Source organism: Lupinus angustifolius, chromosome LG10 (genome assembly GCF_001865875.1).
Source record: "Lupinus angustifolius cultivar Tanjil chromosome LG10, LupAngTanjil_v1.0, whole genome shotgun sequence".
Taxonomy (NCBI): domain Eukaryota; kingdom Viridiplantae; phylum Streptophyta; class Magnoliopsida; order Fabales; family Fabaceae; genus Lupinus; species Lupinus angustifolius.
Window position 1 is genome coordinate 4,088,052 of NC_032018.1, and position 72,089 is coordinate 4,160,140.

Sequence of the window (72,089 nt, forward strand, 5' to 3'; positions counted from 1 at the left end):
AATAAATAAGATTTAAAAAAAATTCATTCCAAATAATAACACTACTTTTCTTGAAGTCTGCCACATTACCTTCTCTCTCCATACTTGTACATTTTTTTTGTCTATCACACCTATCCAAATTTTCACCTTTCCACCTTTCAAGGTTATTCTAATAAATAATAATAACACACCTTAAAGCAAATTTGAAATTTGTGTGTTCCACCTTTCAAGGTTTTAATTATAATAACTAATAATAACACACCTTCCAATTTGAAATTTGTGTTACCTTATTTTCTTCCAATCTGCTACAAGGTCATTCATTTCTTATGCTTCTCTCTCTCCAGGCTTACTACTTCCAAGTAGGGGTGGCAATATGGGCTTGGCCCGAAGGGCGAGCCCGTTTGGATAGCTATTTTTAGCAGGCCGGACTGAGGATTTTAGCCTAAAAACCCATATTCAGCCTGTTTTAGTAGCCCATTTTTTAGATGCGCCAAGGAGGGTCGGGTTGGTCCGGCGGGTCATTGTTAAAAAATAAAAAAACTTAAGTGTGGGACATTGTGCTGTGCATGAAGCGTGGCAACTGGCAGGCTCTCTTAGCATAAACCACAAACCATTAAACTACTTCTCTCTTAGCATAAACCACAAACCACTTCACATTTCACACTTGCATTGTGCAAAAAGCCATAAACCAGTAAACTACAAATCTATTTTCCATTTTCCAGCTCTCTTAGCATACTGATCTCATGCTCTCTTAGCATCCATTTTTCAGCTCACTGCTTATGTTCTATTTTATGTTAAAATTGTTTTGTTTGATCTCCATTTCTTATTCCATTAACACCCTAATTCCATTATCTCACAATGTTTCTATGTTAAAGCTGTTTTGTTTGACATCTACTTCTTTATATTTAATATACTTTTGTTTTACTAAAACTTGCACACTAACTGTTTGTTAAAATTCCTAAGAGCATATGTGAGAATGAGTTTGGTTTTAGAGAGGATGTAATGATCGGTTAGTATAATGATACTAATGTGAGAGAGAGGAGTTTTTTACATATATATTTTTTGCAACATATGTAGTGACATATGGAGATTTTGAAAGTGCATTAAAATTGTGAATTTGAAGGGCGAGGGAGCTTCCTAGCATATGCCAAGACCATTACAAAATCCTTTACTGAGGACCCAATGGTTGTTGGAATTCTGTGTGATGTGGAAATTGTATCAACCCATAACTCTGCCAAATTATGTAGTCTTAGTGTTGGTACCACTGCTTGTTCTATAAATTTAATCTCAACCTGCAACACATAATTCACTCAACAACAGTTACCATCATCTTGCTTTCATCCTACTACTACACAAAAATCATAGTGTCAAGTGTCAAGTGTCAAAAAAAGAACAAACAATATTATATTTAATATCACTCTTACTCTAAATTAAATTATCTTGTATGTTTTGTAGCCTATTAATATTCACATAATGCTAACTTTATTTTGTATGTTTTGTAGTTATTTTGGACAACAATTAATATGGAAGGTCATAATTCAAATCCTATTAATATTGATAATGAGATGGAAGACGTTGAAGATGATATTCAAGAATCTCAATCGGTTGAATTGGGTAAGAGTGACAAACGGTCTAAATCTCTAACTTCCGATATGGAAATCTTTCACCAAGATAGGAGTTGGAGATGACGGGATTGAGAGGGCTAAATGCAATGGTTGCAAAACCATATATAGATGTAGGATTAGTGATGGTAAAGACTATGGTACATCACATTTACGTCGTCATAGAGGAAGATGTACCAAAATAAGACATGATGATATTGGTCAAATAGTTATGGATAAGGAAGGAAAATTGATGTCTCGAAAGATTGATCAAATGGTGGTACGTGATATGTTAGCTTCTGCAATTATTGAACATGATTTACCTTTTAAATTTGTTGAGTTTAAGAAGATTAGATGCTTAATTAACTACTTGAATCCAGATTCTATTCCTGTTTCGAGAAATACGGCTAAGACTGATGTCATGAGAATCTATATGATAGAAAAAGACAAGCTTAAAAAAGAGATGTCTAGCATTCCTACTAGGATATCTCTAACTTCTGATTTATGGACAGCTTGTACAACTGAGGGTTATATTTGTTTGATTGTTCATTATGTTGATTCAAATTGGAAGCTAAGAAGTAAAATTATCAACTTTTGTCACATGCCTCCTCCTCATACTGGATCTGAATTGTCTAAGAAGATACTTGAATTTTTGAAGTAATGGGGTATAGACAAAAAGATTTTTTCTCTAACTTTAGATAATGCTTCCTCCAATGATGTCATGCAAGAGCAATTGAAAAATAAGCTTATTTGGAAAACTCATTGTTATGTGAGGGACAATTCTTTCATGTACGTTGTTCTACACACATATTGAATATAATTGTTCAAGAGGGGTTGAAGGTAGCTAGTGATACCTTGTATAAAATCAGGGAGAGCATCAAGTATGTGAGAGGTTCAGAAGGTAGAATGCTCAAATTTAAGGTATGCATTGAGAAGATAGGTGGTGTTAATGCTTCTGTTGGCTTGTGTCTAGATGTTCCTATCAGCATGTATTTGAAAAACTCCACATGTATGATGATAATTACAGATTTTCTCCTTCGGTAGAAGAGTGGAAAAGAGCAGAAAAAATCCATGTGTTTTTGTTGCCTTTCTATCGTACCACAAACTTGATTTCTGGTACATCTTATCCTACTTCCAACTTGTATTTTATGCAAGTTTGGAAAATTCAATGTGTACTCCTTGATACTTTAAGAGATGAAGATGAAGTTTTGAGGAGCATGGCTAATAGGATGGTTAAGAAGTTTGAGAAATATTGGGATGATTACAGTGTTGTACTTGCAATGGGAGCAATTCTTGACCCAAGAGTGAAGTTGGAGACATAGAATTATTGTTTTGAAAGGGTTGATGATTCTACTTTTGAAACAAAGTTGCACCTAGTTAAGAGAAAGTTGTACATGCTATTTGAACAATATCACAATACAAGTGCTCCTACTTCTATGCAAACTCTGACTTCTGATACTCCCCAAAAGAAGGCTAAAGTTCAAGACTTAGACTATATGTTTGATGTAAGTATTTTATACTTTTATGAATTAATGGTTTAATTATATTTGTTATTAATATGTTTTATTTCTGAAATATTTAATAGGAACTCGATAGGCACAAGACGCAACTTGCCACAAAAATGGGAAAGTCACAACTTGATCTTTATTTGGATGAGGTATCTTTAAATTTTAAAGATAACAATGATTTGGATGTGTTACAGTGGTGGAAAGAAAATAAAAGTCGATTTCCAGAGCTATCAATTATGGCCCGTGACTTGCTTTGTATTCCTATTACAACTGTTGCATCTGAATCTGCATTTAGCATTGGTTCACATGTTCTTAACAAGTATAGAAGTCGACTTTTATCAAAAAATGCGGAAGCTTTGATTTGTACTCGGAATTGGTTGAATTGTTTTGTTTGTGAAGGTAATTTATTTTTTTCAGTACAGTTATCATATATTTGTTAGTTAATTATTTATTTATTCTTATAAGCATATATTAATTTAATCATATACATAATGCAGATGATGATGAAGAAGAAAATTTCAAAGACGTTGATGGTGATAATAATAGAAAAGTGGAGGCATCTTCTTCCAACAGAGCATCTAATATTTAAAAATTGAAATTTATGACTTAGAAGTTTTATTGTGAACTAAATAGTCTAAAAGTTTAAGACTATGTTGGTTTCTTCTTTAGAATTTACAAGTTTTAAGCTAAGATGTTATGTTGTTATTGTAATATTGTAGACTTATGTTTGTGATTTTTTATTTTAAAAGACATTTATCAAGTTTGTTGATTATTTGTTGTCTAAAAGCTTTAATTATGTACATTTTGAAGGGGAAAACGGGTCAACCCGTCAGCCTGCCAGCCCTACAAAATATGGGCCGGGCTGGCATTTTGAACCATTTTAACAATAAAGGTCAGGCCGGGCCAACCCTTATTTTGGTGGGCCAAAGGCGGGCTGGGCCGGGCCGGGCCGACCCGGCACACATTGCCACCCCAACTTCCAAGGCTATTCGTTTCTTTTTCTTCCTCTCCGAATTGCATGTGTCTTAACTACTATACACATCTTCACTATTCTACTTAAGGTAACTGAGATTCATACTTACATTTCTTATTTCAAACGTTTTACCTTTGAAACATCAAGCTTGTGTTTGCAAAGGGTTTAACTTTCATGAACATGCATTCCAGATCCAAAGTTCTTCCTTTTTATCATTTTTATGTATCATCATCTTATTTTTTCCATTTTCCATATCCGAAGTTCTTTCTTATTTTTGTGTATCGTTATGTTACTTGCGTTTATTTTACCTTTGATCAACATGTGTTCCAGATCCGAAAAACATTCTTCCATTCTTTTTGTGGATCTTCATTTTACGTTTTCTGATCCGCTCTACATTCAATATTTTTGTTAAAAATGTTCACTTTAACTTTATGAACATGCCTTTGTTTTGAACATCGTTATGTTACTTTTTGAATATGCGTTTATTTTATCTTTGATGAACATGCATGCGTTCCAGATCTAAAGTTCTTCATTTCTTTTTTTGGATCTTCATCTTACGTTTTCAGATCCACTCTACATTCAAATTTTTTTGTTTTATTTTATCTTTGATGAACATGCATGCGTTCCAGATCTAAAGTTTTTCCTTTCTTTTTTTGGATCTTCATCTTACGTTTTCATATCCGCTCTACATTCAAATTTTTTTGTTAAAAATGTTAACTTTAACTTTTTGAACATGCGTTTGTTTTGTGCATCGTTATGTTTGTTTATTTGTTTCTTCCTTTTTTATGATCTTGAATATTTGTTTCATGAACGTATATTTGTTTCTTGCTTTTGTAGCATTGATGATATTTTCACGTTGTTGGCCTTAAAAATGTTAACTTTAGTACTTTTTGGTGTTTAATATATATTTACTATATTTCTGGTTTTTTTATATGTTTTTTGGCTTTAATGTATATTGTTGATTTGTTTTTCCTAAGGTCAATATATATTTATGATATTTGTTATATATATTTGTTTATTTCTCGTGTTTTTCGGTGTCATTATTTATTTGTTATATTTCTGATATTTGTCTTTAATATTTTTTTGGGTTTCGGTATATATTATTTATGTTTTTTAAAGGTCGTTCTTTGATGACTTTGTGTAGTTGTTCCTCATATTTGTTTCTTTGAAGATGAGATGTTGAATATACATTTGTTACATGCATTGGTCTTTGAAGGTCATTTTAAGATGACTTTTGTCATCTTCTTTCTTTTCTAGCAGTGTTGATGTTCTTTTGCTATATATTTGTTATTATATATATATATATATATTTGTTCATTTCTCTACTTTGATTACCTTATATCTATCAAGTATGTTGTAGTTAATTGATGAAGTTCACTCTCAGCATGTCCATTGTTGGTTGGTTATGATTATTTTGTTTATTTCAAGTTAATTGTGTTTCTTTTATTTAAACAGGCTTACTAACAATATATTTCTAAGTTAATTAACTACCAATTTTTTATAAAGATACAATATCTATGCCTAATAATCAATGTCTAAAGTATTAGGTAATATAATTGAATACAATAATTGAGTATTGTCTTTAATTATTGTTTCTTGATTCTCCAGATTGTAAATAGTTTATTCTTCTTGGCTACTGTTATTATTATCTTCTCTGTTTTAATATACATTTTCTAAAGCATTAGTTAAAAATCAATTAAATCTTTTTTACTATTCTTTTCAAAATTGAGCTTCTCTAATTTCCAGTTTATAAATAGTTGAGTCTTATGTTGAGAGTCATATCTTCAATAACAAATAAGGTCATGCATAATATGTGGTAGCATACTTATTAGCTCACCTCTGCAAAAAATGACCTTTAACAATTTTTATCGTACTAGATTTTCATTCTTCATGAATTGAGAGTCATGCTTTCAATATGTTTTACTTAACTGTTGTTGTTAGTTTTTGTGTGGCTTAATGTTTTTGTTTATGGTGGCTTAATGTTTTCATAAGTTAGTATTTGTTGTGTTAATGTCAATATCACGCCTGTTCGAGCTAGTAAGGGATTTGAGTGACTTAAAACACCTGTGGAAGATAGCTGTTAGAATTATAGAAATTTGGTATGTTCAGCTTCCACCTAAACCCGGACATCTAGAAATGATATTGATGGACTTCAAGGTAATATTACATAGAAAAACATTTATTTCTTACAATTTCAATTACTAATCATCTCTATTTTTAGAGAGACAATATCCAAGTTTCTGTGAAAAAGGAAGAATTCAATCAGTGGAAGGATCATTTGGTTGAAAACCATACCTATGTCATGCATAATTTCAATGTGTTCCACAATGATCTACAATTTACAGATTGCAATTTACAGCTGGTACAACTCTAAGAGAAAAAGAGTTTGCTGATATTCCTCAATTTCAATATGCTTTTAAAAAGTTTGCTGAAATACTTGCTGTGGACTTTCATGCTGATTTGTTACTAGGTTATCAATGTCATCATCCCAATCTCCATGGCCTTTCATGTTTATCAGAAGACAAATCCCTATAATTGTGTCATATGCTATGACAATTAACAAATCGCAAGGTCAGTCACTGGAGAATGTGGGGTTTTATTTACCTAGACCAGTATTCAGTCATGGTCAATTGTATGTAGTTGTTTCAATAGTACAAAGCAAACAGGGGTTGAACATATTGATACACGACAAGGATGGTAAATCATTAAAGAAAACGACAAATGTCGTTTATAAAGAATTTTTCCAAAATCTTTAACATGTATTCTACAATTTATTTTACATTATGTTTGAAATATTTATTTCTAACTATTACATTTCTTTAAAATAACAGATTCAATATCATATCATACTGTACAACAGCTTTACATCAACAATTAGATATATACAAAACAAGGTTTATGAGTTAATCTTTAGTTATATTCTCCTTTTTAAAAATATCATCTAAATTCATTCAACTTTTTCTAACATGTTTCCTTTCTTTAACATTATAGGTTCAATACATTATATCACCATCTTTACATTAGCATTGCATTACTATAAAACATGTTTTAGTAAGTATTTCTCAATGACATTTCATTTAGTAAATTATGTAATCACTATTTAATTAAATTCATGCAATACATATTATTACCCATATGAACGCACGAGTCTCCTACTAGTATTCTATAAAAAGTTGTCAAATTTATTTTTCTGGTGCCAATTTATGTATTTTTTTCTTATTTGGAAGGTAGCAGCAGAATTAGGAATCGGTATCAGTGGAGAAGATTAAATTCTTGTCAGGATTATTATTGTAGATGGATGATAAAGCTGGTGTTGATTCTTTTTGGATAGAGACAATTAATGGGGAGGTTCAGAAGCCTATTAGAAAGAAGAGGATATATAGAAAACAGAAAAAAGAGTTTGATGGACGGGGTTCCGTTGGAAATTCATAACTAATTTCCTTTCTCTATGTGATCCAAAATGAACACTTGGGGAAGTGGAAGTGGATAAAGAAAATGGAGAAGAGTAGAAGAATACCACTAAGAATTTTAATGTGGAAAAACTCATCAATGTGAGAAGGAAACAACCACGAGACCTAGTCCAGAAAATATATAGAAGTAAGATTACAATATTTGATTCTCTCTTATAAAGAGGATAACACTCAATCTTGGAAATACAAACTCTCTCTAGTATCTCACTAGGAACACAAATCTCATACTATGTGAAACTCTCTCACTTTCTTTCTATGATGTTGTTTGACTTGTTTCTCACTTGTTACATATCTTCCTCACAAGTCTCCATATATATAGTGAAGCGGAGGAAAGTTCCATTATAACCACATAATGAATAATGAATGATTAATTGTTGTCATATTTCAAGACACTTTGAAAAGTGCTACTCCAACTTTCTAAATTGGACTTCATAATTATCAAGAGTCAAAGAATAATTCCAAGACTTTGGAATAGTCATCATTGAATGATCAATGATTCATCTACCAAGATTCATTGATCTTACTTCCACATCAATTAGGAAGGATTCCCAACAGGTTCTACCTCGCTTATTCGGTTTCTCCAATCCATAGGTAGAGATGCTAGCAATGAGATAGCTCAAAGTGAAGTTACTGATATCATAAATGAGTATGTTAAACAGAATAACCTTATTCATTCTACCAAAAAGAAGAGGATTGTCTGTGACCAGAGGCTCCATTTGCTGTTTGGAAGGAAGACTATTGGCCGGTTGAAAATCAATGACTTGCTCGAGGCACACTTTGCTGAGAACCGTGATAAATCTGATGATGATATTTTCTTCAACTCGGATGATGATGATGATGATGATGAGGATGCCCCTGGGACAAGTGGAACTCCAAGATAGGAAAATTCAGAGAGGAAGAGTCAACCAAAGAGACTGGTTAGGGGAAAACCAAAGAGCTGTTTTGCGGCTATTATTCCTGTCAATATCAAGCTTGTTTATTTAAGAAGGAGTTTAGTTGAGGAGCTTCCAAAGGACCCTGAAACATTTGAGACTAAAGTAGTTGGAAGCTTTATAAGAATCAAGTGTGACCCAAATGACTACCTTCAGAAAAACTCACATCAGCTTCTGCAGGTCACAGGTAATTTATGCGTCATTGCATTATAATAAATGTTTTTATTATGACTTTTAAATGCTCATGTTGCTGTGGAAGGCATCCTCATCAACTATTTCAGTTTAACACTTGTGCTTGTTAGAATTAGAAGCCACCAACAAAAGGCCAAACCCAAATGTACTTATTATATGTACTATTTTTTTGCATCATTAGCATTAGCTCAATTGCATTTTGCTGACCTGGCAAAGTAGTCTAATACTCTAATTAGGCCCGATTGAGTGATTTGGACTGTTCTTAGTGAATGACAATGAACAAAACAATATAACTCAGTAACCTCTTGTAGGGTGGGATTCATTTAAGTGAAGCAAAGCTCGATCTGCTTACTATTCTCTCTGTTCTGACATAATTAACAATGATCAATCCGGGATAGGATTCCCGTTAAATGAAGCAAACTGAAATTTGTTTATTATGTTCGTTGTTTTGACTTCATTAGTAATGGTCATGTTTTGTGCGGGGTTCACTTCACATAAATGAAGCAACCCAAAATGTGCACATGTACTGCTGAGTATGACAGATAGAGAAAAGTTAGATGATTAGATTTATTTCTTCTAATTAGCTAAAGCACAGTTCTTTCTGGGCTATTCTGTAGGTGTAAGGAAGGGCTCTAAAATAAGTGGGGAAATTCTCCTTGAAGTTTCTGGTTTCTTTAAAGATGTCAGCATTAGCATGCTTTCAGATGATAACTTCTCTGAGGTGCATATGTTTTATCTTACTCATAGGTGAGGAGATATCCTTAGTAGTACAAAAAATACCGGAAAAGGTGGTGTTAAAAATAATTTCGAAGTTTGAAAAGTAAATCATAGAGCAAAATGATTTCAAAATTCATATACTAAAATGCCATACACATTCCGTACCCCGTGCTCTACTTTGAAAAGTCATTTCTATGATCTCTATTAATAAGCTAATAAATTTTTCATTTTGTCTTTGGGTATTTTTTTAATGTTTTATTGGCTCAAGTAATTTTAATAGGTCCTGACGATTAAATAGAGTATTTTTTACATTTGCATTAAAATCACGACCTTTTGTGGTTGCTTAATACCATCTTTTCACTGAGATTATGATTATCATGAACTTTCTGCATTAGAATGTGCCTGCATAATTCTACCTTTAAATTTGGGATTTTTGGACATGTGATATGGTTTTAGGAGGAGTGTAAGGATTTGCATCAAAGAGTAAAAGATGGCTTGCTCAAGAAACCAATGATCGTAACTTCTTTTTTATTACTTTGAATTATTCTTAAAAAAAATTCCTGCAGCACTAGACTTCCTTAAATTGTGAACTGTCAAGGATTTATGAGTAGCATACTTTATTCTTTATACATGAAAGTATGTTTACCTAAAATGTATATCAAGTGCTTTAATGAATCTGAATTTCATGATAATAATTTTTATTTTTTATACATGGTAGGTTGATATAGAGCAGACGGCAAGAGCATTGCATAATGATATGACTAAGCATGTATGTACTGAACTGTTATGGAACCTTGCGTTTCAATTGCTTCATTCATGTTTCATTTCAGTGATGTGTCAATTTGTCTGAATGATTTTCTATCGTGTATCATTTCCCATAAATGGATACTGTATGGAAATAATTCTTTGAATCTTTTTCCCATGTATAGACAACAAACATAGCTTTACCTTTGATATATGTCCTGTACTTGCTGATGTTTGTGTGGCTGTGTCTGTTAAAGACCAAAGCTTATGTATTTATAATTTCACTATATATACTTGTCATGTTTCCTCTATGTATTTGATATATACTTGCTGTACATGGTTGTTTCAAATAAGAGTTTGTGTTTACTTTTTGGATATTTCAGTTTTATTTTTTACCTAACTTTTCTCTTATCTTATTTTGTTTTAATTCTGTTGTAGTGGCTTGCAAGAGAACTCAACATGTTACAAAATCTTATTGATCGAGCAAATGAAAAGGGGTTGCGTAGAGAATATCCTTTTCTGATATTTGTTGGATAATAATTTTATGTTTTGTGGTAAAATCTCCCTATCAATTTTTGTTTTAGAAGATGGCAATATGTGGTGAAGTATGCTGCTGATTCTCATAATGCATTACTCTACACTTATTATTACAACTAAGTTTGTTCTATATTGGTCAGAAAATTAAAGTATCGGTCATTGTTATTAATATCTTAGGGATCATGAAGCCGGCCAGGGTACTAATATTATGTTACAGCAGTTCAACTGATGATTCACTAATTAAACAACATACTATTAAAGTTAGAAGATATACATATATATTATACTAATATTAATGTTGACAAATTAATAAAGCAACAATTACTACTTTTATTTTTACAATTTGTTAAAACAAAATGGTAGACCATGTTTTAGAAATATAAACAAAGATAGTAGTTGTGTGTTTAATCCTTCATACTAGCATTTTGGTAAATATTAAGTCATTTTCATTAAAAAAAATAGTTTTAAATGAAAACCGACTGGTATGATCGTACAGTTCAATTGAAACTAGATGGTACGACCGGTTTGACCGATATGATTGCATGATCGATATAATTATTGTATTGTATCAATACAAGGACCGGTTCACTAGTTGAACAGGCAGGTATAATTTTCACAACACTGATATTGGCTGTTTATGGTGAGAAAGATGTTGATTATAGTGATGAACATTTTGCATTAGAATTTTGTGTGATCATGTTGTTATGGTAAATGCTCTGTGTAGAGGATCTTTTAGTCAAAATCTGTAAAATTTATTTTCTATAAAACACAAATTCCTTAGTCAATGGGATGCACACTGTACGAGTACCTTCACAAAAGGGAGAAGCTTCAGAGTCCTGTTGAACAGGAACGATTATTGCATGAAATTCCTCAAGCTATTGCAGAAGATCTAGAATCAGAATCTCCAATACCTGATGTTCCAGAAGCTGAAGAATTAGAATCCCCAACACGTCATGTTCCAGATAAAAGAGTAAGAAACAATTTACAGGAATTGCAGAAGTCTACTCGTAAGCAAGCATATTTTGTGACTGCGGTTCCAAAAGCAGTTGCAGATAGTTTTCTTTGGAAGGCTACAAAAATTGATGTTCCAGATGATCTAGAATTAGAATCTGCAACATCTGATGTTCCAGATAAACAGCGGAAAATAATTTACAGGAGTTATGGAAGACTTCTAGTATGCAAGCATCTTTAGTTAGTGAGGTTCCAAAAGCAGTTGCGGGTGGTTTTCTGTGGAAGGATACAAGACTGGATAGTACTGATCATGTAAAAGAGGAAAACAATTCACCAAAGTCAATTCTCAGTTTCCGTGGAGCATCAGAAGTTCGTCCTTTCAATATGGAAATGAATGGTACTTTGTTAAATGTCATTTCTCATGGCACTGCTTCAGGTTTGTTTTGAACTTTCATTTCTTTTATGATTCTCTGTTGGTTGTAGGCCTTCTTTTATCTGTGAAAGCACTTCATGGTAATACTGCATTATGTTCTTCGGGGGGAAGACGGGGTGCATTTTTTTATTTTACCTCAAAAGCACGAAGGTAAGCCATGAAAAAACTTTTATGGGAAAATATTGCTATTAATCTCCACACAATGTTGCCATGGCATAGCATAGAAATCATGCTGCCATAACATTACCCTCCTTACCCACCAGTCGACCACAGCCTCTGGACTTGATCAAAAGAAAATGTCCCCGTGTGCTGTGAGCAAACCAATTTTAGTGAAAGTTTAAACTCTCTAATTCCAAGTGTAACTAGCTGCTCAGCATTAAAAAATCAGTGTATAGATGTTTAAGTCAGAGGTACACATATCAAGAAACAAAACTGCGACTCAATGATTTTAAACCCTTTTAGTATCACTGTCCAAATGAAAGATAGAATTTGAAGGTGAATTCTTTCTCTATTAGTCTATTTAGAGAATGGGTGAGATTATATAAGTAGGACGATGTTGTTGCTTTAATTACATTTACAAGTAACTCATATGTTGTTATAATATTGTTAGAATTGTTATTTCTCTCTATTGAGACTAATTATGAAACTCCTACCCAGTTGCAAAATGTTAAAAGGACACAGTTCAAAACTGTGACTTAGTGGTTTTAACCCCTTTAGTATCACTGTCTAAATGAAAGATGGAATTTCAAGGTGGAAATTTTCTATTTAGAGAATGAGTGAGAATATAGTAGTTGGGTGATTTGATTGCTTTACATTCACAAGTAATTCATATGTGCAGAATTGTTCTTTCTTTCTTTAAAACAACTTACAAATCTTTTACCTAGTTGCTAAATATTAAAAAGACAAGGTTCGGTTAGTAAATTAGTGGTGTTATATACACTTCATGTTCATGTAATATACAATTTCTACCTCATCCACATCCTTGGATGCCATCTAAAAAAGATTGACCTTACAGTTTAGGGCTCCTTTTGGCAAATGGCAATGATATTACAAATGTGTTTTGCATCCTTATTAATGGTTGTTATGCCAAAAGATAATTATTAGTTTGTTACGTCATACATCGGATGGATAACAGGATAAGCTAGTTTTGTAATGACTTGGGTAGCCCTTCACTTTAAGTTAGCTTTTGGAGCCAATGTCACCCTTGTTATTCTAATATGGTATGAGAATATATTCTCATGTTGGGAGACATGCAAATGTCCACTCTTGCAACGCCACGTTCCAAATGTTCAGATGGGTATATATGGGCAAAAACCCTTTATAATGACTTTGGCGACCCTCTTTTCTCAAGCTAGTTTTTAGGGTGAAGTTAGGCCTAGTTAATCTATTATATTTGATAACTCTAGAATAGTCTCCCTCGTCAGATGGATATACAGGCAAAGAACCCTTTAGAATGGCCCGGGCAAAGAATCTCTAATTCTTTAAGTAATTATTCTCCAGTTTACTTTGTGATGCAATCGAAGTTGCTATGCACTTCAAGGTAATGAAATGTAATAATTCTAATACTCCATCATTTTGGCCCATGTCTCTTGTAATTTTAGAATAATTTATTTCTTAATAGATGCCAATATAATCCTGTCCAAATAATGTAGTATATATGTGATCCTGCCCAAATATCATTGGTTGATATTCTTCCTGTGTTTCGGCAGTGCACCAATCCTCTGTTATGCCTGTTCAACAGCAGCCAAAGCAACAATTAGACTTGAATGAGGACATGTTTGATGCAGATGAATCAAATGAAGCAGAGATCTCTGGAGGAACGGAGGCAAGCCATCTCAGATGGAGGTTATAGAGCTGAGCGACGATGACGATGATGAAGATGAAAAACCATACACAACAATGCAGTTTCCTCCTGAGCTGTTGCAGTCCTTGATGTGGTATTATAGAGATCCACATGGAGTTGTACAAGGACCATTTTCCTTAACTTCTCTAAAACGTTGGAGTGATGAGAATTACTTTCCTCCAAATTTCATGGTTTGGAAGGCTGGCCAAAGCCAATTTCAAGCTGCACTGTTGGTGAACATTCTACACCAAATTTTCCCTAGTTGATCAAATTCCAAATGATTAAGTTTAGTCCATGTTAATAATTGTGTATGCTTCTTGGATCAACTAGGAATTCATGCTCAATTGAATCATTTTTCCTTTCTTTCTTTCCCTTCCTTTTATCTTGCCAAGATGAATTGTTTATGTTCAATCATTCATACGTCCAAAGATTAGATTGCTTAAGAATGCTGTGCATTGTATAGTGAAAAGGAGGTGCTATGGTACCCACCTCTTATAGTATATATGGACTATGGTACTCACCGTGAATTGTCAAGCATTTTGTTGGTTACTTCATTTAATCTGACGTAGTTTTATATTTAAAGTGTGAAATTTACAAATGTTGGCTAAGTGAAAAATATCTTCGTTTACATAGGCGAGATTTTGAATTTGATCATTGGACTTATGTGCATTTAGAAAAATACTAATGGGAATATGGGATGAGTTCTTGTTTAAACATCCAATCATGATTTGAAAGATTAGTCTATTATTATGGGATAAGAGGATACTTAGTCTAAAAATAAAAGTGAAACTCTCAGAATGAAGCTCCTCTGAATATAAACATTATTAATTTGTTGTCGTGCACAACAATTTTACATGATTTAAATCAACAAATGATCCTTGATGTATAAGCATACATCAACTTTTTCTAAATTGTAAACAGCTATTTCCAAGTTAAGACTTAAGACATATTTTTTAAATTTGAAATACTCAACCAACAAAAAGTTTTAAGGGTGTTGATCAGATTAATTCAATTTTGGAAGTTTGATTAGGTAAATTTTGACTATCAATGTTGTACAATATCTTTTGGTTAGTTAGCCAACTAAATTGTATTGTTATATAATAACTATTGTGGGATAACAGTGTAATATCTGCTAATATCTCTATACTGTTAATGTAAATATATCAATCATCTAAAAAAAACGTGAATATTGTTAAGGTATACATTTGTTTGTGACACAAAATGATTTGGGAGTGTATCTTTTTAAATAAACTGAAGGCAGTGTTTGAGAGTTCGAGGGTTTTGTAGTAGATTTTCGCGGAAACCTGAGTCGAGTTCTCCTCTCACTCTTGCCGCTTCCTACTCCTTTCTCTAACCCCTCCATCATTTTTCTCTGTTCTAGCACCATTCGCTCCGATCCACCGTCGCCGTCACCGATTCAACACTCTCCGGGCATCTTCAGGTAACTTCATTCTTCTTTCTGACCCGTCAACTTCAGCGCCTTCCGCCGTCATTCATTCACTACATCTACGCTTCGCAGTGTGATTTAGGGTTTTTATTTATTTTAGATTTATTATTATTTTCTTCGTTATAATATATTCTGTTAATGATTGAATCTGCATTTGAATAATTTGTTTCTGTTTGAAAACCGTGCAGTTAACCTCCGTTTTCACAAGCACCTTCGCTAACCTAGAAATCATGCACGCTCCGGTTCTAGTTCTTAGTAAGTTTTCGCTCGTATCTTCTCTTCTGCTCCGAATATTCTTTCTCTTTGTTTTTATGTTTTCATTATTATTTCGAAATTCAAAACCCATAAAGTTTGACCATTTTTTATAAATATTTTCAATTTTCAGTTTAAGGTTACTGTATGTTGTGGTTCCTAATATTTGATCATTGAGATGTGCTGATGATTTGTGTTGTTCCTTTTAAGCACACGTTTGTTAGATGTGTTAGAACAGGATGGAACAGAGTGTTCGGTTTTCTGTTTGGTGTACCGTGTGCATTATAATTGAACCTAATACAATATAAGATTAAAAGGTTGAACATTTTGGTTCTACCGAAAGGGTTGGACCAAATAAGATACAACAGACATGCTGCTCCATGCAATTCTTCCGTGTGCCAAATGTCGCCTTTTATTTAACATGGATATGGTTTTACTCATAAATGTATGCTTTGGAAATTTGCAGAGGACTCTTTGAAACGTGAATCAGGAACCAAGGTGCACCATGCTAACATTCAAGCATCAAAGGTAACCTATTACAGATTACCTACTATTACATGCTAACATCCTTAATATTCACTTGATGTTGGTACTTCTTTGTAACCTAATATGGTCATTAATATCTGCCAGGCTGTTGCTGACATAATCCGTACAACATTAGGACCCAGGTCCATGCTAAAAATGCTACTTGATGCTTCGGGAGGTTAGTGTTTTTGTTTTCTAAATTTATGTTACAACTTATTGAAGTGTCATTTGCATCTTTCTCTTTTCTGTTGACTTGCAGAGAGCTAATATTTTTCTTGATTGTGTATTTACTATTTAGTTCAGGAGAAAGTGTGCACAAATTTTTTTATTTTGTCATTTGCAAACTGAAGATGTTGTTTTTGGAATTATTTGTTTTTTACAAGGTGTGGTAAGTTTAGGTTCCGGGTTAGAAACTCCCATTTTATTAGTGTTTCACATAAAGGATTAGGTATGTGGCTTGTGTTTCTAAGAATTTATTTGATGCCCATTTTCTATCCTTGTGATCAACAGGAATTGTGGTGACTAATGATGGGAATGCTATCTTACGTGAGTTGGATATTGCTCACCCTGCTGCAAAGGTATTTATCTTTCTTGCTTCACTTCATTGATATTTGATTGCCTTGACACAGTTCTATATACTTCTGTCTGACATATGTGAATACACCTCAGTCTAGGTTTGCATTCATTTTTTGAGTTTTACTTTCCTTGTTTCAAAACTTTCTAATGCTGTTCTTTGATTGAGATGGTTGCAGTCTATGATTGAACTAAGTCGAACCCAAGATGAAGAAGTAGGGGATGGAACAACATCTGTTATCATTCTTGGTATGCTTCTAGCATGTATATTTATGTATGTATATGCATTATATATTTTACAATGACTGGCCATCTTGTGCTATACTATATGGGGAAAGTTTATGTAATTCTTTATGTTGTAAATATGATTATGAAATTGAAACTAAAAAGGTGTTTCTTCCAGAGGTTAGCTTCACAGGATTTCTGCATGGCTGTAATGTGGATTTGTTTTAGGGTAGGTCTATTGGCACTCCCAATTGCCTATTCACACTCCTCATTGATCAATCACAAATTTTTAAAATATAAAACTAGAAATATGATTGGTTAGTGGGAGTGTGAATAGGAAAATTGGAGTGCCAATAGCCTCACCCTTTGTTTTATTATATGGTGAATGTAAGACCAGATCTTGATTTATTGAGCAGAATATTGTTTTCCCATTTTCAATATCTTGAATTTTTTCGGTGCAGCTGGTGAGATGCTCCATGTTGCCGAAGCATTCATTGAGAAAAACTATCATCCTACAGTTATTTGCCGAGGTAATTTAATAGTAGTAATCTGTGGTTCATTGCTAAAAGGGTATGAAGCATAAACTGTAGAAGTGACTGCTACAATTATGTAATCTGCAGCTTATAACAAAGCTCTTGAGGATGCTATTGCTGTTCTTGACAAAATTGCAATGGTCATTGATCCACATGATAGTAAGTTCTATTGCTACTTCCGTACTTTATTTTGTAAAGATCCTTTCTTTCGCCTAATGGAATATAGAAGTTTGCAGTGAGCTGAACTTTATCGATTCTATATTCCAGTGAGCCTAAGTAGTTTGTTCATAGTTTGGGAGTTGGGATGTCATTTTTTTTTAAATTTAGTTTGCTGCATAATCCCTTAGCAATTTACAATAATCTGTAGAAATGATATATAACTATCCCTTTTTAATTTCTTTCTGACATGTAATCTTAATGCTATTGATGAATTAAACTGTAGGAGCTACACTGCTGGGGCTAGTAAAAAGCTGCATAGGTACCAAATTCACTAGTCAATTTGGGGATTTAATTGCTGTAAGTATCCTCTTTCTCTTTAGGCTACATTTCCAAATGAGTATTTTTTTCCTTTTATATTAGAAAATTATTGAGCTAAATGCATCTACTGGTATATGGATATCCTTAAAATTCTCTATAAAAGGGGACCAATCCTTGCAGTTTTGTTGATTAGGAGGATGGACCACAGCTAAATGTAGTAAATTAACTAGTGATGCTAAAAGTGTCATCTGCACAATACACAACCAGAAAGTGTTTTTCTATCAAATCATGGCTTATGTTATTCTGTTTATACCATTTGCATGTTCACTGTGCATCTCATGGTTTTGGCACCTTGATAAGCGGGTTTAAGTCCAACTCATGGTTAGATGGGCACATAGAGTTAGGGAGGTGGCTCTTCTATGAATTTATTGCTCTAATATGTTTTCTTCTCCCATAAAACTGCATAGAATATACAAGCAAATCTAGGAAATGTCATCATCGTCTCATATTATTTCAGCTACATTGCATCTTACTGTTCCCCCCTGTCTTTGTTTCTATTTCATTCTATCTCATCATATCCCATTCTGTTCTGCGATATTTGAGAATCGCCGTCAATACCTCGGTGTAGGTTCAGGTGCATAGAATATACAAGCAAATCTAGAAAGTGTCATCATAGTCTCATTATTTCAGCTATTTTTCATCTTAAGTTTTATTTTCTTTTTTAGCAGACCATATTAAAACCTAATAATACTGTGAATGCGGATAATTATTATAGCTCTTCAATTGTATAGCACTCCTAGATCTTTTGGATTATGCATCATTTTTTTTTACCTCGGTTAACTTTCAGGATTTGGCTATCGATGCTACTTCAACAGTAGGTGTTGATATTGGCCAAGGTTTGAGAGATGTAGATATTAAAAATTATATTAAGGTTGAGAAGGTTCCTGGTGGACAGTTGGAGGACTCAAGAGTTCTTAAGGGTGTTATGTTTAATAAAGATGTGGTCGCCCCTGGCAAAATGAGGAGAAAGATTGTTAACCCGCGTATCATTCTTCTTGATTCTCCCCTTGAGTATAAAAAGGGTGAAAACCAAACAAATGCTGAACTGCTCAAAGAAGAAGACTGGAATCTCTTATTGAGGATGGAAGAGGAATACATTGAGGAGATTTGCATGCAGATACTGAAGTTTAAACCCGACTTGGTAATTACAGAGAAGGGTCTCAGTGATTTGGCATGCCATTATCTGAGCAAGCATGGAGTTACTGCAATCAGGAGGCTGAGGAAAACTGATAATAACAGAATTGCAAAGGCATGCGGTGCTGTTATTGTCAACAGACCAGATGAGTTGCAGGAGTCTGATGTTGGTACTGGTGCTGGGTTATTCGAAGTTAAGAAAATTGGAGATGAGTTCTTTGCATTTATTGTTGATTGCGAAGACCCTAAGGCTTGTACAGTACTATTAAGGGGAGCAAGTAAGGATCTCTTAAATGAGGTTGAAAGAAACCTACAGGTATGCTGTTTAATATGTATTGAAGTCCTTCAGTTTTTTATACTGCTGCTTTCTGAAACTTGCTTCCATGACAGGATGCTATGTCGGTTGCAAGGAACATAATTAAAAATCCTAAACTTGTTCCTGGAGGTGGTGCTACAGAGTTGACTGTGTCAGCCACTTTGAAACAGAAGAGTTCCTCTGTTGAAGGCATAGAGAAAGTGAGTGTGTTATAACCATTGTTTCAATGAACCAGTTGGTACTACATTCTAGCTGGTTGAGTACTGCTTACTAGTATACTCCAGTTCTCACTTAAGATTCTTGTTAATTAACAGTGGCCTTATGAAGCTGCTGCAATTGCTTTTGAGGCTATACCACGTACTTTGGCACAAAATTGTGGAGTAAATGTCATCCGGACCATGACTGCACTACAAGGAAAGGTAACAGTAATTTGCTAGTACTTATTGTATGTTGTTCTTTGGTCATTTCTGATGTGTCTTTGAAATTTATAGCATGCAAATGGAGAAAATGCATGGATTGGCATAGACGGAAATACCGGTGCCATCACTGACATGAAAGAGGGCAAGGTACTTCATTTTCATCTCTGGAAGGAATTATATAACTGATACCCAAAACTACAAACTTTTATTTTATCAAAACATAGTTAGTTGCATTAGAATTAAAACTAACAATTCTATCATTCCCAAAAGAAGCAATACAGTGGAGAAAATGCATGCTCATTTCATTATATTTGGAATTTGTTATGTATCTTTGGTGGTAGTTTGTTTGCTGGTTTTAATTTAGTTGATGTGTTCTCATAAATAATTACAAAAATGTCAGTTTTATCTGATTTCCTGTTTTCAAACTTTTGCTTTGATTCCCCTTAGAAAAGTTTGAAAACATGAAACAATTGGAAAGCAAGGTGCATTAATTATTAGTAAAAATGTTATCTGAAAAAGAAAATAAACAAACTCAACACTCCTCATATTCTGTTTTCCCTGTTTTGAAGTTTACACTCCTTTAAATCTTCTTTCAATTTGTGCTCACATGCTTCATTTTGCCTTGATATATATGCATTTGCTATAGAATGAACTTAAAGCTGTTTTGTTCTCATGCTATGTTAGATATGGGATGCCTATAATGTGAAGGCACAAACATTTAAGACTGCCATTGAAGCTGCTTGCATGCTTCTGAGGATTGATGACATAGTGAGTGGGATCAAGAAGAAACAAGCCCCTGGATCAGGTCCTGCAAAGTCTAAGATTGAGACTGAAGCAGATGCTGACAGTGAGCAAATCCTTCCTGATTGATAACAGTTTAACTCTGGTTTTTGACATCTAGAGTTGAAGATGTGCTAGCTTCTTTAAATATTATTATTATTAGAAATTTTGGGTCCTTAATTAGGCTTTTACTATTTGCAAGTGCAATTGTGAGTTTCTTAATGGTACAATTGGTACATTCATTATTGAGCCTCTGTTTATTGCTTTGGCATTCTGCGTGGGTTAATTGCTCAGTTTAACCACTTCCAAGTTGCCTATTGAGTTTCTTTTTCTTGTGTGAAATCATAATATCTAGAGCACGCCCTTTGAACTCGTTCCACTAAATTGTGCAGTTATATCTTTTGTTTTTGCTTTTAATGTAGATTGTACTATGGAAAGATTAACTAAATACTAATCATTTCATAAATAAGACTAATAAAGTTATTCTAATTTTGGATTCTGGTACGATGTAATATACTACAGAAGGACCAATTTTATAATATTGGATTTTGTGTGTTCCAAGTGTTATTGTGGATAGCTACAGATTAATCTATCTCAACTCAACAGTGAGATTTATCTTATCAACAAGGCATTTTATACACACTAGGAAGCGAACTTGTTTGTTGATAATTATGATAACATGTTTTCATCGGATTGATATTATTATTTACTCTTTAAGGCTAGGCACAGGAACTTCTACCATCTCCATACATAATTTAAAGGTTATTTAAGGGTTTTAGTAAATTATTGAAAGATAATATGTAAATTTATAAATTAAATAATGTTATATTAGGAGAAGAGAATAAGGATCTTCTCATAACAGGAGATAAGTTATCTCATCGAGTCGGTAAAAGTATGACATGTGTACTATTTTGTTTTATTTTAGAAATATTTTTATAGAAAATGATTAAATATGACTATGTCATGATTTTAGTAGTTGTAAGGAGATAACTTATCTTCTTATTTTATGAAATACTTTATTCCCAAAGAATCAAAATATGACATCTTGTTTTTACAGAGATACTATTTCATCCGGAGAAATGGATTCCATAAATTTGTATAAGAAAATATAAAGGAAGAGCGACATTTCATAATTTTTTTCTAAAAGTAAATGTGAAATGTCATTTTATCCTTCACGTCCAAAATCATTGGTTGGAAAGAGCCAAATATATAATTAGAAAAAATCAATGGGACAATTCCAAGTCATAACCGACATTTTGTATTTAAAGTTTGAAACAAAAACTGGCGTAGGTCTTAGTGTGAAGCGTGCACTGCAACATTAAATTGGTGCCTACAACCACGCTGATGACGAAAGTGCCATTACACTGCTTAGGAGTATGTGATATCTATGCTTCAACTACTTAACTCATAATTGAGCTATGCCAAAGTCAATGATCACCTTATCTATAACTCATTATAAATTTGAAGACAAAACTGTGATTTAGAAAAGAAATTTGATGTCTTCCTCTTCACTCTTTTTAGTTGGTTGTTAAGTGTTAAATTCCGACATCAATTATATGAATAATGAACATTTATAGTTTTTTAAGGCAGTGTTTCCTACATTTTTAGAGTTTTGGTGTAATGATAAAGTATTAAAGTTGTTATTGTGACCTATTAATACGAGCATGCACCATAGAAATACAACAAAACTTATGCTTTATTCCATTGGTGTTTGTGATGTTGTTTTTCTACTATAATGAGTCATTTGTCACAACTTACCAATGAAATAATAATGTTTCATTACAGAATAACATTACAAGCCATAAAACAATATTAAATTACCAACAAAGTGTTAGCTTAGTAGTATAATGTCATATTAAACCCTAAATAGATTAAAATGTTATATTATTCGATTCCTGTGAACGACATGTTTGAGATAAGCAATCATGTATACGAAAAAGATTAATTTCTTACACACTGAATTAGAAAATACATTTGATTAGACAAAAAAAAAACCATACTTAAGTTTTATTGTGAGAAATAGTCTTTTTGATTATGTGATAAAACTGCATAAATTAGTCCTACGACTCCTACCCGAATTCCACTAAATGAGAGTTTTGGGTCATGAATTAATAGCTTTTGAGACAAGATTTAGCTTTCACATAGATTTCTGTTGCGACAAACTTGGGGCAATCTTTGATACTTCCCTTATCTTGTAAATGAGCTTTAGTCAAATTATCCACAACAACTATTTCTTCATAAATATCATCACCAATCAAATGTTAACATACTGTTTGACTTCACTCTAATGGGTTTGTTTGCATATTCTTCAGGATGCAAGTGCTGAATAAGATCCAATGGTGCATCATTGAGTTCAAACATACCAACAATAAAAAGGTTGCCATCTTTTTACTACAACATTAAAGCCTGCTTTCTGTCTCTATCGTGAGAGAACTCAATTCCATCGAGCTCTCCATGAACCTTGACGGTAGGCATAAAATTTTCAACCATTAATAAGTAATTTTTAATTCAATGTCAAATTAAATTTATAAAATTCTTTTAAATACGAAGAAAGAATTCAACTTCATGCTATAACAATATGAGACGCCAAGTTGACAGGGGTGGATAAGATATAGGAGACCCATCAACACTAAGGGATAAAATAGGTGAGGTGAGCCAACAAATATAGATTAATAATATTTCTTGCACATCAAATGTTGGACCACAAATAATATAGGTTTTCATTTTGAATTTAATATGTACACATCGAGAGGCCGTAAGTGTTTTTTACACTATCATCAAATCATTCAACATTTATATGTTAACTATTATTGACTTTCAAATAAAAATAATATAAATCAATAGTAAATGATAAGCTGACAGTATAAAATAACTTTATATTGACAATGTATACATTTTAAACTCGTTCACGCTATATTTTTTAGATGTGTGTATTTTGAAAATAATAAAAAATAATAATAACTAGAGTAAATTACACTGACACCCCCTGGGTTTTAGTGAAATTACATAAATCACCTCTCACTTCTCTAAACTTACACAAACCTCCCCTAGTTTTGTACTTTCATTACACTGACCACCCATGTATAAGAAATAAGTGTAATCTTTTAAACAAAAAATGTGATAAATGCAATTAAGTAAAACAAAACATGATATATTGTGTAGACAAGTCTAAATAATATACAAATCAATATATCTTTATTATTTTTGGTTCGTTACACTACATTATAGGAGTGATTTAAACAATATTTCTTTATAATTGCTGATGCATTTTGTAACAAAAAAATAATAAAGATACATTAATTTGTATATTATTTAGACTTGTCTACACAATATATCATGTTTTGTTTAACTTAATTGCATTTATCACATTTTTTGTTTAAAAAATTACACTTATTTATTATACAGGAGTGGTCAGTATAATGAAAGTATAAAACTAGGGGAGGTTTGTGTAAGTTTAGAAAAGTGAGGGGTGGTTTATGTAATTTCACTAAAACTCAGGGGGTGTCTGTGTAATTTACTCTAATAACTATACTCCATCAATAATAATAGTATTTGGTCTATAATTTTTCTAATAAGAATTCTTTTTTGAGAATTGGTGTGTGGACTTTGGTCCTATATTGTTTCTTCTTTGTAGTGTTTTTTTTTTCTGACTCTTTTGTATTAGATTAGCACCCCGTATACTTTCGTAATATGATTTTTTTGCTTAGCAAAAAAAAGTAAATATAATGTTCAAAATATGAACAAAATGTGATATAAAAATAGAAAAAATTCAATGGAGATTATATAGACACTGCTTTATTCACCACTTTTTGCTCTAATACCATTAAAATTCAAAGGTTAAAACTGTGGCAACGAACACACCCCTCTTTTATGGATGTTAGTTATTGTAATTAGAACACGGTCCCATAAACTAGATGACAAATTGACAATGCATAACACAGCAATAAACGAGATACAGAAAATATCATGTTTACATGTGAATAGGCCTAGTGCTCCTCATAAACAATGATAATGAAAACAAAATTATGGCTCTCTGGACAGATTTGCCTAATCATATATAGTCATTTACGTAACTCCAAAAATTAAAGTATGACAACCACATGAATCAGACATTTTCCCATAGATTATATAAATCAAACAATATCATAATATTTCTTTATAAACTATATTTATAAATAAGTCATTTAGATCTAACTTGTGCTTATTAGTTTAATTTTCTTGGTCCCTCTACCTTACCTCTAACTATTATATCTTTTATTGGTGTATCTCCACATTTTCCACACACACTCAAATTATCTCGGATGAAATTATATGGTGTCTTCTATAATAAGATTTATTTCATTTTTTTCCTAATACATTCAATTCTAAAATCCCAGTATCTTACATTGAATTTATTGCCTTGTTAGCTTTTTGACTTTTTCAATGTTGAACACTTAGCTTATGTAATATTAAAGGTCTTATATATATATAGTTGTGTGATAAAACATTTCTTTAAGTTTCTTTGATTTTTTATCACAATTAACCCTTGAAACTTTTTTCCATTTAAACCACCCCACTTGAATAATAATATGAATTTTATCTCTATTTCGTTAAAATTTTGTACCATTGATCGAAGTAACAAGACAACTTAGACAGGTGAAAAACAGTGGTGGTGATTCGGGAACAGGGTGAGTTTAGTTTATGTTATCCATTAATGTTGGACTCTTGGGCACACATTTAATAACCACATTCAGTATCATAGCACACTCAGACCAATTGAATTATGATAACAATCAATATGCTAAGCTTTCCAGATAGAAGAGAATAGTATAAGAATCCATTTCCCCTTGTTACTCAAAACACTTTCTTGTTATACATTCCCAAACCAATAAATGAATCACATATCCCCACAATACAAAGAATTCAATACTGGTATACCTGTTGCCCTAACCAAGAAAAACTAATTGATAAAAAATTTCAAAGGGAAGAAAAACTCAAACTTCCCTTAATAGAACATTATGGCATCCTCCAATTCATGCTTGATTGTTGTTCCATATAATACTACTAATAAATAATGTAGTATTGCGGTGTGGGGTCTTCTGTCACCATAATATCCGAAACAGTTAGATTTTTTGGGACTAAATCATATAGGGTCGGCTTGAAAGTATGAGAGATAGTTGAGATTTCCCTTCAAACGAGTCACATGACTCACATCCTCATCAGCAATGCCAAACTTGTGGGGTCTATTCAACTCACATGGCCCATGCTGGGCAAGGGAATAAGTCAAGTTTTTATAAAAAGGTCCCACCACACATTTTGAGCCATGAACATGGACATGTGCGTGTAGCTCATGATGGACCTGACTCTTGTAAAAATGAGTAGTTAAAAGAAGTGGCACAAGTGCCAAATAACCATAGTGATACTCATAATGCCGGCAATGGCATGAGATTGGAACACGTGGGTACATGTTGCCCATGATATTTCACTTTGATCTGCAGCACCTTCATATACCATTGTGCCGTTGTTAAGTAGGGTTGATGGAGAAGAACTATCTTGGTTTGTGTTTTGCCCCTGTGACGCTTTCTGACTGCAAAATAAACAATAATTGTCTATAAATTTATATACACTTTTTGCAAGAAGAAAACATAAATTGAACACTGAACTTGTCACAATGTAATTTCTCTAACGGTCATGAATTGTACCAGGCCACCATTTAATGGTAGTATGTTACCATACAATGTAATTTCACATTTTACACATAGAAAATCTTATATTGTCATTTACATTTATGTAAGTGGTGTTAAGTAGTACAGGGTAGAATAAGGCGTGGGAAGCATTTTGCTTATTTTAATATACCAACATAATGCTAATATGTTGTGTAACATAAGGTTTTAGCATGTGTACCTGTCCCAAATTTGATACAAACCCATGTGCCCAAGTTAATACCACTCAGCTTTTTTTTTATCAAGATATGAATTAGTATGCCTCTTCTTGCCATTATCCAATAAATATACATTAAATAATATATTTTTTATTTTAATATTTTTCTATTTGATTGAATGAGACATTTTAATTTGTCAGTGGGACAAATAAGAATATGAACTAAGATAACAATCTGCATTCCAAGATATGGGGCAATTTTGAGTATCCACCTAATCACCCCAATTTAACAGTAGATGTATTACCCTAGTGTCAATGTCATTACTATATGTAGATACTCCTACATATATTAAAATTGTATAAGAATTACACAACTCACAAAATATACCAACTTAATATGCATACTTATTCCCTATTTCTGTACATTCCAAACCGCCCAAGAATCTAATAATTCTGACAACTCACTAATCTAATAATTCGTCCAAAGTGTACTATGTGCATTCTCAACTTTTTTTTTTTGTCTCATTCTAAGTAAGAAACTAATAGTACACATGTGGATCTTTTCAAGAAGTTGAGGATTTGTTGTACTTAAACATATCCCAAAGTTTATCTCAAACCAATTATAATATATTACATCGATTAAAAATATTGAAGATTCATAACTTTATCTATTTTTATTTCATTGTAATTGGTTTGGGATAAGCTTCAGACTTATCGACAGCAAATCCCTTTTGATCTAGAATCCAGAACCTTATGCGTATTGTTGGTCGAACCTAAATTATTAATATTACTATAGACTAATCATCCATATAGATCATTTACTCGTTAAAGTTCATATTTACGTTATTACGTAGGCAAATAAATCTGACTAACCTGGTGCTAGGGACAGGGCAAAAGGTAATAGTATAATCTGCATTTTGACACGTAAACGTACTCGTCTTATCATCATACGCGTAGCTATACGCGCGTGGGCAAGCAGTCTTGAACACCTGCGAGTAAGAAGAAGGCTTGCAAGTATCCGGCGTAGAATACGCGCCACTACAACAATACTGCGGCGACCCAAACGCCTCACACGCGCTCTTACACGCGACAACACCCTCATTCCCATCCACGCTCATAACCTTCAGCTCTGAAGGACACGCGCCGTTCAAATCCTCAATACAACCAGTACTACTACATTTACCAGCAGAAGAACCACCATTTGGGACCACCAACATAGCAACGTTGTAACCGTCGACCAAACTAACGTCAAAAAAATCAAGTCCACCGGCACCGTCTAACGTGAACTCGGCCAAGGTTGCCGGCGGCGTGGCTCCGTTACCAGAACATTGGATTTCTCCGGAGCCGCAATCGCCTGTGACGCAGGAGAATATTCCGGTGGTGGAGTCTTGGGAGCAATGGGTTCGGCCCCAGAAACGGCCTCCCCAAGAGGTTGGAGCGGTTATGGTAGTTGATTCACCGGTTTGAAGAACGAAGCCAGTTGTTGAAAGAGGTGGGATTCCTGCGTTTGAAAGAATTCCTGGCCACACTGTATATTCGCATTTGTTAACCATAGTGAATGTTGTAGAAATTACCCCTGCAAAAAAAATGACATCATTTAGATGCATTAGCGATTATGTTGTATTTATCACAATTGTGAGATAATGTAATAAGTAATGGTATCCACGATATTGTGGCTGCAATATGATGGTTGAATACATCTTAAAAACTTATTGATATGTACAGAAAAAATTGTAACTATAGCATTACCTGATATTGATAGATGAAGTGTTAATAAGAATGGAAATAATAGTGTTATGTGGTCCATAATATGGTGACTTTATATTTGTAGGATATAAATGAGGGATGTGAGGAGAAGAAGAAGGTGGAGCTGAAATGCAAAAGCAGCTATAGATCCAAGTTCTTCTTCTAATGGAGTAGAAAGGAGGAAAGGGTGTTATGAAAATAGAAAGAATAGGGGTTAGGAGGTATTTATAGACCGAAAATACTGAGTGAAAGGGAATGAAATATTTTATGCTTTTGTAATTGGGCTGGTTTGTTTATTAAAATGATTACTTATGCTATAATTTTTTTTTGTTTTTGTGTTCGAAATTAATCAAATTTTACAAAATAATATTAAAATATTAATTTTTGTTTTTATAATTTTTTAAATGAATGTAACTTTTTCATTGATTCAAAACACCAAATAAAACATAAATGAGAATATGTGATCTCTTCTCTTTGTTTTAACCCAACTTTTGTAGCTTGGGACACCTGGAAGAGCAAAATAAATTCCGATAAAACTTCACGAAATAGTATTAAAATATTACTTTTTGTTTTTATAATTTTTTTTAAATAATCGGAGCTTTTTCATTTACTCAAAACATCAAATAACACATAAATAAAAATATTTAAGGAAAAAAGATATATACACTGACAGTCTAAAGGTTTTTTACACTGCTATTATATTATCCACCATTGATTTTTAGTTATCATTAACTTTTAAATAAAAGTATTGCAAATGAATAGTGGATGATGTACTGACTGTATATCAGTGCACACATTTTACACTCAATATTTAATCCAATCCCTTTGTTTTAACGGAGATTTTTTAGCTTTGGACACCTGGCTGAGCAAAGTAAGTTCTATTTTTCAGTGATTTTACTTTCTGTTTTATGCGGATGTATTTTGCAATATCTATGAATTATTTGTAACTATAAAAAATTAAACATCATCACATATAAATCATATTATTCATTTATAATTTTATAAATATGAATGATGAGATTAAATCATATTATTCAAAGTCAATAATAATTAAACATAAATGATACAATGACAATGTAAAAAACTTTTATATTATCAACACATACACTTTTTATCGTAAATATTCTCGTGTATTGATAAAACAATGTGATGATATTGTGATACAAATGACATAATATTAACCCTAATCTATATTAATACTAGAATCCTAATTAAATAGGAGAAAAAAATATAAAAAATAAAATAAATTAATCTCAATCCTAAATGATTTTATACTTTGAATCATCTTAGATATAATCATTATAATATAGTACGTTTCTTTATATCTATGTACCATTCAAATACATATTTCCTTTCTTGATTTAATCTTTTTATGATTGGAAGATAACCCATATAAGTTTCACATATATTTTTATAAGAGTGAAATAGCTATTAGCGATAAAAAGCTAGTAGTGATGGTATAAAGGTTTATATACTGTTATTGTCTGTTTGTTTGAATTATTTTTTTTAAGAATCAATAATAATTAAATATAAATGAAGAATGATGTAATAATAGTACATGAAACTCATAGAATGTCAATACATCCATTTTTTTTATTTCTTTTATACTAAAAATTTTCAATAAGAACTAGTAAGATAATGGTGCCCATTACAAAACAAGAAAACTTACATGTGGATAAAAATATAAGATTCATACATCAATCTGGAAAAAGACAGATCCCTACCAAGTATAAGAGTATAAAATCCAATTCAGATATGGTAATAAAATCCAAACTTCAGAAACCTTGACTAATAGTTTACAGCATTTGCATTAGGCATGTCAAAGCCACAGATTGCACCTATGTGACATGGTGGCAGGACGGTGCTATGTTGATTCCAAGGTATGCAAATGCCCACCCTGTTTTTTTTAAAAATAATATATTATTTATATAGAAAAATGTATGTACGGCTAGAATATAAGTTTTATACACTATCATTCTATTATTTTTCATCTACATTTAATTATTATTGTCTCTTTTAAAAAGAAAGTAGTTTAAGTTAATGTTGAATGATATAATGACCAAGTATAAATCTTTACATTAACATATATATAAATATTACACTCTTATCTATAACTCTACAAGACCAAAATTTATTTTTTGAAAATGACATGACATGTTTTGTGAAAAACAAATAATATAAATATTACATTTTTTGTATGTCTTGTTTGAGTCTATCTTCGTTCTTCTCTAGTTTTGTCATTGAATTTGTAAACTTTTATCCACATGATTTTTATTCAACTGATTTAGTAGTATTTGATAATTAACTTGAGACTTACCTCGTTAACATGTATAATAATGTTGAATTTGCTTCTTTCAAATGAACGAATAATCTTTAAGATAAGTTAGTTGAAATTAGAAGACACATTTTTACGCATTAGTTCATATTCTTTTGAAGTTAGCAATACAACTCTAGAAAAAGTTTTTTCAACTATGAAAAATGTGAAAAAATAGGTTACGTAATCGAATAAAATATGCGGAAATGAATGATTGTCTAGTGGCTTATATTTAGCAAGAAATATTCAACAATATTGACAAAGAATTGATTACTCAACAAGAAATGTAATTTATTTGATTAAATCTATTTTGCGAAAAAATGTTATTTATTTGATTAAATATATTTAAAGTTTGCAATTTTAACATTAATATTTTTATCTTTTTATAATCGATGATATATATTATTTTAATTTTTGAGTATGTTGCACACTCTGCCTCTAGGTCCTAGATCACCACTGCATGGTGCATAAGCCCTTCACGAATGATATATATATATATATATGTTCCCCAAAGGAGTATACTACTATACTTATCATTGTTATGTTGGAATTTTGATTGTATAATCCATTAATCTAAATGCGGAAATCCTAATGATCAGGGCTTTGTTCCTATAACTCAATGTTTATGCTCATACATAAGAAACCCAATTGATTTCATGGTGAAGAAGAAAAGCATACATTGATTAGCTATTTGGAATCTCGAAGGTACGTGGGTGTGATGATCTTCCAGATGGTAGAGTCTGATGGTTTTCCTCTTGCTTCTATAGAGGGGAATAAGAAAGCCAATGAGAGCCTGTGAACGTGATGATGAGACTCCTTATGGAAAATGTTACCTTATGGACAACTCCTTATCCCTTTTCCTTTTATTCTCATCCGTCACTTAAGTAAACCTGTTGCTCTACAAATGAGAATCATAACCCATAAAAGTAACCGAAGCGGTCACTGCTTAAGTTGCAATAATTCTAATTCAGTCCCTTCATCAAATCAGAAATTGCCTGAAGATACTACACTTATAATATTTCATGACACATATGCCCTTAACCATCAAATTAATTACTGAAGACCATTTTAATATTTGACTAATTAAATAATGGTCATAACACAATTATAAAAGTATATTTGTAACTCATACATTGTCAGAAATTCTAACATGTTATTCACTCTTAATCTCTTATTCTTTGGTTGTGTATCTCTAACCCGTAGGAACCAGTGTTGTCCCAAACACCTATTCTGCTCATTGGAGGAGCACCTTCAATCATTGGAGCCATTGTGCCAACAAAATCGGTCTAGGTCGATCAACACTCTTTTCTGCTTAATCAACCTTATCCCTAACTCGGATAGTAGACAAGTAAACAAGATTGATAAAAGTCAATACACTTAGCTCTTGCTTTTGAAGAAACCAAGTATATAATTGTTTTTCACTTTAACTCAATTGTATATGGGTGGAATTGTCAAAGAAAAAAAATTACATGGTAAAAAGTTGTGATATGTATTTATGTTTTAGATGAAAGTGTGGCTGCTACACACATTTTGCTGTTTAGGCTAGACATTAACTTTAATGGAGCCCACAGAACATAGATGATAATGTCTAAAGGAAAAGGTAAAAGGGGTTTGAAATTGGATTTCAATTGAACTTTGTCAAGTGTAGCTTCCTAGTTCCTAGTCACTACTTGCTAGTTATACTGGCTAGTTGCTAGCAGCCTTTCCTTATAGAGATTAGATATACTGAATGGATAAAAAGCGAGTCTTATTTGGCAACCTTTTCAACTTTGACACGTTTTGTACCATATATATCATAAAATATTTCATGTTTAGTGTCAAACTTGTAGACATGAATTCTTAACCTATTTTGACTATTTCATGTTCCATTTACTCTTGATATCTAATAATTACATATCTATTGGTCTAGCTGGTGAGTAGCTGAGTCTGTTGTTGAAGTTAGCTTCAATTTCCAATTTCTGATTGGAAAAATTCGTGCCATTGTTGAACTGCTACAGTATTAAGATGAAATTGAGATTTTCTGGTAGGAATTAGGTTATTGGCCTGAAAGTTAGTCACACTGGAAAACAAGTAAACAACTACTGATCCGGAGATTCAAGCATCCCATCCAAAAAAAATCAGAACTTAAGAAATTAAGAAATCTTTGAACAGAATATGGCATTTGATTACTATAATTGTATAGTATTTAGGATTCTAGTCTGGCATCTTAGAATGGACTTATTAATTGGGCCATTGGATTATTTTGTGGGGTATTTTATTATATGAAGAGTTTTATTGGACAAGATGTTACTCTAAATGTTTTTTGGTGGTCTCTATATATATACACGTTACCGTACAAGCTTTTGTCTTTAAATGTTGACAGGAAGCAATCTCAATTCTCAAACGAGTCGTTAAAACACATGAATTTATTCTTTAGGAAGGTACAGTAGAACAACTAGATGATATCTATTTTGAATTTTTTTATACTATTTATATTTGTGCTAATAGTGTATCAATTGTTATTTTTTTTATATTTATCCTTATCTAATACTCTCTATTTCTTTATTATTTCCGTCCTAAATTGTTTCATACAAATCAATGAAATGATTAAATTTACAAGCGCTGGTAAAATTCATTCGTCTTGGCCGGTTCAACCAATAAATCGGTTCAACTGATAAACTATTTTTAATATCGGTACAACAATTATATCAGCTATACAATTATACCTATTAAAATCAGTTATCTAGCTATACCAGTATATGATTTAATTAATGAACCACCTATTGAACCACTATATTATTATATCAATACTCTGTCCGGTTTAATAAATATTAATAACATTGAAATTAACAACATCTACAATTTCCTCATTGAGATAACATATTACTTTTTACAAATGCATTTACATCAACAAAAAATGGCAAATTTTGGTTTATGATGATATTCCATAAAGTATGCGAGTGGAGATTAATCCCACATTGTATGAGTAACTTAATTATCAAATTATGAACAAGCTTTTGTCAAAAATCTGAAAAGAACAAAACTTTATTTTTTGTTTAATATTAATGTATTGCGAGCATAAATATTTTTACATTTCATCACATCAAATATATGTATATTATTTTCATTAAAAATTCAAATCAATAATCATTAATACATAAATAATAAATTATGCGTAAATGATATAATAAACTAGTACACTATATTCTGCTAAATATTTCTTTTATTTTCTTATTTTTCTGTGCATTTGCAATAAAATCCAAATAGTAAAATGGCAAAAGTTGGTTTGTGATATTTTATAATGTAATGTCCATTAAAGAGATAACAATAACCAATCATCCAACTTTCCACATGCTTCCAATATTTGAGACCACATCAGTATGATGCAAAAAGCATGGCCAATTTAATGTCCTTGTCTAGGATGATAGTATTTGTTGAACAGCAAGCTTTTGTAGCTTCCAATTGTGACAAATTATTCACTGTCCTAAGTCCAATTTAAACCTTATATACCTGCTCGCCTTAGCTACTTGCATTGCAACTAGTATGATTTGAAATGGTATTAGAAATATCACCAGCACCACATGGAATAGAATATTGGCTAAAAGTTAATCTCCTAATATGGAGTCTTAGCAGCATGGTGTGAGTGTGATTAACACCTAGTTCACAACTATGCTTCTTTCACAAAGACCATAATAAATCTTGACAATCCTAGGTTGCCATTTGCCAGAAACAAATTATAAATGATTAGTAACAAATCTTGACTACACAAAAACATGATCCGTAATCACTAGAATATACATAAATTTTAAAAAATGAATATTCGTGTATTCTGTACTGTTCTGAAAAATCTCATGTGTTAGGTGAGCATGATGCCCTTAAGAAGATTTGCTTCTCCAAATGATTCACACCAATGGGATTGAGAGCAACCACCATGGCTAATAGGATATCAGAACCACACTCCACATAAATCTGCGCAAGTCTTTTATCCATAGCTAAACAAACCATAATATAAATACGAAAAATACCCAAAGGTCCAAATAAATTAACAGAAGTGGCTCCAAGATGGAGGGCAAAACCAAGAATCAAACACCTAAGCAGAAAACTCAACCGCTTCATGCTTGTCTACCCCCATGTTTTATCGATTCATCAACATCATTACGACTATCTTATTTTAATTGCAGCAGTTTCTATGCAATTATTATAGTTGCTGAAGTCATATTTTTTCACAACTATTTGCAGTTTTTTTCATAACTGCAAAGTTAAAACGACCATCAAAGTTAAAACGATTCATCAACATCATTACGACTATCATATTACAATTATTATAGTTGATTCGGTCCCTGAGCCTAAATCAGCCAAAATCCCAAAGCACTCTTGTTTTTAATTACCATGAACGTTCATTCATGAAGTCCAAGAAGGGTTTCGTGTTTCCATTTTCAAAGCTAAGTTAGGGGAAAAGTTGAAGACTTTGTTTGTATTGGAATAACACCCCTTTTTAATACATTCTTTGCTGCTTAAAGAAAAAGGCGAAAAGTTGAAGACAATTTGCAAAGGTGAATAATCACAAATTTTGTAGAATGTGATATGCAGGAATAAGTCTGATTGTATTTACATTTGATGGAGGGTTCAAGAAAAAAGCACGACTTGAGAAGCGAGGAAGTGTTAATCAATTGATAGAATAGAGTTACGCATAACTGAAGTACCACACCGCGTGGAACAAGTAGGAGAACTAAAGCGGCTCCTATAAATACAATAGATTAACTTCGATAATGTCATGATCCTTCAGGCAGTTAACGGGATATGATGAGTGGTTAAATGTCGCAATAAAAAATGCGAGTTGGGTGTTCGCCCAAGCCTGGTTACGACAACTGGGCACCCTCTTATTATTCCAATCTGATCCCTAGTCTGAAGGACCATAATCATTCCATTATTATGGATTTATTTTTATTTTTAACTTAATTGTTTTGTAATTTTTGAAATATTTTTGTTCTTTTTCCATGACTAAAATTCTCGTACTAGGGTTTGCCGTTTACGTAACTACGTGTTTTATAATGTTGTAAAATTGAATTTATTTGAGATTAAATTTTGTTATTGCTTCTTTTCTTGTACAAAATTTTCTATCTTAAAATTTATTTATTCAATAAGAACAATAGAAGATAAAATAAAAGTGAATTGGAAGAATTTAGAGAGATAAGAGATCAAATACTCGTTTGTTATAGGTAGATAAATAAAGTAAAGAAAAATGTAAAATTATATTTGGAGAAGTAAATGAGAAATATAATAATGCACATTTCTAATTCATTTATCAACCCTCTCTGTCAAGGTTGGTTTCTCTGCACTAAGCAATATAGGTGAATGGAATTTATTCAAAGGATTTTACGAGTTCTATCCTGCTTTCCTATACAAAAATAACTTGAAAAGCAAACTATGAAACATTAGTTGTCTGTTGTATATATCCATGCAGATAGTTGAAATCTAGACAGAATTGAAGTGTCAAATATTGGAGGTAAAAATTCGTTCATATGTTATGACTTATCCTATAAAAACTGCTCAACAGAAAAAACAGTCATGGAGATAATTTAATTTTTTCAGTTGAGCTTTTCTTAGGACCTTAAGCATAACAATTGAACATCTTTATTTACTTAATATAGGATTCATGATATCATATGAATCAAAATTTATTATCTTAAACCATCCATAGTATCCAAAACATTTGAGTTGTGGTGCTCCATGTCCATTCTTAAAACAGGTAAACTTCCATCACTCTTGCTAGAATCCCAAACTCTAGCTTCATTTTTCTTGGTCATTGCAAGATACCCACTCTTGTTAAGTTCTTCAGTCTCTGTCCTTGCAACCACTTCCTCCAATAAAATCTTAACCTCTTGAACAGGTGGAGTTTCCTTATGGTCTAAGGATATAGTTTGTAGCATTTTTGACTTAACATGAAGTCCCTTGTTGGGAGAATTTCTACTATGCTTTGGCTTCATGGGGTTATCAATATTGCGTCTGTACATTACAAAACTAACCAAACGGTGAAGGTGTGTCAACAATTCAAGGATGTAAAAATCTATCTTCTGCTTGTCAACATAATGAAGTGTCATCAGGCGAATAGGGTTACTTTCTTTGGTGCTGTTGTAGCCAAAGGCATTACTACAAACCACAAGAAAAAAATATCACAATCTCTCCTGCTAGCTTGAGTGAAAGAGATTAATATTTCAGTGGAAAACGCTTATACTTTTTTTCCTCTCACGTGGGGGATAAAATTAAAGTTTTAGCTGTGTTACGAGTCCATGAAAAATAAGTTCAATGTATTACTTAAGCCATAAAACTCTATCACCTAATAGATTAGCTAGCCTTTTGAGTTGACTTCATGAATGAAGCCATTACAAACACAAACTTGTGCAGATGTGTGGTAATTTGTAACTGTTTATGTTAATTTTTTCATAACTAACCTTCTCTTTGCCCATTCGCCAACCCATCCAAAACCTTGATGTGCCCTATCAGATTTATGAATTGAAAAGAAAAGAAGAAAAAGTAAGTAACATAAGCAAGCATAAACATAATACTAAAGTGTACTATAAATTATTGCACAAATTTAGAGCATCGTTAAGCCATTCACACAAGTTATTACGATAGATTTTTTATTAGAATAAAGAATACAACCAGTGGGTATAAAACCTAAGACCTTTGGTGTTGAGATACTAGTGCCCAACCACTACAGCAATTAGTCAACTACTAGTAATTACGACAGGATATAATTTTATAATAAGTAATCGTTAATTAGTATTCAACTATTTACTAACTACATAATTGGTTTAATGCACCCAACTTGAGTACTATTCTGTAGGTCTATGCAAGAATTTTTCTGCAACCAAGAGCACCTACAAAATTTTCTAAGTAAAAGAGGATTTTCATTCAAACATTCTCTATATCTTACTTGGTCGTATTTGTGGCAAATGGAGCAAGCCACAGGAGAGTCTTATCTATTTCAGCTTTGAGTCTTTTGACTTGAGCCAAGGAAAGCTACACAACATTTCAAGTTAGCATAGTCCATCATGAAATAAGACTCCAATCTTCAAGAAGTAGATGAGACCATTATAATAGGGAATACCTCTTTTGTGACATCAATGTTTTGCAACCTAGATGGAAGGGCACTCTTAATATTGTTTGGCAAACGACGATATAAATTGTCCCTTACATTTGGAGGAAGACTCGTTGGACGAGATGCCTGATAAAAAAAGTTTTACTTAAATATGTTTTAGTCTGATTTGATTTTGATTTTAATCCATAAATTTTGTTAGACCAAACATTATCCTTAAATGTTCCAAAAGTTTGGTATTAGTCTTGACGTTCATAAGATCGTAATTAGTACGATGCACTAAAACTAAAATCGAGGAAAGGCTTGAAACCATAATTAAGCCAAAGTATGTTAAGAAAAAACTTTTATTTACAAAAAACAAGGTCACTAACTCCATACAATTATAGTAGCATGATACAAACTTACAATGATATTTATCTGATGGATGATGTTAGCATAGTACAGTGCAAGACCTGCTTCGCCTAGTCTTTGAGAACCCTTGTTTTTCTCAGGATGCAGTTGCACTTGCCATGAAATCCAAAGTTTCATAAAAAATTAGAAAATCATAATCAGAAGCACCTATTTTGTAGAGATAAAGTGTAAGGCAAACAGGCAAAATTAGATTTCCCCCCTACAAATCAAAGTTTCCACATACATGACCAGAATACAAACAACAAAAATGATTTAGGAATTAATGTAATGGTCTTACAGATTTCCCTAGTGCTTAAACAGTATGCCAAACCAAACAGCAAAAAAAATATTTAGAGGAAGAACAGCATAAAATTACAGAAGGTGATCCCTTTCATAGAGCTGATTATATATAGCATTGAATAATTTCTTCTTGAAAAAAGTTTTTATTATTATTTTATTATTGGAACGGTATTCTTGTACAAAATTTAGCATAAAGGGATGCATATGCCTTAAATATATTAGAGACATAGCAATTGGTTTTAATTCATGATATGATCTCATACCAAAATTCCCAAGCAACTCAGAAATTGCTTTATGTATATTGATAACAATATCAACCAGCTTCTCAACTATCTGCAATAAGAAAATCAACCAGGATAAGTCCTTTGTTGCAAAATCTTCAGAAATAATATCACTTGCTTATACACTAATATCCACAACTTCTCCACTCAGTCAAAAGTAGATTTAGATTCATAATCATATACCTCATCCAAACTTCTATACCAAAGGGACTTCTTTTTCAAGGTGTTCACAAGATTTCTTTGATGCTTTAGCTCAATAAGAAAGACTGTGAGACTCTCCCCTACAATTATAGAGAACATAAGCTGTCAATAATCAGAAAATTACTGCAGATATAGTTCACAAATATCCAGTAGATGGTATGCATGTGTGTATGTAAGACTAATGATCAAATCTGATAATCTGAAACTATTTATATGAGGTTCATTAATAATGGGAAATTGGGAATATATTATAGCCATATAAAAGGCTTTTGTGTTGATAACAGTGGATACAACATAGTGTAAGCTAATAATCTTAGCATATAGCACATGATAACAACTAAAATATTCATTGGAATAGAAAGTAATTTTCTGATGGAAAACTATGTTTTGAAGTTACAGACCATTTAAAGGAAGATTTGAGGACTTCATTTCCTTAATCTTATGCTGATAATCTTGATCAAAACGGTCAAAGGCATTTAACTCATGGTATAATGCCTACAAAGAAAAAAGAACACATAGTTATTTAAAGAATTAATGTAACAAGTTTCAAGAGTAATGCCTAACTTAACCAGTACATAGCTCAAATTGGATATCATATGTGTGAAATACTAATAATATAAACAGCATCTGTCCGGTATGCCACAAACTTCATATATGTAATACTGAAAGATATAAGAAACAAAATCATGCAGCATTACAAAACCAAAATACTAATATAATCTGAAGCAATATTTTCTTACAGCAGTATTCTTAGCTAGAGTGGTCAACTCCTGCACTGTCTTTTCAGCGTCTATATTAGGTTGCTTCTTGTCCAAGGCATTGGAATCTAATCTGAAAATGTGTTTTGGGTGGGGAAAAAATATAATCTGAAATGTTTGTTATCATTCAATCATGATGACTTAGCAATATCTCATCATAAGCCAGCATCCAAAATCAGACAAACTCACCCTGCGAAATACCGGTCTAAGTTATGCCACTGAGAGTGTTTACACATATTTCCAAACCTAGCTACTTCGCGGTGGAAGGCATTGAATTCTTCTCTTCAAATCCCTCAAAGTTAAGAGATAAAGAACATTAGAGAAAGCAATATATACATCTAAAGAGATTTAAAAGCTCCATGAAAAAGCATATGATTCTGTGAACAAGCAAGAACCTTTTGTCAGCCTCAATAAAACTTACTAACTCCTTTGTATTAGTAGAAACTAGTTGCATTCCTTCTGAATGTAAAATCTCCCATTTGAGGAACTTAATATTTTCTTCGGAAAGTGATTGGAACAAAATTGCACCTTTGTTTATTGTATTAGCAACTTCAAATGCCAATATAGATATTTTATTCCTTCTAGGAGCCATGCCAGATACAGACCCATTAGTGGTGTTTAATTTTGATATGCTACTTCCAAGTTTGTCTAAATCTTCTAATGCCTTCTCACCAGTTCTTCCAGACAAGGAACTAGGCTTAGAGACCTATGAAAAACAAGAAGAGACATCATAAATCCAAAAGTGATTTGTCAAGATTTGGACTCAAATAAAAGAAGCTACTAGTAATTGGTTTGTTCTGCTTTATATAATTTACAGCAAAACTAAATTGCACTCGTAGAGAATCACTTGTTTATATTAGGAAAATGAATAGTCAACTGCTTCCATAAAGTTAGAGTCATGCAGACAAGTTTATGAACTGTTTTTGGGTTATTAGTTGAAGGGAATTGAAATAACTTCAAGCTTCTCCTCCTCTAGGGTCTGTTTACGAGTTGAGTTTTGGAGAGAAAGGAATTTGAGAACTATGAAAAACAATTCTAAAATGACTCTAATCCTTCCATTTCCCTTCCTCCCCTTTCAAAACCCAACTCTCAAACAGATACTATATAACATTTGATAGCATAACTTAAGTGAAAACAACATGGAATGCATAATATTAATTAATCTGCAACTTTTCTGAATCTCTTTGTCATTGCCCTCATGTTTATGATTAATTGACTACCCAGAATTTTTTTCCTCATCCAACTTTATTATACCATGAAATGAAAGCCACTTAATAAGTGAATGTGAGTTAACACTTAACAGTTAAAATCACCTCCATACTCCTTAACCAAATTAATAGTACATGAGCAGATTAATACATACCTGTTTTTCTCTTGTTGCACTAGTAGGGGATAGATTATATTCCTTAGAAAATCCAGAGTCTAGCTTGTTTAGCTTTTTACCACGATCAATAGTCTTTGAATTTGAATAAAAATCTACTTTTCTGTTAACAAAACTCTTTATCTTCGTAAGGTTCACACCACACCCTATAGTCTTCTCTTCAAACTCCACATTTTTATTTTTCTCAGCCTTACCGACTAAGCAAACAAGAGCCATTATTCCTCTTAAGGGAAATAATCTGAGGAGAAATTCAACACCTGCATAAATTCAGTTTCTACTTTAAGGGTCATGAATCTCATGATTGTAGAAACTCTGCAACACTATATGCTAAGTCTTAAAGAACAAAATATATGAAAAAATAATAATAACTCTCTTACATAGTTTAATAAAAGTAAACGGGGGAAATAAGGAATATACCTTAAGAAAATGCAATAGTAGTGACTCAGAATTAAAATAGACTACAATTTTATATTGGTGGACTTTAGCTGTGGGATTTAAACTCTAAAGTACTTTTTGATTTCTTAACTATAACATGACATCAATGTGATGGTTAATCTCACGCCTATGCAACGGAAATAGCTGGTCAAAGAATAGAAAACACAAGAATTGCAAGGAGAGGAAATTTAGTGGCATGAATGAACTTATGGTGGTGTGCCAAATCAACAAAGAATTGAATTGATGACTGCTTCTTAATCTTAATAGTTTATATTTGTTTATCTTGATCATGGTACTACGTATGAAAGAGAGAGAGAAAAAAAATATGTGTGAAAAATTCAACATAACAAAGTCAATTACACTTTGTCCCAGATTCATTTTATGTAAGAAATAAATAAATCCAAATTAAATATTCTTTTTCTTTTGTATTTTGGTAGTTTAACTTAAAATCTGCAGTACCAAAATACAAATAGAGTTAATTAAATTTATTAACTTGTGGCTGTACAACTAAATATAATGATAGATTTTTAATATAAAATGATCATTTGTCCTCCAATTAAGTCACTGTTGACTTTATAGCATTAAATTATGAGTTTTCTAGTGTGTGCTATAGGACACATATTATGAAATCTATTAAAAATGATGTTTCATCAAGAAATGATATAATTATTAGAGTAAATTACACTGACATCCCCTGAGTTTTAGTGAAATTATACAAACCACCCCTCATTTCTTTAAACCTATATAAACTTCCCATAGTTTTGTACTTTCATTACACTGACTACCCGAAATAAGTGTAATCTTTTAAACAAAAAATGTGATAAATGCAATTAAGTTAAACAAAATATGATATATTGGGTAGAGAAGTCTAAATAATATACAACATTTCTTTATAATTGTTGATGCATTTTGTAACAAAATAATAATAAAGATACATTGATTTGTATATTATTTAGACTTATCTACACAATATATCATGTTTTGTTTAACTTAATTGCATTTATCACATTTTTTGTTTAAAAAATTACACTTATTTCTTATAGGGTGGTCAGTGTAACGAAAGTACAAAACTAGGGGAGATTTGTGTAGGTTTAGAAAAGTGATTGGTAGTTTGTGTAATTTCACTAAAACTCAGGGGTGTCAGTGTAATTTACTCTAATTATTATTTTAGACATATTCCTCATCCCAGCTATCAATTTTAGGGGAATTCAATAGTTTGAATTAATGAGTAAATCTAGGGAAATCCAATAGAATTGATGGCTAGGATGAGATGTAAGTTTAATAAGAACAAGGATCTCCATTAATGGAGAGAGAAATACATGATTTTTACATGTGTTTCCAATAGTAAAAATATTATTATATTGTATATAAAATTATAAAAGTGTCTTACCATATTATTGTTGCTTTGTTTTTTGTGGTACCTGTCTCTCCATTAATAAAGACAATCCTTACTCATTTGAAAAACTAACTCTTAAAATAAATGGATATTCATCATTTAAAAAATAGTGATATACTTAGTTTGTCTATAAAAATATGTTTTTTATAGTTTCCTTATCATGTAGGCAATGACGCAAGAAAAATCCTGAGCTTACCTATACTAACGTACTGTATTATATAAATATCAATCTTGTCCAAATAAAATGTCAACCTTAATACACCACTTTTCTTTATTAGAAATATCCAGCAGGAAATCATTTTCCAAACCGTTCAGATTAGTTATTAAAAATGTTTTCTTCCAATATCTTCCATTCTTGAGAGCTATTTACCTTCTTGCCCTGAGCCTCTGACTTTTATTTCTTGGCCATAATAAATATTGAGAGCAATACTAGTGGCTTAATAAATCATATTCAGATCTAAGATGGAGAAGATTTACTGCAGAATAACTAATCTCGAATTTCATGTTAGTATGTATGTCGAAAGAATGATCCACTAGGCAAGACTCTTGCTTAATAGAGTTTGGGAAGAGTACCATAAATGTATGTAATATTATCCCATAAGTAGGAAAGATGATGTAGAAAAATTAGAATTAAATATGTTTGGGAATGATGTTGGTAACTATTTCACAAATTATTTAGGCAATCACAATAACATCAAATACAAGTCCTGTTCTATCTTGCTTTCATATACAAAACTAACTTGAAAATCAAAATGAGACTAAATCTGTATAGATAGATACAGAGAATTGAAAATTTAAAAAGAAATGAAGTGACAATATTGGAAGGTAAAAATTTGATCTTACCATCCAAAATTTCAGTATCCTAATCCATCCATTATATCCAAAACATTAGAGTTTTGGTTCTCCAAACCCATTCTTGTAACAGGAGAACTTCCAACACTCTTGCTGAAACACGAAACTCTAGCTTCTTTTTTCTTGGTCACTGCAAGATCCTCACTTTTGCTAAGTCCTAGAGTCCTCCTTCTTGAAACCACCTCCTCCAATAAAGTCCTATCCTCTTGAGAAATCTGAGTTACCCTATTGTCCAAGGATATAAGTTGTAGCATCTTTGACTTAAAGTCAAGTGAATCAAGTCCCTTGTGGGAAGAACTACTACTTGGCATTGGCTTCATAGGATAATTGTTATTATGTTTGTATCTTACAAAGCTAACCAAATGGTGAAGCTGTGCCAACAATTCAAGGATGTAAAAATCTACTTTCTGCTTGTCAGCATAATGAAGTGTCTGGAGGCGAATCGGGTTACGTTCTTTGGTTGTGTTGCAGCCGGAGTTATTACTACAAACCAGAACAATAACTATCACAAACCATCCTGATAACATGATTCATAGAGATTCATCTTTATAATGAAAAATGCTGTTGTAAATTTACTTCTTCTCACATGTCTAAACATGTGAATAAGTGACAGTGTTAGATTCCAGGTGCAGAAAGAAAACTGTGTAAATATAAAGTGATATGTATTAAGTGTAAATAATGTTATGGGTTTATAACTAACCTCGTATTTGCCCATTCACCAACCCATCCAAAACCTTGATGTGCTCTGCCAGATATATGAATTGAAAAGAAAGAAAGAAGCAAACACAACATGAATAAGCAAGCAAAACATGATTATAAAGTAATGGACAAATGTATTTGTACCATACATTTGACATATCTCACTTTAGTAATGTGAGTTATTACTCTTCTCCACTTTAATTAACAAATATTCAATGCTATAGTTAAGATGGAATGCATTGAATAGTACAAAGTAAGAAATTTTGTCTTGCTCCAAGGAGAAATTCTTGCATAAACTTAGAATTTCCATAACTTGGGTGCTATAGGTATATGGAAGAATTTCTCAGCTACAAGAGCACTGAGCACCTACCAATTTCTCAGCTACAAGAGCATTGAGCATCTACCAATTTCTTTAAGTTTAAAGTAAAAGAGGACTTTCAGACCAACATTTTGTATATCGTATGCGAATTTATAACATCTTACTTGGTCGTATTCGTGGCAAATTGAGCAAGCCATTGGAGAGTCTTATCCATTTTAGCTTTCACCTGAGGGAACGAAAGCTACAGAAAAATTCAGATTAGCATGTTTTACTTGTAAATATAACTCGTCTTCCGGAAGCAGGTGAGACCACCAGGATGGAAGGGCATACCTCTTTTGTGGCATCATTGTTTTTCAACCTGGATGGAAGGGCACTCTTAATATTTCTGGGCAACCCATGATATAATGTGTCCCTCATATTTGGAGGAAGACCCGTTGGGCGTGATGCCTATTAAAAGTTTGAAACAGACTTTTTAATTACATAAAACAAGTAAACAATAACTTACTAAGGTCACTACTCACTACTAATTATATTAGCATGATACAAACTTACAATCATATTTATCTGATTGATAATGTTAGCATAGTGCAGTGCTAGACCATATTCGCCGAGTCTGTGAGAACCCTTACTATTCTCAGGTTGCAGTTGCACTTGCCATGAAATCCAATATTTCATAAAAAATTTAGAAGATTATTAATCATAAGCACCCATTATCTAGAGATAAGTGTAAATATATTTGTATTATCTGCCAATGAAAGATTCATGATAGATAGCAGACAGATAAAATTATATTGTTATACAAATCAAAGTTTGCACATACATGACCAGAACACAAACAACGAAAATGATATAGGAATTCACATAATGGTCTTACATATTTTCCTACTTAATGCTTTTAATTAGTATGCCAATCCAAACAGCCAAAATGTTTCAGTGGAAATTAGTAATTAGAGCCAGAGTAGACTTGGGCAACTACTATGGCACTATAGCATAATAAAATTTCTTCTTGTAAGAAAGTTTTTCCTTCCCTAACAAATAGATCTCATGTCTTTGATTCTAGTGACTGCAACTGCAAAGAGAAATGCTCCTATTAAAGACTGGGATGGCAAAAAAACCCGTACCCGCGTGTAAAACCCGTACGGGCACGAGTACGTGTCACAAACGGGTACCCGCGGGTTTTAAAAACGGGTATTTAAAAATGGGTATGAAGAAGACAATTTTAAGAAATGGAGTGTAGGAGGTTGTGGGTTCGAATCCCACCCTCAACAAAAATGGGAGTTATTAGGGTGGTTGTAAGACATGTGTGTTACACATGAAATAATATTTGTAGTGGTGTTGAAATACACTACAAATATTATTTCATGTGTAAAAACACACATGTCTTACAAAGAAAAATATATGTTTTTTGTTAAGTAAATGAGAATTGCAAACCACCAAAACAGAAAATTTCATTAGATTTAGCATTTTTGCCAACTATTCATTCAAAATACACAAAAATAATTAAATTTCATCTCATTTAAAACATAATAGAAATAGGAAATTAGAAATTCAATTAAAATATAGAAAACCCGCGGGTACCCGTTTTACCCGCGGGTACACAAAAATACCCGCAAAAAACCCGCAGCGGGTACCCGTACGGGTATGGGCGGGTACGGGTATTGCTCCCCTATTTCAAAACGGGTAGCGGGTAGCTACTACCCGTGCCCGCCCGTGCCCGTTGCCATCCCTATTAAAGACAAAGTGCAGCATTGCATGAACTATATCAGAGGGGAGAAAAGCATCTTATATCCAAAATTAGTCCACAATGTGTTTACTTCACTGAGAATCATTCCATACAGATAATGCAATTGTGATGTAGCAAGTTCAGACTTCAGACCTCAAGATTACTTAGTTTATTAAATTCATTGCGTATAAAGAGATGCACAGCCTTAAATATATAAGAGATGTAGCAATTTATATGATCTCATACCATAATTCCCAAGGAACTCAGAAATTGCTTGATGTATATATGTAACAACATCAAGAAGCTTTTCAACTATCTGCAATAAGCAAATCCAACAAGACAAGTCCATTTTCACAAAACCTTCAGAAATATAAAACTTGTACACTAATATCCACAACTTTTTCACTCAGATAAGTAAGTGCAGGAGAATTGAAATTAATATTCAATTCAACAATGGTAGGTTCAAATTAGGAGCTATTTCTTCCTATAAAATTCAAACATAGTGATTACATTCATAATCATATACCTCCTCCAAACGTCTAGACCAAAGGGACTTCTTTTTCATGCTCTTCACACGCTTTCTTTGATTCTTTAGCTCACTGATAAAAACTGTGAGACTCTCCCCTACAATTATAAAGTACTTAATAAGTAAGCTACTGCAGATTATAATTCACAATATCCAGCGGATAGTACATATGTTAATAATGAGAAATTATGAACATATTAGCCATGTACTTTTTTTTTAAGATAACAGCGGATAGAACATACGATATGAATGAAGACTTTCTTAAGACTTTCTCAAGCGTAATGTAAAATAATAATCTTAGCACCTCATGTAAGCTAAAATCATCGCTTGAATAGAAAGCATTTAAACTATTTTAGAGCAAATTATGCTTTTAAGATTCTTACCTTTTAAAGGAAGATTTAAGGACTCCATTTCCTTAACCTTTTGCTGATAATTTTGTTCAAAGCGGTCAAACGAATTTAACTCATGGTATAATTCCTACACAGAGGAATAAGTAGTTAAAGAATTAAGGAACTAAACAAATTCAAGAGTGAAGTCTAACTTTAACCAGTACAGACTAAAGAGCTTGGAATGAATATCAGAAGTATGAAACACTAACAATACAAACAACATAAGTCATAAATTTAACACTTCCGCAAATATAAATACTGAAAGATATAAGAAATAAAAGTGTGCAGCATACAGAAAACCGAAATAGTGACATAAGGCCTTTGCTCTCTGCTAATTATTAGTTAGCTAAGGAGATAAGTCATGGAAGAAAAAATTGCTTACAGCAGTATTCTTAGCTAGAGTGATCAACTCCTGCATTGTCTTTTCTGCCTCTATCCTAGGTTGTTTGATGTCCAAGACACCCGAATCTAGTCTGAAATATTTTTTGGGATAAAAGACTATAATCTGAAATATTTGTAAGTATCTAATAATTCACTGATGAGTTAACAAAATCTTATCATAAGTCATCAATGCAAAGCAAACAAACTCACTCTGAGAAATATCGGTCTAGATTATGCCACTGAGGGTGTTTACACATATTTCCAAATCTAGCTACTTCTCGCGAGAAGGCATTGACTTCTTCCCTTCAAATTTCCCCAAAATTAAGAGATAAAGAACATTAGAGAAAGCAAAATATCCATCCAGGGAAGTTAAAACATATGACACTAACAAGCAAGAACCTTTTGTCGGCCTCAATAAAACTTATTAACTCCTTAGTATCAGTAGAAACCAATTGTTTCATCCCTTCTGTTTGTAAAATCTCATTTTTAAGGCACTCAATGTTTTCTTCAGACAGTGATTGAAACAAAATTGCTCCTTTGTTTATGGTATTAGCTACTTCAAATGCCAATATAGATATTTTATTCCCTCTAGGAGCCAAGCCAGAGACAAAGCCGTTACTTGTGCTTAACTTCGGCATGCTACTTCCAAGTGTGTCAAGAATTTCCAATGCCTTCTCACCAGCTACTCCTAGCAAGAAGCTTGTCCGGGAGACCTGTGAAAAGAATAAACATCATAGATCAAAAAGATAAGCATTAAACTCTGATCTCAAGTAACTATACTTTATAAAACACTTCACTCATATTTATGATTACCAACTAATATGCATTTAGTTAACAGTTAAATCAACTTCCATAGAGAAATTAATACGCGAGCAGAGTGATAGGTACCTGTTTTCCCCTTGTTGCACTAGTAGTGGCTAGGTTGTACTCACTACGAAAATCAGAGACTTGCTTCTTTCGATTTTTACCATGATCAATAGTCCTTGAATTTGAATAACAATCTACTTTTCTGTTAATGAAGCTCTTTATCTTCTTAAGGTTCCCAGCACACCCTTTAGTCTTCACTCCAAACTCAACATTTTTATTTTTCTCAGCCTTACCGGCTAAGCAAACAAAAGCCATTATTCTTCTAAGGGAAATAAGCTGAAGAGAAATATGTACAAATTCAGTCAATTTTACTTTATTTCCCATGATGGTAAGAACTTTGAAACTTTAAGCTATAACTTCAGAAACAAAATACATAAAATGAACAAATAAATATCTCTCTATGATTATTCATATCAAAGAAGTGATATATTGACATGCATAACTTATCATAAGAAGTGAGCACAAATAATATTAACATGCATAATCTAGATAAACGTAGCTGCTTATATTGAAGAATCCAATAATCAGAACCCCATAAGCTTGAGCATATACCTATTTCCAAATACTATTCAAGTCCAAGTTGGAAACTCAGAGTAGAAGAATTGAAAACGTGGATCATAAGAGTTGCTGGGATTGGAGGAAAGTAGCAGGAAATTACGACTTTTGGCTTTGACTAATGCCATTATACAATGATAGGTACATTAAATGATATCATATCCATTCATATAGTTGAATATTAGAAATTGGAAACCTTCCTTTTTATACTACAGTACCTAATTATATTTTCCATTAAAAAACATCTATTAAGAAATCTATTAAAAATACAATATGATTGTGTTGATTTATATTTATTTAGTGTATTTTTTCCTAACATATTATTTATTTCTTCATATTCATTATTTTTTCTACTACTTACACACGTCAAGAGTATTAAATAAGAATAATGTGAAAGAGATCATTTCATCACTGAACTTCTAAAAGAACATATAAATAGGAACAAAAAATATAATTTAGAATGACACATAAATACAAATGGAGTAGAAAACTCTTTTGATAGATTCATGGGAATTAAAGAGATTAGTTAATATGATTAGTTTTATTAAATGTGTTGATATTATATATTTTTATAAAATTATTTTTATTATGACTCACATTCTTTTTTCACAAATGATAAATAATATATTGTGTATAAGTGAATGAGTTGAACTGAATAGATCCATAGATATAATGTCTTAAGGTTTTGAATTAACATAGGATATTAAACTCATCACTTATATGTTTCTTTCATTTACCTTATAGATTAACACTTTAGCCGAGGGAATTTGATCTCCCAATAGATACTTGAGCTAGTGTAGTTCTGCTCAATCCCAAAGCTTTGAAGAATTTCATTGGTAATGAGGGTTTTGCAGTAATTTTAATATTGTTGTCACCATATTCATGTATTTATTCATTTTAGAGACCCTCATATATGATATAGTAGTTATGTTGGAGGAAGCAGATTTGGTTAAAACATGTCTCTTATATTACATATACCGGAATCACTTTATTTTCAATGCTGCACTATTGAAGAGTTTTGTTAACTGCTTAGTTACTGTTTAATCACGAAATCCTGAAGATTAGGCATGATATTTGATAGAATAATGCAATTGCATAAAGTTAAATGTGTCCTTGGAGAATTCGTGCATGATGGGTCCCATTGCTCATTCATTTATGATAAAGAAAAGAATGAACACATCACATATTAGTGCAGGAAAATCTTCTCATCCCACAAAGAATTGGTTGGTAAGCAACATAAACGGCATATTACAGGAAATCCTCTTCACAGACCAAAGTAGGTTGCCAACCAACTTTGGTTGAGGATTGAGCTGAACTACACTCAAGTGGTGTTGAGTTGAGGATTCCATAGAGCAGTTGCAGGGTTCATAAAGAAGTATTCTATTTCTATGTGAAAGGGACATGAAGGTCCACGATGGAATTACATACTAAAAACGACTTTATATAGCCTAATCTATTTCTATGTTTAGAATGATTTTTAAGCTAATTTGTGAGGAAGATATGATATTTATCATGATAATTTATATTCATAATACTTGACGTTATTTATCATTGAACTTACTCTTAACTCATCCATGTGAATAGTTGACAATTTCGAACATATTTGGACTTTAAAATGTGATGCGTATATTTATCTAGTCCAACATATTTGGACCTTACCTCAACGGTGATTGTTGGACATAGTCATTGGACTTATCTCAGGTGAATAATCTCCCAGCTGAGTTAGTATCAAGAGAATTGGGTGTCTGTGATGTTTATATTGAAAAGTGTGTTATTACTTATTAGGATGTAGTACATGTACTTGATGAATGAGGGGGTATTACTTGACTATGGTCAATATGGCGAAATCCCCACCTAACCACAGTCTAAAAATCGTTAATAGTTGGTCCCCTGAATCATGCATTTGTGCCCAAATATTTGAGGATACACGATCCCTTACCTCATAATTGCATGGTCCAATGGTCCATCGTGTTGGTTTCCAAGCTTGAGTAAAACCCTGGGTTTACTCAACCAGGATTCAATCGAAATGGAACCATATGTGGATCTTTAGAATGATGGACATTTACTTGAGCTTCACAAAAGGTTTGGACTCACCCACAAGCATGTCTTTTAGGGGATTACATTTGGAGTTCCAAAAAGTTTCTCACTCTATGTCTCCTAATTGATTTAAAATATATATTTAAATAAAAAAATTAATAATTAATTATTTTTATAACCGATGAAAGTTGATGACACATAAAATCTCATGCTTTATAAGATAGTGTATGTGCCCTCATCTTTTAGTATGGTTCTTCCATCAGGTGGTAGAAACACAATGGGCTGATTATCTTATGGACAGGTGGGGGCAACCCCTTAATTTTTCAAATTTTCTTTTAAATATTTATTTTAACTAATTTATTAAAGAGTATAATATTTATGTAGTGTCAGTATAAAAATTTATACATAAATAATATATCATCTATCATTTATTTGTATTACTTTTTTGAAGAGTTAATGATAATTAAAAATAGATGATGAATGATGGATTAACCGTATATAAAATTAATACACTATTAGTAGTACATTTTTTCTTCTTTAAAATATTTACTTTACATTCTCAACACTACCTTGAATCCTAGCAATGTCTATAAAACATTTAATATTTATTTTTTTGTACAAATTCTATCATATGAATTCCAATGAGCAAGAAAAGAGATTTCAATTTCAATATTTTACTTTTAATGTCGTCGATTTGAAGATCATTTGAATCATCTCTAAATTAAGTGTAACTTTTACTAAAATGGGAAATGTTGAGTGCATAATATTTATTTGATTGAGTTATTTGTTTTATCTCAACTACTATGATTTTTATAACTACTTCAAAAGATCATTTTTAGAAATGAAGACGATCAAAACAAGATTAAGTAATGATATATAATCGATAATTTCTTGCACATAACATGATGATTTATATTGAAAAGAAAATAACATGATCTTTTACCTCTAATTCATCGAGTGATGAATATAAGTCTTTAAAATAACAAAAAATGATACTTTAAATGAATGCATATTTTTCTTTATATATATTTAGTTGTTAATTAACATTATTTTGAAGCTTTAAAACAAATATATATATTTCTTTATATATTATTGTTACACAATTAATTTTAATTATAAATTATAATTAAATATTGTTGTCCCTCTAAACTTTATATTAAGATCGGTGATTGAAAATAATGTCTATAGTATTGCTTTAGCATAGGCAGACTCTCATGCAATTTTTTTAGTCTGGAGATTCTTTAATACACAATTGCTTGAATGGAGTAGTTGAAAGTAACAATGAATACAAACTCTAAAATTATGTCACAAGTAATGGGATTAGACACCTTGAACTTTCCCAATTTTACAAGCCGTGGGGTCAGCAAGTGAATGATATACACCCATGAAACTAGGCTTCTAAGATATGAGCCATAAGAGGGTTGGGCTGTGTGAGCCATTTCTAATCTATTTTTCTAGAGTATGGAGATCCTTAAATCCAAGAGCCCCACACCCCTTCGGCCAGCACATTTTGTCCCTACTAAGCCAATTATTTTCCTTGCATCAACATTTTCACTCTCACCAAAATCAAACTATCATTTGACTCACCTCGTGACACAAAGAAATTGGGATCTCAAAACAACTTAAAATATAATTTTGAATTGGTTGATCAATTAATATTTCTTTGCCTCCAGCATATAATAGTTTCTCTTTCCATCCAATATCTGATTCCAGATTCTATCTATTAGAAATTGGATCTCACAAGTTTGGAAGGCCCCATGTACTTCTCTGACAAGGCAACATGCATAATAGCTACGAGGGTAAATCAAAGCATTTCATAATTGAGGAATAACGCTCTTAAGTTTTAACATGGAAGTTTAGGTAAATCAAAGCGTTTCATAATTGAGGAATAACTTAACAATAACATGGCTTTATTAAACACATAATTTGTTATATTAATTCTGACATCCTCATGTGAAGGCTCAACAGATTGAATGGGTTTTAGTTGTTATAAGATTCACATCAAAACTAAAGCAATTATAGATCCTAAGTCAATTTCTTGGTTAAATTATCATTGCATTTGGTGAAGTGACAGAGAAGAGTGATGATGGAGAACAAAATTATCTAAATTAAACCCTATGTTTCAAAAATTTAAATCAGATTCGCGTTGAATATATATGGATAGTACAAAACAACTATACCTTCACAGTCACACCAGTGAAGACAAAATTCGGTGGCCACGTGCATTGCATGTGGGTTACAAATAATAATATTGAACAACTTCTGAATAATGCAATAATGGAATACATACTTCAAGAGTGTTAGCTGTTTCTTTTTTGGAGATCTAACATGATCAAATTATTTTGTATTTTTAATTGGAAAAGGGTGAGGGAAGAAGGATGAATTAATAATAAGTTAACACAGTGTTACAAACTACCATTAAAAACATTTGAATGGATTTTTTCTTTGGATCAATCGTAGGTGTATGGGGCATTAAGTAATTTTACAATTGACAATCTTTGTTTTTTTGTATAACCAAGATAATTTTTTCACATTTTGTTCTTTTTGGAGATCTAAAATGAAGTTATATAATATTAGATCAACACCTTATTAGTTTACAATTGAGAACTAGGAATGACAACGAGACGAAGCTGAGTCAAATTTGTATTTACCCAACCCGAACTCAAAATTTGAACCCGAATTAAGCGGATTAAAAACAATACTACTATCTTCAAACCTGTCGGGTTTTGGATAACCCGAATCCGATAGGAACGCTCCTAAAACATGTATTTATATGTGTATTTATGTCTAATCATATAATTCTACATATATTAACCAGATTCGGGACAAAGTATCAACTGTACTAAATCCGAACCGAAAAATTGAATTCAAGTAAAACTCAAACCCAATCATATCGGCTTTCGCCGTTAAATTTGGATTAGGTTCGAAATAGTATCCATGAGTTCAATTTTCATTGTCATCCCTATTGAAAATCTGCTATAATAAATTGATTATAAGTAAGTAATTAAGTAATTTTACTTAATTTTACAATTAAGTAATTTTTTTGATGAATTGGAATATTTATTTGCAAGTATTAAAGTGTTTCCTGAACTACTTGATATATCACAAGTATCACGTCATTCCTACAACTGAAATGCCTCCCACACCAGCCATTATTTAATGTTTTGATACCTAACAAATAAACATAATAATTATAAGTATTAAATTGTTTCAAAAGAAACTTGCTACCAACACTAGCAATTCACATCACATCATTCTTACAAGTGAGGTGCCTCCACGCCGGCCGTTATTAATTTTTTTCATTCTACCAAAGACTTTTTCCATAAATCACTTTAACTAATCTCAGAAGATTAATTTTAAAGTAATTATTATTCTCATATTTATCGAAAAGTATACAATGAAGTGTAAGAGAGGTTGATGGTAGAATCTCATCCATAACAAAATAATAATATACTAATAATTGTGGATAAAAAATTTATAGTAGTGCAAGACCTTTTCTTACATTTCATTTCCTTCTCTAATTAATTTTACATTAAATATTACCTTGCTTAATGCAAGCATTGTTTGGGATATATTTTGTTTCTTTTATTGAATAAGATATAAATATCGTCAACCAATTGATATTAGTGGATGATGGAATAGTAGTTTAACAAACTCTTACACAATATGATTACAATTTAATTTTTAATTTTTTAAAATTTTATTTTATTTTCAATATGTATGCTTGTTTTCTGTATTTTTTAAATTAATTAACTACTTCATTATTTAAGATCATGTAAAACACAACACTTGCTAAAAAAAGTAAAGGAAAAATGAGTTATTAATCGTTAGAAGCACTTATACTTCATTTCATTCCTATTATTGATTTTCTTTCCCCTGTTTTCTCTTATTAAAGGCTTCAATCCTTCAACTCTAGATTCATCTTAGACAAAAAAAATATATATGGGCTGATGGTAAATTTACATTATCATTATATTATCTATTATTCATTTTCAATTACTATAAACTCTTAAATAAAAGTAATATAAATGAATAATAAATGATATACTGACTATATACTACAATGTTAATGCATAAATATTACACTCTTTATGTTGTATAAACCAATAGTCAATTAGCCATATTGGAAATTAAAAGTTTGCTGTCTTTGACACTGAAACACTCTCTTTTACACCCCCTATAGTTTTTTTTTGGGTACATTTACACTCCTATACTAAAGTTTTTAGTAAGCTAACACATCCTTGAAAAAACTGATTTTCAAAAGTTACAAGTTTCATTCAAATCTAATAATAGAATTTCAATTTTATTGATTGATAAATTACAAGTAACCAAATAAGCTACAATATTGTTAAGCCAAACACACTATAACAAGGTTCAATTTGTCTTATGTTTTTTTTATCCAAAAACTGTCTTTTCCCTCATCTCCTTATAAAGTTAAATAAGAGTTTAACTATGGGTCTCATTTTCCATTTAAAATGTGAATTTCAATTTTATACAATAAAATAATAAAAAATAAGGTTATTAATCATCATTCATTATGCAATTTAGAAATTTATAATTAATTTTTGTGTGCTTTAATATAAGAAATTAATATAATTTGGATTTCTAGTTTGAACCATTCATTTAGTTATGAGGTTGTTTTTAATATTGTTGTGTTTACAAGTGACCTAAAGATATTAGTGAAGGAATATAAAAGAAGGTGGTTAACTCGTTAAACTAAATTCAACATTTTGCAATAAGTGAAATCATTTTTTAATAGAAAGTTTTTACTTTCTCTCTCTAAAATAATATTATTATGAGACTTGTTATATTTAACATTCTAATATGTAAGGACAATATAATCCCTCTTTAATACTTATCAAACCGGAAGTGCTTATGAGTGGAGACATATTTTGATCTTGATGACGCCAATCCAAAGCATCTAATTTTTGAGGGAGACTCATTTCCATTAATAGAGAGAAAAATATTATATAAAAGTAAAGAAAATACAACATATATTAATATTTATATTATTTTTATTTAAAATGATATTACATGTTTACCTTTAAAATATAAAGGAAAAAATCACTTGTCTCTTCTTGAGGAGTCCCACTCCTAATTTTATAGTCATAAAAATTAAATTGACAAAAAAAAATAGAAAGAAAATGTTGCATTTTCTATTAAAAGTTTAAAACAATGGAGCGAAAAAAAGCAGAAATACATTGAAGTGAGATTGCGATTTGAGAATGGGATTGGGGCAGTTGTGCGCTGGACAAGTTGGCATCAGCACCTTACTGTTACACATGATTCATATACAAAGATGACTTTAAATACATATTTATCTTCATTTTTATATGAATGTAATAATTTATTACTATAAAAATTTGTACATAATCAAGTGTAAATATTTATATTATACTACACTCATTTTTTCCCTGATTTTATATTAAGCTATGCGCTTCCATGTATGTAATAATTTGACAAGCTCCAACATGGTGACTTTTAGGAATGCATATTCTAATCCTATTCCTATATGTTGTAGGATTGTCAATGAATTTAAAGTGCGTTGGAAACATTTGTTAGTAATTAGGAATAAGTATAAAGGGCCCCAGATTTGAGGTTTAATGTTTTTTTAGAATCTGAAGGGCACACCCCTTCCACAGTCCTAATTTAAGTAGAAGCTTCTATTCGATATTACAATATTTTTTTATTTAAGAAAGTAAAGTTCATAAAATCAATACAAAGTTACAAACCTTATTCCTTTTACAAGGAGTTAATATATATTATTTTTCATTCTAGATTATTGTTTTAAACTTTATTGATCGTTAAAATTGATCACTATATAATTTTTTAAATTACTAATATGTTAAGAAAATAATTGTTGTCATACTTACAATAATAACAACTTAATAATATATTTTAGTCAATATTTCATGGATGGCCAAAGAAAACCACCATTAAAATATAAATTGATTAAGAAGAAAATAGTAAATAAATATTAAAGTTAAAAATGACTAATATATTAAGATTATTTTTATAAAAATAAAATAATAATCTTAAAGCCTAGGTTAAAACAAGATACACAAGTTATAAATTTTCATTCTTGTTAATTATATTACTTAGAAACTAGTTTCAACAATAATTAAAATTTAAGGAATAAAGTAGTTCATTCCGACTACTTTTAAAAAAAATAAAGAGATAAAATTTAAAAAAATTTAACTAATAAAGAGATAACTAAATTTCCCCTTTCAAAACAGATTTGCTAAACCTACCTAAAAGGGGTAATTAAAGTATCTAATAAAAGATAAATTTTCTAACTATTTATGTTTAAATATAAGGGCGGCAAATTTAGCAAAAACAAATTTTTAAATACAAAATAAACAACTAATATATTATTACCGCCAGATAATTTTCCTTGGTTTTTGAGTTGTTAATTACTTAATTTAACAAAAATAAATTTTAGCATTCTTCCCACCTCAAACGCCCTCTCTCGATAACCGTATAAGTATATCCAAATATAAGAACACTTCCATTTCTCTCAACCGCAACAAATAACCCTAAATCTCATTCTCTCATTCTCCCATTTCCTCACCAAAACCATGAGAGAAATCTTGCACGTTCAAGGAGGCCAATGCGGTAACCAAATCGGTTCCAAATTCTGGGAAGTTATCTGCGACGAACACGGCATCGATACAACCGGAAAGTACATCGGCGACGGTAGCGGTTCCGATCTACAACTCGAACGAATCAATGTCTATTACAACGAAGCCTCTGGTGGAAGATATGTTCCTAGAGCGGTTCTCATGGATCTTGAACCTGGAACCATGGATAGCATTAGATCTGGACCGTACGGCAAGATCTTCCGACCTGATAACTTCGTGTTCGGTCAATCTGGTGCGGGGAATAACTGGGCGAAAGGTCATTATACTGAAGGTGCTGAGTTGATTGATTCTGTTCTCGATGTCGTTCGTAAAGAGGCTGAGAACTGTGATTGCTTGCAAGGTAAAAACGAATTTGCATTTTGTTTTATTTGTTTTTTTATAGATCTGAGATCATTTGTAAATGAAAACTATAAATGCTTGCAATGTATTTTACTCTTTTGCTGTTGTGAACAACGTTGCGTTGATGATGTTGGTAATAGATCTGAGTTTCTTTATTAGTTCCGGTTTTGGTTGCTGATGCTAACTAAAATGAAGTGGAAAAACTGTTTTAATCTGGTTAAACTGTATGCGAATTTATTTCTAGTATTAGAAGATGGAACCATTTGATGTTGAAAAACTGAACTACAAATTTGTATGAATAATGTAGGATTGTGGAAAAAGCTACTTTAAGTGCGCTTTTGTTTTTTTTGAAAGTGATTTTGTGCATGTTTAGATTATTTGGTGAGTTAAAATTAGGTACAATTTATGAAATATAAATCAATGGAAGATGCACATTTTTTTTCGTGGACAACATACTTATTTCCTTTGTGTTACTTGTGTAGTGGCTTATAAATATTAATGCAACCTTTTGCATTTGCATAATGACTATTTTCTCAGATCTAATAGTAAAAAAATAAAAGAATACTAGTAGATCTGGAATCTGGAAGTCTGGAACTAAGGCAGCTATCAGGATTTGATTGTAGGAAGCTTTTTACTGCAATAATTGATGTTTCATTCGCTTCCCCCATTGTTGTCAATTGAGTGTTGCTTGATTTTTTCTGAAAGTGACAAAAGGTGAGCTGTTATGACTAGCATGGTCCCTTGTTGTCTTGTACTGAGACAGGCTGGGACCACCTGAAGTTACTGCTTTTTTTTAATAATGCATGATTAAATTAAAAAGAATCTATAAAACGTATTTTTTGGTTCAGTATGTGACTATGATTACCCAAAACAGGGTCAGATTGCTAGGCAGAGACAATGTGTTTTTACTTTCAGTAATTTTACAGAGAAGAAAATATAGTGTCTACTGATCTACTCATTGCCAATTTTGTAAAAGAACTTTTGGGATGATGCCACGGTAAAATTAATCTTATACTTGGCAGTAGCAAAATGATTGTACATAAAAAAATTTATTTCAAATTTCATTATCGATCTTTAGTAACAGAGAAATTAAATTCCCTACAGAATAGGGTTTTTTATCACCTGCATCTATCAAGCAATATAGATTCATTGAGGAGAAGACTTTATCTCTTTCTGTTCCCTTATGAGTAGAGTAACTTTTTAAATCCTCTAATAGTGGCGAAGGATCTAATTTATATGCAACTTATAAGATATGCCAGAAACACGAATGCAGGCTTCTGTTATATTGATTGGTGCAGTTTGGAACTGGATTTATTTCATGATCTTGTAATGCTTTCCATGGTATCTCTGATAGTTTATTTGCATTGAGATTTCACCATTATTTGTCTAATTTTATTCTAAATATATATTCATATCTTTTCTCAGGTTTCCAAGTTTGTCACTCACTTGGAGGAGGCACTGGTTCTGGCATGGGAACACTATTGATATCAAAGATCAGGGAGGAATACCCTGACAGGATGATGCTCACTTTCTCTGTTTTCCCTTCTCCAAAGGTCTCTGACACAGTTGTGGAGCCATACAATGCCACTTTATCTGTGCACCAGCTTGTAGAGAATGCTGATGAGTGCATGGTTCTTGACAACGAAGCACTTTATGACATTTGCTTCAGGACTTTAAAACTAAGCACTCCTAGTTGTGAGTACCGCTCTTCCCTCTTCCCTAAGTTATTTGGCCCTTTTAATCACACAGGAAATCATTGAAATGTCATAACTTGTTTTCTTTAATCATGCTATTGCAGTTGGTGATCTGAACCATTTGATATCTGCAACTATGAGTGGAGTTACCTGTTGCTTAAGGTTTCCTGGACAATTGAACTCTGATCTCAGGAAGCTGGCTGTCAATCTGATCCCATTCCCACGTCTTCACTTCTTTATGGTGGGGTTTGCTCCTCTCACCTCCCATGGGTCTCAACAGTATGTCTCCCTCACTGTCCCCGAATTGACACAACAAATGTGGGATGCCAAGAATATGATGTGTGCCGCTGATCCCCGTCATGGACGGTATTTGACAGCATCTGCTATGTTCAGAGGAAAAATGAGCACCAAGGAGGTGGATGAACAAATGATCAATGTGCAGAACAAGAACTCATCTTACTTTGTTGAGTGGATTCCCAACAATGTGAAATCCAGTGTTTGTGACATTCCACCCAGGAATTTGAAGATGTCAAGCACTTTTATTGGTAACTCCACATCAATCCAGGAGATGTTTAGGAGGGTCAGTGAGCAGTTCACTGCTATGTTCCGGCGCAAAGCTTTCTTGCATTGGTACACTGGTGAGGGAATGGATGAGATGGAGTTCACTGAGGCTGAGAGCAACATGAATGATTTGGTAGCTGAGTACCAGCAATACCAAGATGCAACCGCGGAGGAGGATGAGTATGAAGAAGAGGAGGGTGAAGACAATTACGAAGAGTAGTAACTGAACCACCTCTCGGTCCCTAAGCTGAGCGATGTCCTTGTTCTTTTACCAGACTTACTGCTATTTGTGTATCTACTGAAGCCACCTGTACTTGTTCGTTTCTACTTATTGGTCCTTTATATTTTGCTGATTTTCGTTTCCATTTTAAGCATATTACTTTTGAATTGTTTGATATGCACCCGCAGACAATATTGTTGATTGTTCTATACTTAATGTAAGTGTATGAATGATTTCAAAAGAGTGTATGGGTAAGACGTTGTATTATCCAAGATGATCAGTTAAGTGCTCGTTTACTGCCCGAATCTTTAGTTCATATTTGCATTATTTTTTAGTGTTAAGCAAATGGTCCTTACCTCTAATTATCAATGGGCAATTGTTTTAAATCACGAGTGTTTATTCACAAATTCATCTGTATCCACACCTACTCAAAAGATGAATAGTTGGTGAATGCCTTTTGTTATAAATTGACCCATAACCGGAAATTATTTCCAAATCTAATTCTAGTTTTCATAAAACAAAGATTCTCAAATGTTAATAAAATATGCCAATACATTTTCATTGACCATATAATCCCCGGCCGAATCTCCAGGATGGTTTCTTTAATATACATTGTAGCAACCCTTATCCTACACCAACAAAATTTCCTTCCCCCAAGTATTAAATCAATAATAACATTTAAAATTCTAAAAAGAAAGGGGAGATTAAGACCAGAAAAAGTACTTTTTTAAAAATGAAACATATCGTATCATCCATAATAATAACGTGTTTTACTATTTCCTATGGGATTCTCTGAGCTTGTTAATCTGAATCCTTCTCTGCCTCGCTTGAGCAGCAATGGCTCTGTTCAGATCCTTGTTTACCACATTCACATCCAACGGTTGAAAAGAGTCCACGTGGATGAGCTCTTCACTAGAGACATTCAGATCAAGAATACCAATTGGGCCCATTGTGTTGTTGACCAAGTCCAATTCAGCATTAGAGGAATTAGGAGACGATGATGAAGATGGGATTGGCAACGACGTCGTTGGATGGTGGCCAGACAAATACTGAAACTGAGCAATGCATTCAGTGTTACGTATTTGGGATTGCCCACATGTCTGATTCAGCATCAGTACATATTGCTGCTGTTGTTGATTTTCAGCCATTGAATTTGGAGTGTGGACTGAGGCATAGACCAATTGCATCGGCAAACCAATTCCCAAATTGGGTTTTCGGACTTCACTTTTGTTGGAACTATACCTATAACCTAGCTGTAAAAAAAATACAAGTTATAAATCAAAATTCAAAATAAACCATTTTTTGGGAAAAAGAGAGATAAAAGCCTAGTACAGAAACACACCAAAAAGGGTAAATAAACCATTTTTTGGGGAAAAGAGGTTACTGTACTTATAGAAATATAGTACCTCTTGTTTTCTTGCTTTTAACTTCAAATTGAAGGCCTTCAGCTGCTCACTATAACGCTTCACATTGTCTATTTCCTGAGTAGGTTGATCAAACAGTTAGTAATAACCAAGGTTTCCAATCATTCAAGAAAATATATGATAAAAGGGGAAATTAAGAGGAAAAAGAAGAAACTTACTATATTGAGCGAAGCTTTACTTTTGGTCAAGTCTTCTACACTTTTGACATAATATTCTTTCTGCTACGGGTTTTGACCAAACAAATAAAAAAAACAAAACTCAAAGTCAGATAACACTATTATCAAAGGAGGAGCTAGAATAACACATTGGATTCTTCAAGCATGCAAATAAGAATTAAATTCACTTGTGGAAGGTAAAAATTCAATTTTTTTATCTATTACTGTTATGGGTCACAAATACAAAAAAGGAAGAGCTAGAATAACATGGGTGACTTCCTATTTTTATGCTCAATCTTTTAACAAATTTTCTTCTGTACAACAAAAATTACAAAAACAAAACATGGAAGATAAATTGACCAATTAAAAAATCCAGTGTAAAAAAACAAGAACTAAGAAGCCATTACATAATCACATACCCTTCTGAGAGAAGCTTTACATGGCAAGGATTTTTTACCCTTGTCACTAGATTCAGTAAGTGACAACGACAAAGGGGTTGCCGGACTGGAAGCCGCCTCGCACGGAGGAGCCACTGTGACGCCACCGTGATGCAACGGAGGTGGAGCATCAGCAACAACAGCAGCACATTTTGTCGGGGTATAATCTTGAATTGCAGATCTTATCCTTTTGCAACCCCAAGTGAATGGTAATAATGAAAGAAGTGGAGCCTCCAAATCTAAGATCAAACGAGGTAACTCAACAAGGAGTTCAGCAACTTCCCTCTCTTCTTCACTGAACATGTTATTGTTAACGTTGTCTTGTTCCTTCTCTTTTCTCCTTTGCTCATTCATTATCTCAATCTTCACCTTCTTATTCTTTTCACATTAGTGAGGGTTTTAGAAGGAGAGAAGATTTATGGTATGATGCTGCTATATAGTGAAAGAGGATTGAGAGATAGAGAAAAATGAAGAATAGTGTATAGGAAAGTTTTTTTACATAGCCACATCCACCTTCTACTCATAACTCATGTATAACCAAGTGAATGGTGGATTATATTTTTTTGTTGTAATTATTATTGTGATTGAATTAATAAAGAATACATAAACTTGAATTAAAATTCAGTAATAAGGTAATTATAATAATAATAATAATAATAATAATTTATTGTAAAATTGTGTCGCAATCTTAAGATAAGAATGAGTAACTAAATTTCATTGTTAACATTGTATTATTATTGTTTATGTTCCTTATTATTATTATGCAAATATATGATAAGATATTATTAGATTTTGCTAGATATTTTTTGTATATAGATTATTTTATTTCATTCTTATTATTATATGTTTATTTCTTTATATAACTCATCTTAATCTCTTTACTTTATAACATAGCAAATTTATCGTTATAATTGAGTGAAAAATATGGATTGTGATATGGTTTAAAAGATACAGTTGCTGTCAAAAGTAAAAGACTATTTTGAGTAAAGGATCTCATATTTAGTAAAAAAATAAGTTTGAAATAATGAATTAATGATCATTTAGTCTAGTATAAAATCAAAGAGAAGCCAACCTTAGTTACAACGAATAAGGTGCATCAAGGAGGAGTAGGCAAATAATAATACAAGAGAACCTATTCCGGTTGGAATATGAGCAGCAACCAAAGAGAGAAAGAAAGAAGATGAAAACATAGCCAAAGCTTTATAGTTACATTTTATTTAATCGAAATTATGAGTATTTTCTTCCTCAAATAAGAGGTAATGTTAATTTTTTATATATTAAACTTCATGAAAAATAGTAATTATTTTTTGGTACATCCAAAATTAAAGAAACAAGAAAGAAAAAATAGATGAGAAAGATCCATGTGCATAATGGCGAGAGTTCTTGGAAGAGGAGAGTCCTAAATTCTTAAATCTTTCTGAACTTCCAAATTCAGCTTAGACATGCAATCCGCTAACATGTTTCATTCTCTATAGATGTAATGAATCTGAACGTTCCAATTCCTCCTGAACAACTCACAGATATTATATAGCACATTAGTAATAAAATCCAAGCGAATTTTCATGTTGTCAGTAATTATATGGATAGCTTCAAGGCAGTCATTTCCCAAAATAACCTAGTGATGACCCAAGTTCTAAGATAACTCAAGCCATTGTTCAATGGCTATAGGGGAACTAGTTCCAAAAATACCTGCGAATAACTCCACCTCCTCTGACCTGATGATCATTGAGATTGCAACCACCATCCACATTAAGTTTAACCCTACCATTTTCTGGAGGACACAAATGAACCCTTGGCAGAGATTCTTCACTCGTCATAGAATCCATAGTATATCAATCCCGATAATCATGATGGACGTTCCGAGAGATGTAAGAAGCAATTTGTTACCGAGCTATATTAATGGAAATAACGAAAACATCTATGAATACTCAAAGTTTCATATCCAAATTCTTTGGATTTGCCAAAAATATTTGGAATTCATTTATTTCTTGCAGGGTGGCTTGTTATGGTTTTGGCACATTTCATATATGAGGATTGTATGGTCTTGGAATATGGGTGTCTGACCCTTATGGACTAATCGGAAGGGTACAACCCATAAATCACGCATGCGATGTGGAAGGTTTCAGGTGAAAATGAAATAATAATTTTTACCTGAATATATTTGTTAACCATTTTTGAGGAAATTTTATTTTTGATAATTGAATGTCATTATAGGTGCATTTAATATACAATTTCTATACTCCTCCGAAATTACTTCAATATTGGACCTTGGACATATCACAGTTTTGAATCGAATCTCTTTAGAAAAGAAGAATTTTTATCTCATAGTAGTTTGTTCCAGTTCCCTTACAAAACTTTCGTTATTGGGTTAGTTATACACTTCACATGTTTCTAGCGATTCACATGGCAGTATCAAATTATACAAGTCTTGGATAAGAATCTACGCTTAACCTTTGAAATGAAATCACTACTTATATACACAGTATAATTTCACCACCTCCAGGCCCACCAGATGCCGACTAAGAAAAGACAACCATTGAGGAATTTAGAATAAGTTTCCATCCAAGACATAAAAGACTAGTTAGTCCATAAGTTTTGAGAATTGAAACCTAGGCGATGCTAAAGGAGAGCAGAGTTCCCGCAATCTCTGAAGATGCATAAAAGGTCTTCAATAGCAGTATTACATCTCTCATAGATAGGCAACACTACTAATTTATAAAACAACTATTTGATTTGATTTGATTCAAGTGATGTAGATGTGCATAATTAATTTGATTAAATTGATATCATTTCCGGTATGAAATTTGTGATAACAATAAATTTAAGTTTATAATAATATATAGATGATTAAGATTAAAAATTAATTAATCAATATATGATCATTTAAAAATGTCATTTATATTTTTCACACAACTAGAATTACGCTATCATTGAGTTAAAATTGTGATAAAAATAAAAATAATTAATATGGATAATCTTATTTGAATAATCAAATATTAAAAAATAAATGCAAATCCTAATTATTCAAACGCCTTTCACGATAACTCATAAGCATTATGCTATGTTTTGTATATTGTAGCATGAAATATATATATATATATATATATATAGTACTTAGCAATATCAAGAAATTAGAATTCGAAAATGGTTACTTTGGAGATACTTTGCCAAACTACACCTAAACACTTCCAACCTGAAATCTTATGAGCAGTTAAAAAAAGACTTGTTTTTATATAGGAAGATATTATGAATAATTTACCTTTTCATAGCACCAAACTCTGCATAATCCCTTCATATATTCGTGTGATCATTAGTTTCTTTATTTGATATGGAAATCGTTATTCTGAAGAGGTCATGTTTATTTGGTTATTTTATCAAAGGGGCCGAAGCCCAAAATAAAGAAAGATTGGTCTTAGGCTAACAGAAAACATACCATGGTAAGGTAGAAAGAAGGAATTGGTTTGATGAAAAATAGAATTAAAAAATAAACGCCGTTGCCGGGGATCGAACCCGGGTCACCCGTGTGACAGGCGGGAATACTTACCACTATACTACAACGACTTGTTAAAATCTTAATACAACTTAACATATTTGATGTAATTGGGATCTGTGTAAATTAATATGTCATTTGAACTAAAGCCTTTGATTATATCCACGAGATTAACATCTGTTTTAATAAGGAGATTCTTTTAACTCTTCAGATAGGTATATGTTCTGTTACTTTGCAAATATTCTTTTACAAAGGCCATTTATAATTAATAATCTACTTATAAGTGCTGAATTTAGACAACATATAGCTAATTTTGCATAATTTTTCTTCATAATTTTCAAGTTATCGTAACATTTATTGCTTGTGAAAGTAGCAATATATGTAGCACACTATGGTAAGTTGCTAATTAGCAGATATTAATGATTTATTGACAATATAAGAAATGAAATCTAGTAATTGGAAAAACTTTGAACAAACTTTTCTTCTCTTCTTCCTCCTCCTTGGTCGAGTCTTTTGAAGCTCTGGGCTTTGGATTTGGATTAAGAAAAACATGGGCCTCATACAATACCCTTATACCACGCTTGCAATGCTTGGGTTTACTTCAGAATTTGCACACCTATTTCACTAAAAAGAAAATAAGTCATACATTTAAAACGGTTTATTTGCACACAAAATTGCCCATGAAATTGGGGATGGGATTGAAATTGTAGATTAACACTAAAAAAAGAATAATTGATTTTGGTATGAATATAATTTGAAGATTCATTGCAGTTACATTCACGCTACTAGGCAAATTTATTATAGATATAAATTGTTATAGAGTTTAAAATCTATGTATCGAAAATATAAAGTTTTTTATACTATTAAGATATCATCTATTATTATTTGTATTAACAAATCAATGGTATATATTTTGCTAACAATGTAAAAAATACTTCTATATATTCTTAAGATTAATACAAAGTTACCTTGCTAATATAATATGTTAAATAATCCATATATTATAACTCTTTTTTTATTTTTTAAATTTGTTTTGGATAAGACTCAAATTTACAATTTTGTTTACTCCATTATTTAAATCCTTCATCAGAACTAGTTGCTCCTACACTTTTTTTTTATCAATAGTTTTTTATTATATCTCAAAGCTATGATCCCCAAGCTTTTGTGTTAACTGTGGACATGCTTTAGCCTACCCAACCTTAAAATGGACTCCAAATGTATTATGAATTCCTTTAGCGATTGATTATGCATATAACAGATGCACTTTATCAGATACTACTTTCTCTGTTATTATTCACATTTTTTTTGCATATTCTTTTGAATTAACCCAAACCACGAATCAGGAGTTATGAAATGGAATCCTATCTACTCAGCTTTGCTTTTCTCCTCTCTGTCTCTATCTTTTTACTTATTCAAATGGCTTTCCAGCAAAAAAACATTCAATCATTCTTATATGGAACAGGTTGAGAAGCACTCATATTCCATAAATTAAATTAATGTCAAGCACATATATAATATCAAATGGTTAGGCTTTCTTTCACATATTTTAGCGTCACACCAATACTACTACTAATCCCACCTTGTTCATTTCCTTATACTAAGTAATGTAAAAATAAGTCCATATTTAATGATAATATTGCTGGACCATTACTTAAAGGGGTGAGCATATAGCGATTGGGTTGGGTAGAGCTTATCTTTTACCCGACTCTAAATATTGGTCGTATTATTTTTTGAACTCGGACTCGCCCTTAAACCTGAAGTTAACCGACTCTAAATGTTGATCGAGTCAGTCTTTGAACCTGAACCTAGACCCGAATAATTAAATACAATATATACCCATTTTAGATAAAATCCTCTCAATAATACTTATTATTGTCGATATGTAATTTAACATAAAATGATATGAGAATCAATTATCTCCTCATATTAAGAGATAAGTTATTTCACCCGGCCACTAAAATCATGACATGTATCATATTTAACTCATTTCTTCAAAAATATTTCTAAAAACTAAAAACAATAGGACATATGTCATGATTTTAGTGGCTGAATGAAATAATTTGTCTCATTATATGAGGAAATATTTTATTCTCAAATGATATATGTATATATGTTACTAATCATGTATATATAATGAGAAATAGAAAACTAATCATACTTTTGACTAAATATGTGTCATTACTCTTTAAACAATTGAATATAACACTATTGTGATAACCGGACCGGATCGGGCGGTCCGACCGGTTCGATCACTGACCGAATTTGAAAATGACTCTTGTTTGTAGTATTAACTGAATGAGAGGTTGAACCGCTTTGAACCGGAGAAATTTCGGTCCGACCGTGCTAAACCCGGTTGAACCAGAATAACCCGAGAAGTGAACGAGACGGTTCACTTAAAATTTTAAAAAATAGAACATTACTCTAATGTTTTGTTTTACTTCGATAAAAAAAATGGAAAGATGTTATTTTAATATAATTATACATAATTATTAATTATATAAAATTTATATTTATATATAACTATATATTTATAGATAAAAATTATAAATTACACATAAAATCATCTAATACGTGAAATCTTCCGTTTAATATTCGGCTTGGGTTTTATAACATTGGAATAGAGACACATATCAACATGTTAGTGAGTGACCATGGGACAAGATGCGGCAAGTCATGCTTGTCTCCTACCCAATCCTAAATATTAATCGGATCTAATTTTTAAACCCAAACTCAGCCATAAACTCGATGAGACCCGACCATATTCAAGTCTGATCATGATCAGATCATATTGGGTGAATGAATATAGTTGAATCATGCTCACCCCTAATTACTTATAAGGACAAAATATACTTTTTAGATTTGAATTAGGTTTAACCACAATAATATAGTATCAAGATCTAACTTCTCTTCTTTAGTCATATGTCAAAATAACCTTTTACTTTATGGAACCTTAACAAATGTTTTAATAAGTCTCACATATAGAAATATAAGTTTTTAATACATATGGGTAAGAATTGATCTTGGAATAGAAGAAACTTAATCACGTATTAATATATGGGGAAAGTGATGCATGAGAATTTAATTTATTAGCATATGACAGCTATGGTGCCGCCGCATACACAGCTGTGAAGGTGGGCTTCAACAATCTTTATCAAACTTTCTGTTAATAGTTCCTATTCCTACTATACATAATTATGGCATCCAATTCCATATATATCACTATCTCCCACCCCAAAGCCAAAGTTGGCGGGGAGTGACTTAGCACATTTTTGTCTGTTAATAATAACTCATCACTTGTAGTTTTCCATGTACATGGAAAATAAACGAAGACTTTCCATTCATTCTTTCTTTCTTTCCTCGCAATAATGCAACCTAAACCCATAATATGACCCTCCTTATGTAGGCCATGAACATAAGGGAGCACATCTGCTGTCCCACAAAGAGTGTCATCCCATGTGCCACTACTTGTGATTGATTGAAAAAATATATTTAAATTAAAATTTTAATAATTAATTATTTTTCTGACCAATCACAAGTAGTGGCACATCAAGTGATACACTATTGTGAGACAGCAGATGTGCTCCCTGAACATACACATAAATATTGTAGTAGGTAGAGCTTCCTTTAGCTCATTTAGTCATTTGATATCACCAAAATAGGCGCAGTCAAATAAACTCGTGTTTTTAATGTGGCGTAGGGCTAGGTTAGTTTGACTAAATAGGGTTATTTAAATAATTTGAAGTTAACAATTTATCTTGTAACAAATTAAAACATTCTTATTTCTTGTACATTTCATTTTCATCTTTATATGCAATTTGAAAAACACAACTTAAAGTTATCACAGTGACATTTTATTTAAACAAATTTTGGTCTCTCAAGAGTCAAGAGTATGATCCAAAGGTTCAACTTGAATTGCTTATAAAATTATTAAAAAATGGTTTGGCTTGACAGTTTATTAATACTTGCAAGAAGACCTTCATATAGACCAAGGTTTTTTTATAACTACGCATACTTTTAATAAAATTATCATATATATATATATATATATATTAATAGTTAGGAGACAACAATGAAATACCTTACTTATTATACTTAATTAGTATACTATGGGAAAGTCACTTGGATTTGTTTGACCATTGATGCAAAAATAAATGGTAGGAATTAATTATATCAAATTTCCTCCATCTTTAATTCAATTACATTTTATATTCTTTTTACCACAAGTATCTTAAAATTTATATTTAAGTTACCTTTATGGGAGGTAAATATAATTCCAATATCACTTTTTGGGAGGTGAATGTAATCATAATATAAATATTCAAGGTGATTGATACAATCTATGAAATAATAAGAATATTGAATATGGTTACACTAAATCTAATATTTTATGAAAGTATGTGTATAAGAGTATTTTGAATAGGGTTTACAAAGTAGTATATGTGTATAATTGTTGCACAAAAAGTTTTTTATTTGGAGAGACATCTTGAGATGTATACAATAGTTGCATGATCAAATAAAATTTGAATAATCAAAGTAACCGTTGCACAAATATAATTATAAGCCAGACTCCAAGATTTAATCAATAATTTCATAACAAATACCATAAACTAATTAATCATCTAATTATAGAGTTCATATGATAAATAAGATAAGAAGTACAGTAAGTCGAGGTAAGATAACCATATATGCATGTGCTAATATGACATGGACAAAGATCTTCTGTCACCAAGAAAATTCTGTCCCCATGTACTAAGCCAATAAAATCTTATAAAATATCACACAAATATTAATTTATGTTATTATAAATTTTACTTTTAATCGAATAATTTTTTTGTTTGGATGGGGACATTAAATAAAATAGATGATCCCCATCCAATATGCATACCTTATGTCAATTGCATGGATGGAAAAAGTTCACTCTAATTTTACTAAGGGGTTATTTATAGGTTAAGTTTTGAAGAGAAAGACCATCTTAATATTATATTTTATAACTCTTAATCCTTTTATTTTTATTTTTTCTTCTCCAAAATTCAATTTCTTTCTAAATTATGGGTTCATCTCCACTCTCCATATTGAAATAAAGATAAGACTCTTGGGGTTGTGAGTCGTGACGTGTGAGTGAGGCTTACCATTGTTATAACGAAAAATCCATTTGCTACTTGTTCCTGAAAAAGAGCCACCTGGCTACTTTGTCCACCAAGTAATGCCACTTTATCCCCTCTGGCTCCCGCTGCTTCCGGTTTAAACTCCACCTTTGGTTGAACGAGATCATTTGTCATAAAAGTTCATGTCTCATATCCCTAACTAATCAGTGTTTGTTAATAGGTCAAAAATAACATATCAATTTTTTTTATTTTATTAAAATAATATATTAATTCTATATGTTAATATATGAGTAGAACGTGACAGGAATGAGGACACCAAGTTGAGACATATGATCCCCATCCTTGCTTGAACGAGATCATCTGTCCCATAAAAGTTCATGTCCTTAACCAACCAGTGTTTGTCAATAGGTCAAAAATAACACCTCAATTTTTTTTATTTTATTAAAATAATATATTAATTCCATATGTCAATATATGAGTGGAACGGGACAGGAATAGGGACACCAAGTTGGGACAAGTGATCCTCATCCTTGCTTTTATTACCAAATTCTGCAACTTTATTTTTAACACTAATAACACCAACTTTTATGCAAACACTCACCTGTTCGAAATAGTACTTCACTCCTTGTCTTAAACCAATTAGAACATTACTTTTATTTTATTTATTTACGTGTCAATATGTGATCGACTTAAGATAGAAATTGAAACATCGTTAAAAATAGATAATCATCATCCCACATTTCAAGTAAAGAATTTCATGTTTGAATTTTATACAATATGTCTATTCTTATAAAAACACAACTATTGTTTGGTATAGTTTAGATGAATATAAAATAAAACATGCATATATAATATATAATGTAAGCATAATTTTATTGAGTTTTTTTATACAATTATCATAGCAATTTTGCCTAA

The 72,089-nt window shown here is 31.9% G+C and overlaps 6 protein-coding genes, 1 non-coding gene and 1 pseudogene across 13 annotated transcripts; 3 read left to right on the forward strand and 5 right to left on the reverse strand.

Annotated features, from left to right (window-relative positions):
* On the forward strand, positions 7,286-14,321 carry LOC109358469 (annotated as a pseudogene).
* LOC109358467 (T-complex protein 1 subunit gamma-like) lies at positions 15,103-20,955 on the forward strand. Of its 4 annotated transcripts, XM_019602704.1 has the most exons (15): positions 15,103-15,215; positions 15,277-15,331; positions 15,545-15,582; positions 16,046-16,107; positions 16,210-16,282; positions 16,615-16,682; positions 16,857-16,926; positions 17,364-17,432; positions 17,523-17,594; positions 17,878-17,951; positions 18,760-19,422; positions 19,497-19,622; positions 19,737-19,841; positions 19,914-19,988; positions 20,526-20,955. In XM_019602704.1, exons 3-15 carry the CDS (start codon positions 15,558-15,560, stop codon positions 20,709-20,711), a joined length of 1,668 nt encoding a protein of 555 aa, XP_019458249.1. In that variant the 5' UTR covers positions 15,103-15,215; positions 15,277-15,331; positions 15,545-15,557; the 3' UTR covers positions 20,712-20,955. The 4 variants fall into 4 exon arrangements, with proteins under 4 accessions (XP_019458249.1, XP_019458248.1, XP_019458247.1 ...); XM_019602703.1 differs by having other exon boundaries at positions 15,103-15,331; XM_019602702.1 differs by having other exon boundaries at positions 15,103-15,321; positions 15,516-15,582.
* LOC109358468 (thaumatin-like protein 1b) lies at positions 25,413-28,433 on the reverse strand. Of its 2 annotated transcripts, none has more exons than XM_019602707.1 (3): positions 28,230-28,433; positions 27,415-28,056; positions 25,413-26,187 (listed from the first exon to the last, which is right to left on the reverse strand). In XM_019602707.1, exons 1-3 carry the CDS (start codon positions 28,285-28,287, stop codon positions 26,024-26,026), a joined length of 864 nt encoding a protein of 287 aa, XP_019458252.1. In that variant the 5' UTR covers positions 28,288-28,433; the 3' UTR covers positions 25,413-26,023. The 2 variants fall into 2 exon arrangements, with proteins under 2 accessions (XP_019458252.1, XP_019458251.1); XM_019602706.1 differs by having other exon boundaries at positions 27,354-28,056; positions 28,230-28,431.
* Positions 36,189-41,273, reverse strand: LOC109358927. The gene is made up of 12 exons (XM_019603427.1): positions 40,912-41,273; positions 39,944-40,254; positions 39,738-39,830; positions 39,531-39,621; positions 39,192-39,285; positions 38,773-38,870; positions 38,572-38,641; positions 38,024-38,121; positions 37,631-37,747; positions 37,457-37,542; positions 36,972-37,016; positions 36,189-36,669 (listed from the first exon to the last, which is right to left on the reverse strand). Exons 1-12 carry the CDS (start codon positions 41,143-41,145, stop codon positions 36,201-36,203), a joined length of 1,806 nt encoding a protein of 601 aa, XP_019458972.1. The 5' UTR covers positions 41,146-41,273; the 3' UTR covers positions 36,189-36,200.
* Positions 43,449-49,204, reverse strand: LOC109358925. 3 transcript variants are annotated; one of them, XM_019603426.1, is made up of 13 exons: positions 49,027-49,204; positions 48,538-48,807; positions 48,049-48,362; positions 47,860-47,952; positions 47,651-47,741; positions 47,263-47,356; positions 46,880-46,977; positions 46,600-46,669; positions 45,183-45,280; positions 44,961-45,077; positions 44,795-44,871; positions 44,313-44,357; positions 43,449-44,095 (listed from the first exon to the last, which is right to left on the reverse strand). In XM_019603426.1, exons 2-13 carry the CDS (start codon positions 48,769-48,771, stop codon positions 43,615-43,617), a joined length of 1,812 nt encoding a protein of 603 aa, XP_019458971.1. In that variant the 5' UTR covers positions 48,772-48,807; positions 49,027-49,204; the 3' UTR covers positions 43,449-43,614. The 3 variants fall into 3 exon arrangements, with proteins under 3 accessions (XP_019458971.1, XP_019458970.1, XP_019458969.1); XM_019603425.1 differs by lacking the exon at positions 49,027-49,204 and having other exon boundaries at positions 44,795-44,856; positions 48,538-48,894; XM_019603424.1 differs by lacking the exon at positions 49,027-49,204 and having other exon boundaries at positions 48,538-48,892.
* On the forward strand, positions 57,597-60,859 carry LOC109358399 (tubulin beta chain). Its single transcript, XM_019602599.1, has 3 exons — positions 57,597-58,089; positions 59,514-59,783; positions 59,887-60,859. The coding sequence occupies exons 1-3, from the start codon at positions 57,687-57,689 to the stop codon at positions 60,561-60,563; spliced, it is 1,350 nt and encodes a 449-aa protein (XP_019458144.1). The 5' UTR covers positions 57,597-57,686; the 3' UTR covers positions 60,564-60,859.
* On the reverse strand, positions 60,610-62,933 carry LOC109357936. The gene is made up of 4 exons (XM_019601991.1): positions 62,562-62,933; positions 62,146-62,208; positions 61,970-62,044; positions 60,610-61,816 (listed from the first exon to the last, which is right to left on the reverse strand). Exons 1-4 carry the CDS (start codon positions 62,931-62,933, stop codon positions 61,337-61,339), a joined length of 990 nt encoding a protein of 329 aa, XP_019457536.1. The 3' UTR covers positions 60,610-61,336.
* Positions 66,069-66,140, reverse strand: TRNAD-GUC. The gene has a single exon. It is a non-coding gene; the product is annotated as a tRNA-Asp (tRNA).

Excerpts from the sequence above, each read along its gene's own strand:
- LOC109358467 (XM_019602703.1), top strand. The coding sequence starts at position 15,558 with ATGCACGCTCCGGTTCTAGTTCTTA. Across the intron at positions 16,283-16,614 it reads GCTACTTGATGCTTCGGGAG|GAATTGTGGTGACTAATGAT; the intron begins GTTAGTGTTTTT and ends TGTGATCAACAG. Across the intron at positions 19,842-19,913 it reads TGACTGCACTACAAGGAAAG|CATGCAAATGGAGAAAATGC; the intron begins GTAACAGTAATT and ends TGAAATTTATAG.
- LOC109358925 (XM_019603424.1), bottom strand. The coding sequence starts at position 48,840 with ATGGGAAATAAAGTAAAATTGACTGAATTTGTACATATTTCTCTTCAG. Across the intron at positions 47,742-47,859 it reads CTAGACCGATATTTCTCAGA|ACTAGATTCGGGTGTCTTGG; the intron begins GTGAGTTTGTTT and ends AAAATATTTCAG. Across the intron at positions 45,281-46,599 it reads TGAGTTCCTTGGGAATTATG|TGCAACTGCAACCTGAGAAT; the intron begins GTATGAGATCAT and ends TTTCATGGCAAG.
- LOC109358927 (XM_019603427.1), bottom strand. The coding sequence starts at position 41,145 with ATGGCTCTTGTTTGCTTAGTCGGTAAGGCTGAGAAAAATAAAAATGTG. Across the intron at positions 39,831-39,943 it reads TTTATTGAGGCTGACAAAAG|AGAAGAATTCAATGCCTTCC; the intron begins GTTCTTGCTTGT and ends AGGGATTTGAAG. Across the intron at positions 37,543-37,630 it reads ACATTGATGTCACAAAAGAG|CTTTCCTTGGCTCAAGTCAA; the intron begins GTATTCCCTATT and ends AATGTTGTGTAG.
- LOC109357936 (XM_019601991.1), bottom strand. The coding sequence starts at position 62,933 with ATGAATGAGCAAAGGAGAAAAGAGAAGGAACAAGACAACGTTAACAAT. Across the intron at positions 62,209-62,561 it reads GTAAAGCTTCTCTCAGAAGG|CAGAAAGAATATTATGTCAA; the intron begins GTATGTGATTAT and ends CAAAACCCGTAG. Across the intron at positions 61,817-61,969 it reads TAAAAGCAAGAAAACAAGAG|CTAGGTTATAGGTATAGTTC; the intron begins GTACTATATTTC and ends TTTTTTTTACAG.
- LOC109358468 (XM_019602706.1), bottom strand. The coding sequence starts at position 28,287 with ATGGACCACATAACACTATTATTTCCATTCTTATTAACACTTCATCTA. Across the intron at positions 28,057-28,229 it reads ACTTCATCTATCAATATCAG|GGGTAATTTCTACAACATTC; the intron begins GTAATGCTATAG and ends TTTTTTTTGCAG. Across the intron at positions 26,188-27,353 it reads TGCCCTGTCCCTAGCACCAG|TCAGAAAGCGTCACAGGGGC; the intron begins GTTAGTCAGATT and ends TTTATTTTGCAG.
- LOC109358399 (XM_019602599.1), top strand. The coding sequence starts at position 57,687 with ATGAGAGAAATCTTGCACGTTCAAGGAGGCCAATGCGGTAACCAAATC. Across the intron at positions 58,090-59,513 it reads GAACTGTGATTGCTTGCAAG|GTTTCCAAGTTTGTCACTCA; the intron begins GTAAAAACGAAT and ends ATCTTTTCTCAG. Across the intron at positions 59,784-59,886 it reads AAAACTAAGCACTCCTAGTT|TTGGTGATCTGAACCATTTG; the intron begins GTGAGTACCGCT and ends ATGCTATTGCAG.